This window comes from Mixophyes fleayi, chromosome 5 (genome assembly GCF_038048845.1).
Source record: "Mixophyes fleayi isolate aMixFle1 chromosome 5, aMixFle1.hap1, whole genome shotgun sequence".
NCBI lineage: Eukaryota > Metazoa > Chordata > Amphibia > Anura > Limnodynastidae > Mixophyes > Mixophyes fleayi.
The window spans coordinates 165,228,183-165,300,271 of record NC_134406.1 but is presented as its reverse complement, the minus strand read 5'-3'; the positions used below and the strand labels follow the sequence as shown (position 1 = coordinate 165,300,271).

The following is a 72,089-nucleotide window of genomic DNA, read 5'->3' as shown; positions in this document are numbered from 1 at the left end:
AGACTCATCAGGTAACTGTACACCTGGTACAGGGAAAAGGAACATGGCAAGTAAGGCAGCAGCCAAAAGGAACAGAAACAGTAATGACTGGCAGGAGTTTTTGATGTAAATTACCAGGTCACATGAAGAAGGACTGCAGGAAATACAAGAAATGGCAGCAGCAGCAAAGAGATGAAGATATGGCTCCCCGTTGTCAACACCTTGTCCAGTTCTTGTAAACACCTCTGAAGAAGGTAAGCTGCCTGGAACTACTGTGCAAATTACACTGCCCACTGGTCAATAATTGGACTGCCTAATTGAAACGGGGGCAAGCCAAACAGTATTGAGACACGATCAAGTACCACAAGAATAAGTGACCTCAGATTATGTAAAAGCATTAGGGTTGACAGGACAGCCCATACACCTGAGGAAAAGTAAGACAGTTAAGATACAAGTAAACAAGGACTGTACTCCTGTCCCTATAGAGTTTCTCACTTCAAACACTTGTCCTGTAAATCTACTCGGTGCCGACATATTACAGTTAATGAGAGCATGCATTAAATACACCCCAGAAGGGATGGAATACACCAGTCAACTTCCAGACAACATATCTAATCAGGTAGAAGCAGCAATACAGGTGTTTTTGATACAACCAAGTGAAAACACATCTCAAGATGAGGCACCACTACCACAGTGGCTGAAGGATGTACCTGAGGAAATATGGTCAAAGGGAAAAAACTGATGTGGGACCGTTAAAAGTTGCTCCGGTACAACTTATACTAAAACCTAACACACTACTGATATGTGTTAAACAATATCCTTTGACTTTGTTACAGAATAAAGCAATCACAAAACAATTACAAGAATACCAAGGTAAAGGTATAGTAAAGAAATGTCGATCACCTTTTAATACACCTTTATTCCCAGTCAAGGAAAGAGAACAGTAAGAGGGAGGAGCTCCCGAATTCAGGTTAATTCACGATCTCTGAGAAATAAATAAACAACTGGTTGTGAACACACCCATTGTCCCAAACCCACATACCTTGCTGAACCAAATTCCGGTTACATCAATGTGGTTCACAGTTATAGATCTGGCAAATGCTTTCTTTTCTGTACCAATAACTAGAGATGAGCGCACTCGGATTTCTGAAATCCGAGCCCACCCGAACGTTGCGGATCCGAGTCGGATCCGAGACAGATCCGGGTATTCCCGCCAATTGCAAAACTGAAACCGAGGCTCTGAGTCATAATCCCGCTGTCGGATCTCGCGATACTCGGATCCTATAAATTCCCCGCTAGTCGCCGCCATCTTCACTCGGGCATTGATCAGGGTAGAGGGAGGGTGTGTTAGGTGGTCCTCTGTCCTGCTATATCTCGTGCTGTTCAGTTCTGTGCTGTGCTGTGCTCTGTGTTCTGCTCAGTCCAGTGGTGCTGTGTCCTGTGCTCTGTCCTTCTGAGTTCAGTGGTGCTGCTGGGTCCTGTGCTGTGTCCTGTTCAGTCCAGTGGTACTGTGTCCTGTGCTCTGTCCTTCTGAGTTCAGTGGTGCTGCTGGGTCCTGTGCTGTGTCCTGTTCAGTCCAGTGGTGCTGTGTCCTGTGCTCTGTCCTTCTGAGTTCAGTGGTGCTGCTGGGTCCTGTGCTGTGTCCTGTTCCGTCCAGTGGTGCTGTGTCCTGTGCTCTGTCCTTCTAAGGGCATTGTTATTTCCCCATTATTCCCAAATTATAAAAAATTTCAAAAAAAGTTATAAAAAAAATCACAAAAAAAGTAATTATAACAAAAAAAAAAAAATATCTCAAAACAATCCTGCAGTATAAGTCCATTGGTACTGCTATATTACAAAGTTCACTCATTCTGCAGTATAAGTCCATTGGTACTGCAATATTACAAAGTTCACTTATTCTGCAGTATAAGTCCAGTGGTACTGCAATATTACAAAGTTCACACATTCTGCAGTATAAGTCCATTGGTATTGCTATATTACAAAGTTCACTCATTCTGCAATATAAGTCGAGTGGTACTGCAATATTACAAAGTTCACTGATTTTGCAGTATAAGTCCATTGTTACTGCCATATTACAAATTTCACTGATTCTGCAGTATAAGTCCAGTGGTACTGCTGTATAACTCCAGTCCAGTGGTACTCTCCTGTGCCGCAGATAATTTGTAAAAGCTTTGCCGAGTGTGTGTAGTTATGTATCACAGGTTTTAAGAAGAGGCACAACACTGACAACCTGTTAGAGAAACTGAGGGAAATAATCTCTCTGTGGCTCACCCCACTTAGACTCTCCTGGGGATTCGAATAACTGCCATTTCTATTACTACCTTCTTTCTTTCTCTATTTAAAAAAAAAAAAAATAACTGCCATTTCTAGTACTTCCATCTTTCTTTCTATATTTAAAAAAAAACAAAAAACTGTCATTTCTATTACTACGTTAATTGTTTGTGCAGTCACAAAAAAGAGGAACTGCGCCCTTAACTGCTATGTTGGTTTTAGACGTCCATCCGGTGTCCGCCATCTGTGCACTGGAATTCAGACCAGTTGAGGGTTTTATTATTATATTGTGGCCCCGGTACCAAATTGGGTACCGGGGCCACTCCACTACGCAGTCCAGATACTTTTTTGGTGGAATTCTGACCAGTTGAGGGTTTTTTTTCATTATATTGTGGGGACCACTCCACTACGCAGTCCAGATATTTTTTTGGTGGAATTCAGATCAGTTGAGGGATTTTTTTATTATATTGTGGGGACCACTCCACTATGCAGTCCAGATACTTGTTTGGTGGAATTCAGAACAATTGAGGTTTTTTTTATTATATTGTGGCCCCGGTATCAAATTGGGTACCGGGGCCACTCCACTACGCAGTCCAGATACTTGTTTGGTGGAATTCAGAACAATTGGGGGTTTTTTATTATATTGTGGGGACCACTCCACTACGCAGTCCAGATACTTTTTTGGTGGAATTCAGACCAGTTGACGGTTTTTTTATTATATTGTGGGGACCACTCCACTACGCAGTCCAGATACTTTTTTGGTGGAATTCAGACCAGTTGAGAGATTTTTTATTATATTGTGGGGACCACTCCACTACGCAGTCCAGATACTTGTTTGGTGGAATTCAGAACAATTGAGGGTATTTTTATTATATTGTGGCCCCTATTTCAAATCGGGTACCGGGGCCACTCCACTACGCAGTCCAGATACTTGTTTGGTGGAATTCAGAACAATTGTTTTTTTTTTATTATATTGTGGGGACCACTCCACTACGCAGTCCAGATACTTTTTTGGTGGAGTTCAGACCAGTTGAGGGATTTTTTATTATATTGTGGGGACCACTCCACTACGCAGTCCAGATACTTTTTTGGTGGAATTCAGACCAGTTGAGTGTTTTTTTTATATTGTGGGGACCACTCCACTACGCAGTCCAGATACTTTTTTGGTGGAATTGAGACCAGTTGAGGGTGATATATTGTGGCCCCGGTACCAAATTGGGTACCGGGACCACTCCATTATGCAGTCCAGAAAGCTACCTCTGTAAAACGTTTAGGACTAAAAACAATATTGTGAGGTGTGAGGGTGTTCAGAATAGACTGGAAATTAGTGGAAATGATTGTTATTGAATGTTATTGAGGTTAATAATAGCGTAGGAGTGAAAATAAGCCCAAAAACTTGATTTTGGAACTTTTTATGGTTTTTTCAAAATAAATCCGAATCCAAAACCTTAAATTCGAACCAAAACCTTTCGACAGGTGTTTTGCGAAACAAATCCGAACCCAAAACATCAAGCAAATCCAAACCCAAAACACAAAACACGAGACACCAAAAGTGGCCGGTGCACATCCCTACCAATAACTAACGATTCACAGAAAATGCTGGCTTTTACGCATGTACACAATACTGCTGGACCAGATTGCCCCAGGGAGGGGCCACCAGCCCTCCAGAATTCTCTGAAGCAATGTCAACTGTCTTACAAGGTTGGTTACCACAATATCCTGGAACTACCCGACTATTGCAGTATGTTGATGACTTGTTGATAGGTGCTGATAGTGAACAACAGTGTAAAGAAGAAACTGTTTCTCTACTAACCTTTTTGGCCCAGCAGGACTGCAAAGTGTCCAAATCCAAGCTCCAAGCAGCACTGAAGAAGGTAATTTTCTTAGAACACTGCATTTCATAGGGCACTAAACATCTGACGCCACAAAGAGTACAAGCGATACAACAGGTAAAAACACCTTTCAGCAGCCAGACTCACTAAGTACGAGGTAGCATTGTTAAGTGCTTCACATGTCACAATCAAACGGTGCACAGTATTAAATTCAGCAACATTGTTACCCCTAATGTATGAATCTCAAGATTCAAAAGGAGGGAATAATATTGAAGAACAAAAGCCTTCAGAAGAAAGACATTGTGATAGTGAAGGTGATGACGATGAATTGGGTGAAAATATTAACCACAATTTTTCTTTTTCACATGACCGCCTCGCTCTTATGGATATGGAAGCACAGACTCTTCCAAATGTTACTGACTCTCCCTTGTCTAATGCTGTGTATGAACTTTTTGTAGATGGTTCCAGGTATTATGATAACGGATCACCATTTACAGGATACGCGGTGACTACAGAAAATAAAGTAGTTGACTCAGGACCACTACCATCGATACTGTCAGCACAAGCTGCTGAACTGATAGCACTCACCAAGGCATTGGAATATGCAGAAGGAACCACTGCCAATATCTACATGGATTCCAGGTATGCTTGGGGAGTGACGCAGGACTTTGGTCCAATATGGAAGAGCAGAGATTTCAAGACCTCTAGTGGTAAGGACATACAGCATGCCAGTCTAATAAGAAACTTGTTTAGAGCATTGCAATTGCCACACAAGGTTGCCGTAATTAAAATAGAAGCACATACAAGGAATGAGGAAGCAAAAAAAAAAAAGGCAGCTAAGAGAAAGCCTGAAAGAGAAGTGTCACTCACCGGACCGTGAGTGCCTCTACGTTGGTGCGTGGCTCCCTAGCCTTCCTGCCGGCATCTGTCCTAAACCGCGGCCGTCCGCCATCCTAATGGACTGCGCATGCGCAGCTCCCAAGAACTCTTGTGACTGTTGCTTTTAATCCAAATTGGTTGATCAGGCAACTCCCTATTTAAGGCACCTGTGTGCATTACCTCATTGCCTGATCTTGGAGTCTCATGTTTGGAATTAAACGTACTACTCAGTCGTTATATGCATAACTGTGATTGACTATCCATTATTGGCCTGCATATCTGTGCTGAGCAAGTCTCTACCAAGCAGCGCCACACATACCGTTATATAGACTTTGTTGGATACGCTGCATACCTATTGGGATCAAGTTCCTCTGTGCTCTCAGTGTCTGCATCCTATTATCTTTGTATGCTTCCACTTATCAACACTTGTACACCTCCTCACCTGTTAAGCAGTGGTACAATTTGCTATACGCAGACCACTGACTTCCCCGCTACCTACCTGCACCTGGACAAGTCTTCTCACCATAAGCAGTGGTACAACTTGCTATACGCAGACCACTGACTTCCCCGCTACCTACCTGCACCTGGACAAGTATTCTCACCATAAGCAGTGGTACAACTTGCTATACGCAGACCACTGACTTCCCCGCTACCTATCTGCACCTGGACAAGTCTCTTCACCATAAGCAGTGGTACAACTTGCTGTACGCAGACCACTGACTTCCCTGCTACCTCCCTGCATCTACTCACGTCCATCCTGATCTCCGTGTTCAAATCTGCCTTTCCACTATATCAGCTAGAGGCTGATTCATTGACCAAAGATTGCTGCAAGTCACTGACTTTCCTATTATTTACTGGCATTCTCTCTCCATCTGCTGTGATATCTGTTCCGCTAGTCACCCCGCTACCAGAGGACCGTTGTGTGAACTTCACGACTCTGGTAAGCCTAGTCTTCTGGTTAAATCCTGGGCAAGACTCCTAGTGCCCGTGACAGTAAGATCAGGCCATGACAGACCCAGGATCGGAGCCAACAGCTATAGAGATGCTGCAGTATCTGGTCACCCGAATCGAACAACAAGATGTTTGCCAACAACAGTTGTTGTAATTTTGTCAGGCTTTAGCCTCCCAAGGAACCCCTGTGCAAAATGTAGCAGCAACCGTTAAGCTTCCAGTATCTCCATCTCCTTCCCCAGTGCCATCCCAGGTGTCCATCGCTTCCACGCTACACCTGCCTACTCCTTCTAAATATGATGGAGATCCCAAAACCTGTAGGGGCTTTCTTAATCAATGCTCTGTTCATTTTGAACTTCAACCTCATAACTTCTCTACTCATCGTTCCAAAGTGGCCTACCTCATCTCTTTGTTTTCCGGACAGGCTCTCGCATGGGCCTCCCCTCTGTGGGAAAGAAATGACCCTTTATTGCAAGATAGTGCCTTGTTTATTTCTACGTTTCGAAGTATTTTTGACGAACCTGGTCGTGTTATCTCTGCAGCTTCCAGTTTCCTCCGACTACGCCAAGGATCTCGGACTGTGGCTCAGTATGTCATTCAATTTCGGATACTTGCCTCTGAACTTCAGTGGAACACTGAGGCACTGATCGCCGCCTTCTGGCAGGGGCTTTCCAATAAAATTAAAGACGCACTGACCTCTCAAGAGTTACCCTCCTCCTTGGATGATTTGATTTCCCTTTGCCATCGTGTAGACATGAGATTTCGTGAGAGAGATTCCGAGAGAATAACTTCCTGCAAAGCGCCTCTTCGCTCAGTATCTCAAGTTCGTCATTCTCCACCTCCAGTAGAACCTATGGAGCTAGGTCGCTCTAAACTAACATCTGAGGAGAGAGAACGAAGAGTGAAAAATAGACTCTGTATCTATTGCGCTGACTCTACTCACATGCTGAACTCATGTCCTAGGAAGTCGGGAAATGCCAGGCCCTAACCAGTTCTGGAGAGGTAAGGTTAGGGTCCCTGGAGTCCTCTCCATGTTCTACAAATGTGAAAGTTTGTGCTTTTGATGTCACAGTTTCCTTTGCTACCAAATCCTTTGTCTCTCAAGCACTTTGTCACTCACCGTACCGTGAGTGCCTCTTCCCGGACATTTAGGAACCGTGGCCGTCCTCCATCCTGAGGGTCTGCGCATGCGCAGCCCTGTCCTATACTTCAGTGTATGTCCCTTTAACTCTATTGGCAGATCAGGCAACCTCCCTATATTAAGCACCTGTGGTCAACACCACGTTGCCTGATCTTGGAGTCTCATTTCCTATGAGTCTCTGAAGGTGTTCCTGTATTCCTCGTGTTTTCAGCGCTGCTGATTTCTGTGGTTTCCAAACCACTTCTACTACTGTGGTTCCCATACCACTTCTACCATCAACTGTATCATCGTGACTGTTAGCTGATTCCTATCCGCTGCCTCCGTGCACTACAGTCTTCCAAACCACTTCAACGCTACTACTTATCATTGTGACTGTTTGCTGATTCCTATCCGCTGCCTCCGTGCACTACAGTCCTCTAATCCACATCACGCTATTATATTTCACTGTGACTGTTTGCTGGTTTCTATCCGCTGCCTCTGTGCACTCCAACCGTTACTTTACATTCACTCACCTGTTCCTCATTAAGTCCGTGAGCTGATTCCTATCCGCTGCCTCCGTGCACTACAAGCCTCCAGCCTGCAACTCGCCTGTGTTCATTACCGTGACTGTTAGCTGTTGTCTATCCGCTGCTTCCGTGCACTACAGCCTCCAGCCTACAACTCGCCTGTGTTCATCATCGGGATTGTTAGCTGATGTCTATCCGCTGCTTCCGTGCACTACAGCCTCCAGCCTACAACTCGCCTGTGATCATCATCGTGACAAGTTAGCTGATTTCTACCCGCTGCTCCTGTGCACTGCAGTCTCTTCTCAGCCCTTCTGTGTTTCCTCGAGACTGCTGCTCTCATTGCCATTTGCTACTCTCCGTGATCAACAGCTCCTGGTCTACTCTGCTCTCCCGTGTTCCATCGCTACTGACATCTATTGGTTGCTACTGGTTACCTCCGTGTACCGCAGAGCCCTGCTGCTGCTGACCGCGCTATCACCCATCTACTGCTGATCCGCTCTCCACGCCTTCACGTGTCCCGCAGGTCTACCCTCCTGTCAGCATTGGATTTATATCTCATCACTACTCCTCTGCTGGATCATCTCCACCTTCTGGGTCCTGCTTGAGTCCAGTTCCACGTGTTACTGATTCCTGTGGATTCGTGTCCCTGTTGGTCTACTTATCTGTGCGCTGCACCTACTGACCGCTGCCTCAGCTATCCTGGGACTTCTCATCCAGCCGGCCTCCTGCCGCTCAGGTATCCCTGCACTCCTCCTTGACTGCCTGCTTCTGAACCACGGTATGCATACTTCTCATTGACTGTGCTGGTGTATTGCATATCTTGCTGGACTGTGTTGGTTCTCCTCTGGAGTCTGCTAGCCGCTGAGTCTATTGCCATCATTGACTGTGTTAACTTGTGCTGGACTACTTCAAGAGACTTTCTATGATTGCAGACCTGTTCAGTCATTTATATATATATATTGTGCATGTTACTGTGGATCGTATATAAGGTGCCTGTGTATATCCTGTGTTGCAGTCTCTCCCCGTGCACCTCCTCACATATATATTCAGTGGTACAACTTGCTGCTAGCAGACCACTGATCCGTTTCCAGTATCACCTGTTCCAGTATCCTTTCACATAGCAGTGGTACAACCTGCTATCGCAGACCACTGACTCCCTGGATACCTCCACTTGGATTCCACTCCTTCACTCAGACAGCGGTACCACTTGCTATCCGCAGACCGCTGACTCTCATCACCTCCTCGTTTCTGTTGGACATTCCTCCTCACTATAGCAGTGGTACAACTTGCTACCGCAGACCACTGACTACCTTCACGTGTCCTTGTCCTACAGTTCCTCGTGTACTATTGCCTTCATATTGCCAGTGCTGCTAGTCATAGACTTTCCTGAGCATCTCATCATCTGCTGCTTCCTGGTCCGTGATCACCCAGCTACCAGAGCACCCTATTACCATCTATATTGCTCTGGTAAGCCTACAACCTGGTGATCCCTGGGTAAAGACTCCTAGTGCCCGTGACAGTAAGATCAGGCCATGACAGACCCAGATACGGAACCTACAGCCAAAGAGATGCTGCAGCATCTGGTCAGCCGTGTGGAGCAACAGGATGCCCGCCAACAGCTGTTACTTCAGTGTTATCAATCGTTAACCTCCCAAGGAACATCTGGACAGACTGTGACAGCTGCTACTGAGGCTCCTGTGCTTTCCTCCGTTTCCCCAGTGCCATCCCAGGTGTCTACAGCTTCTACGCTTCACCTGCCTACTCCGTCAAAGTACGATGGGGACCCCAAAACTTGTAGGGGTTTCCTTAATCAATGTTCAGTCCATTTTGAGCTCCAACCTCAAAATTTTTCTACCCATCGTTCCAGAGTGGCCTATCTTATCTCTTTGTTTTCTGGACAAGCCCTGGCTTGGGCCTCCCCTCTGTGGGAGAGAAACGACCCAATATTGCAAGATAGTGCCAAATTCATTTCTACATTCCGAAGTGTGTTCGATGAACCAGGTCGTGTGACCTCCGCTGCTTCCAGCATCCTCCGTCTGCGACAAGGATCTCATACAGTAGGACAGTACGTCATTCAATTTAGGATCTTAGCCTCTGAACTTCAGTGGAACACTGAAGCCCTAGTTGCCGCCTTCTGGCAGGGGCTCTCCGATAAAATTAAAGATGCACTGACTACCCAGGAGCTTCCTTCGTCACTTGAAGATCTGATCTCTCTTTGCCATCGTGTTGATATGAGATTTCGTGAAAGAGAGGCTGAGAAAACAACTTCTGCTAAAGCACCTCTTCGTTCTAACCCTCAATTTCGTCCTGTGTCACCCACTGTGATTCCCATGGAGATAGGACGTTCCAAGTTATCTTCTGAGGAGAGGAAACGAAGAGTCAAGAATAGACTCTGTATCTATTGTGCTGATTCCACTCATGTTCTGAGCTCCTGCCCTAAGAGATCGGGAAATGCCAGGCCCTAACTAGTTCTGGAGAGGTGAAGTTAGGGTCCCTGGAGTCCTCTCCATCTTCTATGAAATCGAAAATCTGCGCTTTTGATGTTACAATTTCCTTTGCTACTAAAACCTTTGAGTCACAGGCATTGATTGATTCCGGAGCAGCAGGAAATTTCATTTCTAAATCATTAGTAAAGCAATGGTCTCTACCAGTGATTACCTTAAAAACACCCATTACTGTGACGGCTATCGATGGATCACGTCTCATCAACGGTCTCATCACCCAGAGTACGTCTCCAGTAACCCTTCAGATTGGTGCCCTGCATCATGAAGAAATATCGTTTTTAATCCTTCCTGTTACGACAAGTCCGATTGTCTTAGGCCTTCCATGGCTTCAGTGTCACTCTCCCCAGATTAACTGGCGCACCCCTCAAGTCACGTCTTGGGGGTCTGAATGTCACCATCATTGCCTTTCCCAGGTCATTCCTCTCAAAGTACAGCAATCTTCCATATCATCTACCTCATCGGGACTCCCTCCTCAATATGCTTCATTTACCGATGTTTTTGATAAAGCTCAGTCTGAACGTCTTCCTCCTCATCGTTCTTGGGATTGTCCGATCGACCTTCTTCCTGGCAAGACTCCCCCCAGGGGCCGGGTCTATCCACTCTCGTTACCTGAGACTCAAGCTACTTCTGAGTATATACAGGAGAACCTCCAGCGTGGGTTCATTCGACCTTCCACCTCGCCCGCTGGAGCTGGGTTCTTCTTCGTCAAAAAGAAGGATGGATCATTACGCCCTTGCATAGATTTTCGTGGACTCAATGCCATTACCATCAAGAATCGGTATCCCATTCCGTTGATCACTGAGCTATTCGATCGCATCAAGGGAGCCCGTATCTTTACTAAGTTGGATCTTCGTGGTGCCTATAATTTAATCAGAATTCGTTCCGGTGACGAATGGAAGACAGCGTTTAACACCAGAGACGGGCATTACGAATATCTGGTAATGCCTTTCGGGCTGTGTAATGCCCCCGCTGTTTTTCAAGGTTTCATCAATGAGATCTTTCGGGACTTATTATATGTATGTGTCGTCGTCTACCTGGACGACATACTGATTTTTTCACAGGACCTGCCTTCTCACCACCTACATGTGGCAGAAGTCCTCTCCAGACTACGGAAAAATTCATTGTTCTGTAAATTAGAAAAATTTTCATTCGAATTACCCCAGATTCCATTCTTGGGGTATATAGTTTCCGGAGTTGGCCTGAAGATGGATCCAGACAAAGTGAGTGCTGTACTACATTGGCCCCAGCCAACTACTCTTCGTGCTATCCAGCGTTTTTTAGGTTTTGCCAATTACTATAGACGCTTCATTCAGGACTTTTCCTCCATTGCATCTCCTATTGTGGCCCTGACTCGAAAAGGGGCTAATCCTAAGCAATGGTCACCTGAGGCTCTTCAAGCCTTTCAAACACTAAAAGAGTCCTTCTCTTCGGCTCCAATCCTTCGACAGCCTGATGTGACACTCCCCTTCTTCCTAGAAGTAGATGCCTCTAATGTGGGCTTAGGAGCTATTCTCTCCCAACACTCTCAACAGCAAAAGTTCCATCCTTGTGCCTTCTATTCTCGGGGTCTCCTGCCCGCAGAGAAGAATTATACCATCGGGGACAAGGAATTACTGGCTATCAAAGCCGCATTAGAGGAATGGAGATACTTATTGGAGGGAGCTCGCCATCCGGTGACGATCTTCACGGATCATAAGAACTTGTCATATCTTCAGTCTGCCCAATGCTTGAACCCTCGTCAAGCAAGATGGTCTCTTTTCTTTTCCCGTTTTGAATTAATAATTACCTTCAAACCAGCTGCCAAGAACAAAAAAGCTGATGCTTTATCTAGAGCCTTTGTGACGTCCTCTGATATAGAAGAGGGTTCCAACCATACCATTCTAGACCCCAAATGTATCTCACTGGCTGCTTCATCCACCAAAACGCTACCATTTGGGAAGACCCTCGTGCCTTCTACTCTAAGGAGGAAAATCCTTTCGTGGTTCCATGCCTCTCGTTTTTCTGGACACGCCAGTGAACACAAGACCTTTGAGATTCTCTCTCGAAGTTACTGGTGGCCCTCAATGAGGAGGGACGTCAAAGAGTTCATTGCTTCCTGTGAGCTATGTTCCCAGTTCAAATCCTCCCGCAGAACTCCAGCAGGGTTGCTGCGACCACTACCCATTCCGTCCAAACCGTGGACCCATATTAGTATGGATTTCGTTACTGACTTACCACCTAGTAAGAATCATAACACTATTTGGGTGGTGGTGGACAGATTTTCGAAGATGGCTCATTTTATCCCTCTATCTGGTTTGCCTTCCTCGTCTATTCTGGCTGAACACTTCATTAAAGAGATCTTCCGTATCCATGGATGTCCTTCTGAGATTGTGTCGGATAGAGGAGTACAATTCGTTTCCAGATTCTGGCGAGCCCTTTGTAAAACCTTGGGCATACGATTAGCACTCTCATCTTCTTACCATCCGCAATCTAACGGACAAACTGAACGTGTCAATCAAGATCTTGAGACTTTTATAAGGATGTTCTCTTCAGCCAATCAAGACAACTGGGTAGAGTTGCTTCCTTGGGCTGAATTCGCCCATAACAACATGTTCCATGAGTCATCATCCAAAACTCCATTTTTTGTGGTCTACGGTCACCATCCGTCTTTTCCGGAATTTCCTGCCCTCCCGCCCACCCAAGTTCCTGCGGTGGAGATGGCTTGTCAGACCTTTAAAAACATCTGGTCTCAGGTCAAAACCTGTTTAAAGAAGACATCTATCAAATATAAATCTTTCGCAGATAAGAAGAGGCGGGCTATTCCACCACTAAAAATTGGAGATCGTGTCTGGTTATCTACTAAAAACATTCGTTTGAAGGTTCCATCTATGAAATTCGCCCCTCGTTTTATTGGTCCATATAGGATCATTCAAGTAATCAATCCAGTATGTGTGAAACTTCTTCTTCCTAAGAATCTTCGGATTTCTAATGCCTTCCATGTGTCTTTACTCAAACCTCTGATTATCAACCGTTTCTCAAATCCTCCCTCAGCTCCGCAGCCAGTTCAAGTTCATCAGGAGGAGGATTTTGAGATTACTGAGGTACTAGACGCAAAAATTTCGCGAGGAGTCCTCCGTTTCCTCGTTCATTGGAAGGGCTTTGGTCCTGAGGAGCGCTCTTGGATCAAAGCTGAAGATCTTAATGCTCCTGCCCTTTTGAAGAAGTTCTACTCCAAAAATCCGGACAAGCCCGGTTCCAGGCGTTCTGTGCCCACCTTTAAAAGGGGGGGTACTGTCACTCACCGTACCGTGAGTGCCTCTTCCCGGACATTTAGGAACCGTGGCCGTCCTCCATCCTGAGGGTCTGCGCATGCGCAGCCCTGTCCTATACTTCAGTGTATGTCCCTTTAACTCTATTGGCAGATCAGGCAACCTCCCTATATTAAGCACCTGTGGTCAACACCACGTTGCCTGATCTTGGAGTCTCATTTCCTATGAGTCTCTGAAGGTGTTCCTGTATTCCTCGTGTTTTCAGCGCTGCTGATTTCTGTGGTTTCCAAACCACTTCTACTACTGTGGTTCCCATACCACTTCTACCATCAACTGTATCATCGTGACTGTTAGCTGATTCCTATCCGCTGCCTCCGTGCACTACAGTCTTCCAAACCACTTCAACGCTACTACTTATCATTGTGACTGTTTGCTGATTCCTATCCGCTGCCTCCGTGCACTACAGTCCTCTAATCCACATCACGCTATTATATTTCACTGTGACTGTTTGCTGGTTTCTATCCGCTGCCTCTGTGCACTCCAACCGTTACTTTACATTCACTCACCTGTTCCTCATTAAGTCCGTGAGCTGATTCCTATCCGCTGCCTCCGTGCACTACAAGCCTCCAGCCTGCAACTCGCCTGTGTTCATTACCGTGACTGTTAGCTGTTGTCTATCCGCTGCTTCCGTGCACTACAGCCTCCAGCCTACAACTCGCCTGTGATCATCATCGTGACAAGTTAGCTGATTTCTACCCGCTGCTCCTGTGCACTGCAGTCTCTTCTCAGCCCTTCTGTGTTTCCTCGAGACTGCTGCTCTCATTGCCATTTGCTACTCTCCGTGATCAACAGCTCCTGGTCTACTCTGCTCTCCCGTGTTCCATCGCTACTGACATCTATTGGTTGCTACTGGTTACCTCCGTGTACCGCAGAGCCCTGCTGCTGCTGACCGCGCTATCACCCATCTACTGCTGATCCGCTCTCCATGCCTTCACGTGTCCCGCAGGTCTACCCTCCTGTCAGCATTGGATTTATATCTCATCACTACTCCTCTGCTGGATCATCTCCACCTTCTGGGTCCTGCTTGAGTCCAGTTCCTCGTGTTACTGATTCCTGTGGATTCGTGTCCCTGTTGGTCTACTTATCTGTGCGCTGCACCTACTGACCGCTGCCTCAGCTATCCTGGGACTTCTCATCCAGCCGGCCTCCTGCCGCTCAGGTATCCCTGCACTCCTCCTTGACTGCCTGCTTCTGAACCACGGTATGCATACTTCTCATTGACTGTGCTGGTGTATTGCATATCTTGCTGGACTGTGTTGGTTCTCCTCTGGAGTCTGCTAGCCGCTGAGTCTATTGCCATCATTGACTGTGTTAACTTGTGCTGGACTACTTCAAGAGACTTTCTATGATTGCAGACCTGTTCAGTCATTTATATATATATATTGTGCATGTTACTGTGGATCGTATATAAGGTGCCTGTGTATATCCTGTGTTGCAGTCTCTCCCCGTGCACCTCCTCACATATATATTCAGTGGTACAACTTGCTGCTAGCAGACCACTGATCCCTGTTTCCAGTATCACCTGTTCCAGTATCCTTTCACATAGCAGTGGTACAACCTGCTATCGCAGACCACTGACTCCCTGGATACCTCCACTTGGATTCCACTCCTTCACTCAGACAGCGGTACCACTTGCTATCCGCAGACCGCTGACTCTCATCACCTCCTCGTTTCTGTTGGACATTCCTCCTCACTATAGCAGTGGTACAACTTGCTACCGCAGACCACTGACTACCTTCACGTGTCCTTGTCCTACAGTTCCTCGTGTACTATTGCCTTCATATTGCCAGTGCTGCTAGTCATAGACTTTCCTGAGCATCTCATCATCTGCTGCTTCCTGGTCCGTGATCACCCAGCTACCAGAGCACCCTATTACCATCTATATTGCTCTGGTAAGCCTACAACCTGGTGATCCCTGGGTAAAGACTCCTAGTGCCCGTGACACACTTATAGACTCTGGAGCTGCTGGAAATTTTATCTCTAGTTCCCTAGTGAATCAATGATCTCTACCAGTGATTTCCTTAAAGGTTCCCATTGCCGTTACTGCTATTGATGGATCACGTATAATTAATGGTCTCATTACTCAAAGTACATCTCCACTGACTCTTCAAATTGGAGCCTTACACCAAGAAAAAAATTCTTTATTGATCCTTCCTGTTACTACCAGTCCCATCGAACTAGGCCTTCCATGGCTTTAACTTCATTCCCCTCAGATTGACTGGAACACTCCTCAAGTCACTTCCTGGGGTCCCGAATGTCGTCATCGTTGTCTCTCTCAAGTTGTTCCACTCAAAATACAGCAGTCGTCCATTTCACCATGTCCACCGGGCCTCCCTCCTCAGTATGCTTCCTTTGCGGATGTGTTCGATAAGGTTCAGTCAGAACGCCTTCCTACTCATCAGGCATGGGATTGTCCGATTGACTTACAACCTGGCAAGAGTCCTCCTAGGGGCCGTGTGTATCCACTTTCATTACCTGAGACTCAAGCAACATCTGAGTACATTAAGGAGAACCTCCAGCGAGGATTTATCCGACCTTCTACCTCTCCCGCTGGAGCGGGGTTCTTTTTCGTAAAAAAGAAAGATGGATCATTACGTCCCTGTATAGATTTCCGTGGACTCAATGCCATTACCATCAAAAATCGGTACCCTATTCCGTTAATCACTGAACTTTTCGATCGCATTAAGGGAGCCCGTATCTTTACCAAGTTGGATCTTCGAGGTGCCTATAATTTAATCCGGATCAAGTCCGGAGATGAATGGAAGACAGCTTTTAACACCAGGGATGGCCATTATGAATATCTAGTTATGCCCTTCGGGTTGTGTAACGCCCCCGCTGTCTTCCAGGGTTTCGTGAATGAGATCTTCCGGGACTTGATGTATGTCTGTGTCGTCGTCTATCTGGACGACATATTAATTTTTTCCCAGGATCTGCCCACTCATCATCAACAGGTGGCAGAGGTCCTTTCCAGACTCCGAAGAAATTCTTTATTTTGCTAACTAGAGAAATGTTCATTCGAGTTATCCCAGATTCCATTCCTGGGATACATTGTGTCCGGAGTCGGTCTTAAGATGGATCCAGAAAAGGTGAACGCTGTATTACGTTGGCCCCAGCCAACTACTCTCCGAGCAATCCAACGCTTTTTAGGATTTGCGAATTATCACAGACGCTTCATTCAAGGGTTTTCGGCCATTGCCTCTCCTATAGTGGCCCAGACCCGCAAGGGGGCTAACACTAAATTGTGGTCCTCCGAGGCCCTTCAAGCTTTTCAGTCTCTCAAAGAGTCCTTCTCTTTTGCTCCTGTTCTTCGACAGCCTGATGTGACGCTTCCCTTCTTCCTAGAGGTAGACGCCTCTAATGTTGGCTTAGGGGCCATATTATCCCAAAGATCGGAGCAACAAAAATTCCATCCTTGTGCCTTTTATTCCCGAGGTCTTCTACCCGCGGAGAGGAATTATACCATCGGGGACAAGGAGTTGTTGGCCATAAAAGCAGCATTAGAGGAATGGAGATATCTACTGGAGGGAGCTCTTCATCCCGTAACTATTTTTACGGATCACAAAAACCTGTCCTATCTACAGTCAGCTCAATGTCTAAATCCCCGTCAAGCAAGATGGTCTCTTTTCTTTTCCCGTTTTGAACTTATTATAACCTTCAAACCTGCTGCCAAAAATAAAAAAGCAGACGCCCTGTTTCGGTTATTCGTGACGTCCTCAGACGTTGAAGATGGTCCTAACCATTCTATTTTAGATCCCAAGTGTGTGTCTCTGGCCACTTCGTCTACCAAGGTGCTACTATTTGGGAGAACCCTCGTGCCTCCATCTCTTAGGAGGAAAATATTGTCTTGGTTCCATTCCTCACATTTTTCTGGACATTCGGGTGAACGCAAGACTTTAGAAATCCTTTCTCGAAGGTACTGGTGGCCCTCTATGAGGAAAGATGTCAAAGACTTTGTGGCCGCTTGTGAGCTGTGTTCCCAGTTTAAAACTCCCCGCAGAACACCAGCGGGATTACTACAACCACTACCCATTCCTTCCAAACCTTGGACCCATATTAGTATGGACTTTGTCACCGATCTTCCTCCAAGTAAAAAGTGTAATACCATCTGGGTAGTGGTGGATCGATTTTCGAAAATGGCACATTTCGTTCCTTTGACCAGTTTACCTTCTTCATCTTCTCTGGCTGATCATTTTATCAAAGAGATTTTCCGAATTCATGGATGTCCTTCTGAGATTGTTTCGGATAGGGGAGTGCAATTCGTTTCCAGATTCTGGCGAGCCCTTTGTAAGACCTTGGGTATTCGGTTATCACTCTCATCTTCCTACCATCCTCAATCAAACGGACAGACCGAGAGAGTCAATCAAGATCTTGAAACTTTCATTAGGATGTTCTCCTCAGCCAACCAAGACAACTGGGTAGATTTACTCCCATGGGCTGAATTCGCCCATAACAACATGTATCACGAGTCATCTTCAAGAAGTCCATTCTTTGTGGTTTACGGTCACCATACGTCTTTCCCGGAATTTCCTGAGTTCCTGCTATGGAGACTGTTTGTCAGATCTTCAAAGATATCTGGTCTCAGGTCAAAACCTGTTTAAAAAAGACATCTGCCAGATACAAGTCCTTTGCGGATAAAAAGAGGCGGGCTATTCCACCACTAAAGATTGGAGATCGTGTATGGCTTTCTACTAAAAATATTCGCTTGAAGGTTCCATCTATGAAGTTTGCTCCTCGTTTCATTGGTCCATATAGGATCATTCAAGTGATAAATCCAGTCTGTTTCAAACTTCTACTACCCAAGAACCTTCGTATCTCCAACGCCTTCCATGTGTCATTACTCAAGCCTCTTATCATCAACCGTTTCTCTGTTCCTCCTTCAGCACCTCGGCCAGTTCAAGTTCATCAAGAGGAGGAGTTTGAGATCACTCAGATATTAGACTCAAAAATTTCGCGAGGAGTGCTTCGTTTCCTTGTGCAGTGGAAGGGCTTTGGTCCAGAGGAGCGTTCCTGGATCCGGGCTGATGATCTCAACGCCCCAGCTCTCCTGAAAAAATTCTATTCCCAGAATCCGGGCAAACCCGGCTCCTTGTGTTCTGTGCCCACCTTTAAAAGGGGGGGTACTGTCACTCACCGGACCGTGAGTGCCTCTACGCTGATGCGTGGCTCCCTAGCCTTCCTGCCGGCATCTGTCCTAAACCGCGGCTGTCCGCCATCCTAATGGACTGCGCATGCGCAGCTCCCAAGAACTCTTGTGACTGTTGCTTTTAATCCAAATTGGTTGATCAGGCAACTCCCTATTTAAGGCACCTGTGTGCATTACCTCATTGCCTGATCTTGGAGTCTCATTCCCGGTGAGTCTCTGAAGGTGTTCCCTGTGTTCTACTAGTGTCTTCAGTTTCCTGCTGATTCCTGATCTACTCATCGCTGGTTTCCATACCTGCTACTATCTCCTGTGTACTACTAGTGTCTTTAGTTCCTGTGGATTCCCTGTGTTACTCATCGCTGGTTTCCATACCTGCTACAGTCTTCTGTTTCCTGCCTGTGTCCTCAGCTGGACTCTGATTACCGGATCTACTCACCTGTGGTTCCTACACTCGTCTCTGCCGTCCAGAGTCTCTGCTGTTCCTGCATCTACCTGGGGACAGACTGTTCTACTGAATAGCGGTATGCCTATCTGTTATTGACTTTCTCAGTTTACTCTGCATATCCGCTAGGACAAGTTTGCACGCTCGGCAGCAGTATCCATACCCGCTATAGACTGTTATTGTTACGCTGCATACCTGTTTGGAATTAACTGTACTACTCAGTCGTTATATGCATAACTGTGATTGACTATCCATTATTGGCCTTCATATCTGTGCTGAGCAAGTCTCTACCAAGCAGCGCCACACATACCGTTATATAGACTTTGTTGGATACGCTGCATACCTATTGGGATCAAGTTCCTCTGTGCTCTCAGTGTCTGCATCCTATTATCTTTGTATGCTTCCACTCATCAACACTTGTACAGCTCCTCACCTATTAAGCAGTGGTACAACTTGCTATACGCAGACCACTGACTTCCCCGCTACCTACCTGCACCTGGACAAGTCTCTTCACCATAAGCAGTGGTACAACTTGCTGTACGCAGACCACTGACTTCCCTGCTACCTCCCTGCATCTACTCACGTCCATCCTGATCTCCGTGTTCAAATTTGCCTTTCCACTATATCAGCTAGAGGCTGATTCATTGACCAAAGATTGCTGCAAGTCACTGACTTTACTATTATTTACTGGCATTCTCTCTCCATCTGCTGTGATATCTGCACCGCTAGTCACCCCGCTACCAGAGGACCGTTGTGTGAACTTCACGACTCTGGTAAGCCCAGTCATCTGGTGAAATCCTGGGCAAGACTCCTAGTGCCCGTGACAAGAAGTATACACAGTACAGAAAGAAATGCCTGACTACACTGATCTAAAAAAGTTTCAACAAACAGGACCATTGGAGAAAGAAAGATGGAAATGATAAGGAGCACAAGATGATTGCACTGGTATGTGGAAACTGAATGATAAACTTTGTCTTCCACAGGTTTTGTTCCCTCCCATGTTACAGATAGCTCATGGATAGCCACACCTGGGGAAGGAACAGATGACTAGCGTGGTCCATCAGCATTGGATAGCTTCAGGATTCAATAAAGCTGCTACAGACTATTCAGGCCTGCTGGATCTGTGGAACTTCAAATCCAGGAAAAAGGGTAAAAACGTCACAAGGTACAACTCCAAAAGCCTTTTATCCTTTTCAAAGACTACAGATAGACTATATACCACTGCCTAAATCTGGAATATATGAATATGTTCTAGTCTGTACAGATCTTTGCAGTAAATGGCTGGAGACTTGGCCAGTAGCAAAGGCAACAGCAAAAGCAACTGCGAAAAAACTGATTGGTGAGATTGTGTGCAGGTATGGTGTCCCTGAGGTAATTGAATCAGATAGAGGTACACACTTCACAGGGAAAATAATGCAACACATAATGACAGATCTAGGCATACAGCAAGCTTTTCATGTGCCGTACAGACCACAGGTTAGTGGGCGAGTAGAAAGGTTGAATGGGACATTGAAACTGAAGATTCAGAAAATCATAGCTGAAATAATAAAAAATAAAAAAACATGCCCAGAATGCCTGCCCATAGCCTTGTTCAGTGTAAGAACTGTGCCAAATAGGAATAGCAAGCCGTCTCCTTATGAAATACTTTTTGGAACACTACCAAAGACAGGGTGTTATTATCCACAGCGATTACAACATAAACATGGAGATTTGACTAGCTATATGAGAAGTCTAACTGACCATTTGAACTATTTGTATGTTCTAGCATTTTCTTCACTTCCAGAGTCTGATTCAGACCTACAGCCGCATAAGCTAAAACCTGGCAATTGGGTGTACTTAAAGAAACACGTGAGAACTTTTGAACCAAGGTTTCGAGGGTCCGTATCAGGTCTTGCTGACCACCCCAACATCAGTGAAACTCCAGAACCGAGACTCCTGGGTGCACGCATCACACTGCAAGACGAGGCTAGTCACACTGGACACATAACCTAGATCCCTGTGATAACACAGACATGGGACCTGTTTGCACACAACAAACTGCACTATTTGAACCATGTATGTTGCAGCATAACACTAGTGTTTGTGTATGGGCATTACACCCACTACTCATTATCATTGTGGTATTGATCATATTGATAGGATGGAACTGGTATATGTCATGTACGTTCAGAAAAGATATACAGAGATTACAGCAGAGGCATGAAGAAAAGATACTTTTTGAATAAACAGGGGCAGATGTGCTGATATCTCTACTCAGTCCCGGGTGAATGGTGAAAGACCCTTGCTTTCTCACAAGAGACTGTACAAAATTAGTCTGGGCTGCGTTAGATGTCACCATTTCAGGCCTTAACATTTTTAACCTTTTATATATATTATTAAAAGGAGGGAGATTGTGAGAGCATTTCTAGGTCCTCAATGATGATGGTAATAATGATATGTGAAGGAGTTAAAAATATTGGTATTTGCCTTAAAAATACATTCAGTGTAATCACCAGCTCCAGCCTTGAACTATCTCAAAGACCCCTAGACAGGGGATAATAGATGAGGACATTGGGAGTACTGGCTCCAGTGAAAGTTGATAAGAACCCATAAAAGTGACATGAAGAGAACTAACTAGCTTTGTCAGAAGATTTATATTTACTCAGGAAAATATCAATCATGTGTTTCTGTTCTATAACCAGATCAAACGTTTTTTCATGTATAAATGTATGCCAGTAATAAACTAGCACAGCTCAGTTCTATCTTGACATTGGCATGTTTGTGTCTTGATTACTGATCTCCTGGTTAACCAGCATCTTATCTCACTGATATCTGAAGGGACTTGATAAAGGAGAGGTAAAATTACCCTAACAGCTTCATGCCCAGGTATCCTCCTGGGGTACTTCGTGTTTCAACCGGTGCCTCTCTAAAGTACTCCCACCCACCCACCTACCTTGTCTCTCTCTTGACTCCCAGGTCAAGCTTCCAAAGCCATACTCGGAGTTCCTGACGTTTTCAGCAAGACTGCCACTGAGAGTCTCCCCCCACATCGTGCGTGGGATTGTCCCATCGAACTCGTGCCCGGCAAAACTATTCCTAAGGGTAGAGTTTATCCACTTTCCCTACCTGAGACGAAGGCAATGTCACTGTATGTCTCTGACAATCTTCAAAGAGGATTCATCAGAAAGTCCTCCTCTCCCGCGGGGGCTGGATTCTTTTTTGTGAAGAAGAAGGATGGCTCCTTAAAACCCTGCATAGATTACCGTCGCCTGAATGCAATCACTATCAAGAACCGCTACCCTCTTCCCCTTATTACAGAACTGTTCGACCGCATTCGGGATGCTAAGATCTTCTCCAAATTGGATCTCAGAGGGGCTCACAATTTGATACGCATTCGAAGGGGTGATGAGTGGAAAACGGCATTTAACACCTGCGATGGGCACTACGAGTACCTAGTGATGCCCTTTGGGCTCTGCAACGCTCCTGACGTTTTTCAAGATTTCGTCAACAAGATCTTCAGGGATCTTCTGTAGCAATCTGTGATTGTCTACCTGGACGATACTCTAATATTCTCACCCGATCTCTACTCTCATCGTCTTCATGTAAACGGCATTAACCCACAAAGGTGTCTGCTGCAAACCATGGCCTACTGAGGCAAAAATGGCCTTCAAGACCCTTAAGGAGGTATTTATTGCGACCTCCATACTCAAACAGCCAGACCAAGGGAGACCTTTTATTCTTGAGGTTGACACCTCTTCTGTAGGATTTGCGGCTGACTTGTCCCAAAGATCTTCTTCTGGCACTCTAGAGACTTGTGGATTCCTTTCTAAAAAAAAATCCGGTGGTGAATTAAATTATGGGATCGGTGACAAGGAGCTCTTGGCTATTAAAATGGCACTAGAAGAATGGCGCTACCTTCTCGAAGGGGCATTACATCCCGTAACCGTGATGACGGACCACAAGTACCTTACCTACTTCCAGTCTCCGCTGGTCTCTTTTTTTTTTACCGGTTTCTACTTATCCTTACTTTTAGTCCTGGTTCCAACAATTGCAAGGCCGATGCACCATCTAGATCATTTGATAATACGGATTCCCTAGCCTCCTCAGACAACAAAACCATTCTGAACCCTATTTAGGGTGTGGCTATTACCAATTCCTCATCCGTCTCTCCTCCTCCTGGACGCTCCTTCGTAGAACCACATCTCCGCCCTAATTTACTATGCTGGGCACACAAATCTAAATTCGCTTCTCCAAATTGTCTCACTGCATCCCATGTAAAGGCCTTCCTTCAGACCCTAAGCTCGCAAATCTGTTTTTAAAAAATATATTCCGTCTCCATGGGTGTCCCCAGGAGATCATCTCCGATCGGGGGGTACAATTTGTGGCTAAGTTCTGGAGAGCCTTCTGCACCAAGATTGGGGTTAAACTGAAATTCTCTTCCGGCTACCACCCTCAGACGAATGGACAGATGGAGCAAGTGAATCAGGACCTGGAGTGTTTCTTGTGGTGCTTTGCTTCTGACCATCAAACTTCCTGGAGTGACCTCCTTTACTGGGCCGAATTCGCTCATAACAATCTCTTACATTCCTCCTCAGGCCATTCACCTTTCTTCGTTGTCTATGGGAGACATCCTACTCCTCCCCTCTTATCAGAGGCTCCAGTTTCTCCTCCTTCATCCATGACTTTTCTCAAATCTGGACCCAAACTAAAACAGTACTTTCTACTTCAGTGCAACAACATAAGAGAGCTGCTGACCGCCGTAGGAGGAATCTTCCAGTTTTGAAGGTGGGAGACCGTGTGTGGCTGGTTACTCGCAACCTCCGTCTTCAAGTTCCATCAATGAAATTGGCTCCTAGGTTTATCGGCCCTTTCGCTATCTCTCAAATCACTAATCCTGTTTCCTACAAGCTCTCATTACCTCCTTCCCTTAAAATCCACATTACTTTCCACATCTCCTTGCTGAAATCTCTAGTCCTCAACAAATTCTTCAAAGAACCTGTTTCTCCTCCACCCATGAAGACCTCTCTGGGGGACGAATTCGAAGTACAGAGAATTCTGAACATCCGCTTTGATTGAGGCAACCCCCAGTATCTAGTACACTGGAAAGGCTACAGTCCTGAGGAGACATCCTGGGTCCCAGAGGCTGATCTTCATGCTCTACGTCTCCTTGCCAAATTCCGAGAGAGAACTAATCCTTCTTTGAGGGAGAGGAGAGGGGGTACTGTCAGGCGCCGTCCCCGCTGATCCCGTCAGTCGGGGATGGACGCCTGCCTTCCGGGCCATAGCGTTCTGTTGCTAGGCAACAGACGCGCTGCGGCTTTCGCTGCCGGTCTGTCGGGCGCATGCGCCCTGCTCCGTCCCGTTGCCTAGCAATGGGACGCTACTCTCCCCTCCTGATTGAAGCCTCCTGGCTCCACCAATCACAACCTAACTGGCCTTATTTAAACCTGGCTCTGGCGCCATTAGGGTGTCAGAGTAACAGGTTTAATACCTAGTGTTCTTGGTTCTTCCTGCTCCAGTCTCCCTGATTGTGCTCCCAGTGTTCCTGCTTCCTCGTTGTGACCCGGCTTGGCGACCATCCCTCTATCTGTGTGACCCATATTGCTCCGCAACCTCGGCTTGTTGACCATTCCTCTGGATTCTCCCTGGTACCTTGCATTCCCGATTGGCTTGACCCGGACTGTCTGACCCTTCTACACTACACTGGCAACTGGCTAGTAGGACTGCAACCTGCGTACCCTGTGCAGCGAAGTCCAAACCTCCTAGTGGGGGTCCCTGGCGAATACCAGGGGTACGTTAGACTCTGCACCTGCTAGTTCAGTAGTGCTAATACCGGTTAGTGTCCTGCTCTTTGTAGTCCTGAATAGGCCTATGGCCTGACACTGGGCTTCCCCTCTCTGGGAGAGAGATGATCCCATTTTATTGAAAATTTTTGGAAGGTTTTCGACGAGCCATGCTGTTATGGCTCACGCCCCAGGCATCAGCTCCTAGAACCACTTCAGAGGTCTTCGCCTATAGGAACCGCTTTTCCTGTAGAGCTTTATGCGCTCACAGGTACTCTGATGCCCCCAGGTCTTATACTCTAGTAGTAGGAGCTGATACCTGAGAACATAGTGCTGGTGTAATTCAGAAGTGGAGTGAAAGTCCCGGCAAGGAGTATATGTAGCCATCAATGACAGCGTGTAGGTTCAGGCCAGAGGTCTAAAGGTCCCAGGAAAAGTAGCAGTGTCGAGGTCCAGGCTAAGGGGTCAGGGTCACAGGCAAATATGAAGAGTCAGAATCCAAGCAAGAGGTCAAGGGTCACTGGCAATCCACAAAGTCAATATCCAGGCAAGGGTCAGCAATGGTAATCCACCAAATAATAATAGCAGGCAATGAGATAGAACACAGCAGGGTACTGTGCATGAAGCAGGGACTATAACCGGCAGGGAGGGCTTGTCCCTTATAAACAGACAGGGGCCAATGAGAGCTGTCCTGCACAGCAGGAGAAACTTAGCCAAGCTGGGCTATAACTAATTTAATTGTGTGCACGCGCCTGGCTGCTCAAGATGCCAGGACACGGCGCTAATTGCTGAGAGCGCCCCGACCGTTGCCTAGGCAACGACCGGGACCAGGAGGAAATGACGTCCTGGTCGTCATGATGACGGCCGGGACGCAAAGCCTGCTGAGGAGGTGAGTCGCGGCGGTGCCCGGAGCTGCTGCGGCTCATAACACATGCTGGGTATCCTCAGCTGCCTCAGGACTGCTGGCCCTTCATCAAGATTCTCTAACTGCTGGTCAATATGCAGTCCAGTTCCAGACCCTTGCCTCTGAGCTACGCTGGAAGGATAAGGCACTCATAGCCACCTTTTGGCAAGGTCTTAATGAACATATTAAAGATGACTTGGCTTCCCGTGATCTTCCATCTAACCTGGATGATTTAATCTCTCTTTGCATTAAAGTCGATATACATCACAGGGAACGTATTCAGGAGAGGGACGATCCTTTCGTCATCTAGCTCCCCATTTTCAGTCCCCTGTATCCACGTCTGAGGAACCTATGCAGATAGGCCGATCCTGTCTCTCCCAGGAGGAATGTGACAAATGCATCAGAAACCTTCTGTCTGTATTGTGGCAAATCTGGTCACCTCCTTTCGTCTTGTACCAAGAGACCGGGAAACGCTCCATCCTAGGCGATGTCAGGGGGTTGTCCTAGGATCCAGATCTGCTACTCCCTATTCTTCTAAGGATGCTGAATTCCTCATGTCCGTACTTCTCCTTGCAATTGTCTGCCTTTGTGGATTCTGGATCCACCGGGAACTTCATATCTTCTGAGATGGTCTCCAAGCTCCATATCTCCACTCATCCATTACCACAACACTTGGTCCTGACTGCGATTGATGGTAAACGCTTCACTAACGGCTCTATAGATCACATTATCAGTCCATTGCGGTTGTCGGTAAGAGCACTCTACTCAGAATGGATAAGTTTCCTAATCCTTCCACAGTTCATCAACCCGGTGATTCAGGGATTACCCTGGCTCACACCATTTTGACTGGCACCGTGCGCAGGTCATTTCCTGAGATTCCTCATGCAAGCATCGTTGTCTATCTCCAGTACTTCCTGCCAGGACTTGGATTTCTTGTCTTGCCTCAGCTTCTCAACCCATCCTTCCTGAGGCCTATGTAGAATCTTCTGATGTTTTCAGCAAGGCTGCTGCGGAATCTCTACTGCCTCATCGTCCTTGAGAATTCCTAGAATGTTTCCATTATCCTTACCTGAGACTTAGGCTATAGCGGCGTACATTTCCGAAAAACCTCGAACATGGGTTTATCCACAAATCTACTTCTCCCGCCGGTGCTGGGGTTTTTTTTTGTTAAGAGGAAGGATGGGTCTCTTAGACCTTGTATTGATTATCACAAATTATTATTATTATTATTATTATTATTATTAATTTTTATTTATAGGGCACCACTAGGTGTCCGTAGCGCCGTACAGGGACAAACGAGATTACAATACGAGGTGAGACAGCACAGTACAGTAAACAATAATCACAGTAACTCAGTGAGCTCAAAGCACCGCTAGAGGGGCGGAGGAGGGGAGAGGGGAAGGTCCGCCAACGACGGAGTCCAAGAGGGAAGGCACGGATGACAGGGAGACCCCTAGAGGGGAGAGGAGGGAGCGAGAGGGGACGCGGGAAAGAGGGTCCTCAAGGAGGAGGGCTAAGTAGCTGGAGAGCAGAGTTAACAGTGGTGAAGACAGGAGAAGAGAATACCCTGCTCAAAGGAGCGTACAATCTAAGGGGTGGGGTAGACAGACAGAGAGACACGGGGTAGAGATGGAGGAACAGAGGATAAGGATAAGGGGGGAGGAAGAGGCAGAAGAAAAGGTAGGAAGTTAAGTGGGAGACTGGAAGGCTTTAAGAAAAAGGTGGGATTTTAAAGCCCGTTTGAAACTGGACAGATTAGGTGAAGTTCTGATGGAGGGAGGGAGCTTGTTCCAGTGGAGGGGGGAAGCACGGGCGAAGTCTTGGATACGCGCGTGGGAGGAGGTGATCAGGGGGGAAGAGAGGCGACGGTCATTGGCAGAACGGAGAGGGTGGGATGGAGCATGAATAGAGAGGAGAGTGGAGATGTAGGGTGCAGTGGAGTTGGCGAGGGCCTTGTATGTAAGAGTGAGGAGCTTGAACAGGATTCTGTAGGGGAAGGGGAGCCAGTGAAGGGAGATTGGTAGAGGGGGGAGACAGAAGAGGAGCGGCGAGAAAGGAAGATGAGCCTAGCGGCTGCGTTAAGTACAGATCGAAGGGGAGCGAGATGAGAGTGGGGGAGGCCAGTAAGGAGGAGGTTGCAGTAGTCCAAGCGGGAGATGATCAGAGAGTGAATAAGACATTTGGTGGCATCTTGGGAGAGGAAGGGCCGGATGCGAGCGATGTTGCGCAGCTGGAAGCGGCAGGATTTAGCAAGAGAGAGAATGTGGGGGCCAAAGGAGAGAGAGGAGTCGAGGATGACACCGAGGCAGTGAAGTTGGGGGACAGGGGAGATAGAGGAGTTGTCGACAGTGATAGAGAGGTCAGAAGGGGGCGAGGTGTGAGGGGGAGGAAAGACTATGAGTTCAGTTTTGGCGAGGTTAAGTTTGAGGAATCGAGAGGACATCCAGGAGATGGCAGAGAGGCAGGCGGACACCCTAGAGAGGAGGGAGGGAGAGAGATCAGGAGAGGAGAGGTAAAGTTGAGTGTCATCAGCGTAGAGGTGGTAATTGAGGCCGTAGGAGCTGATGAGTTCACCCAGGGAAGAGGTGTATAGAGAGAAGAGTAAGGGTCCTAAAACAGAGCCCTGAGGGACCCCGACTGGAAGGGTGGACGGTGGGGAGAGAGACCCAGAGGTGGTGACGGAGAAGGAACGGTCCGAAAGGTAAGAGGTGAACCAGGACAGGACAGGGCCGGAGAGGCCAAAGGACTGGAGGGTGTGGAGGAGGAGGGGGTGGTCCACGGTGTCGAAGGCTGCTGAGAGATCGAGGAGGATAAGAAGGGAGAAGTGGCCCCTGGATTTAGCAGAGAGGAGATCATTGGTGACTTTAGCCAGGGCAGTTTCAGTGGAGTGAAGGGGGCGGAAACCAGACTGGAGAGGATCAAGGAGGGAGTGTTCAGAAAGGTAGGAGGAGAGACGGCTGCAGACGAGCCTCTCGAGAATTTTGGAGGCAAAGGGGAGAAGAGATATGGGGCGATAGTGAGAGGGAGAAGTGGGGTCAAGATTAGGTTTCTTTAGAATGGGGGATACGAGAGCATGTTTGAAGGAGGAGGGGAAGATGCCAGTGGAGAGGGAAAGATTATAGAGGTGAGCGAGGTGGGAGCAGGTGGTGGGGGAAAGGGAGCGAAGAAGGTGGGAGGGGATGGGATCCAGGGGACAGGTAGAGGGGGGGGAGGATGAAATGAGAGAGTGGACTTCCTCGCCCGTGGTGGGGCGGAAGGAGTGGAGGGGAAGGTGGCTAGGGGGGAGGACGGAAAAGTGGGGGGGTGGATGAGAGAATGGAGGAGATTTCAAGTCGGAGGGCCTCAATTTTAGAGGAGAAAAAGGAGGCAAAGTCAGAGGAGGTCAGGGAGGAGGGGGTGGGGCCAGAAGAGTGCTAAAGGGGGCGAAGAGACGGTGGGGGTTAGAGGATTGGGAAGAGATGAGGGACTTAAAGAAAGATTGTTTAGCGAGAGAGAGGGCAGAGCTGTAGGATGCAAGGATGAATTTAAAGTGGAGGAAGTCAGCCAGGGAGCGGGATTTTCTCCAGTGGCGTTCAGCGGTACGGGAGCATTTTTGGAGGAAGCGGGTAAATTTGGAGTGCGAGGGTTGGGGTTTGGAGCAGCGAGGGTGGACGGAGTGGGCAGGGGCGACCGCGTCCAGAGCAGAGGTGAGGGTGTGATTGTAGAGGGAGACCGCCTGGTTGGGGCAGGCCAGGGAGGAAAGGGGAGAAAGGAGGGTATCGAGAGAGGAGGACAGAGATGCCGGGTTAAGGGCGTCAAGGTTGCGTCTGGACAAATTGAACGCTTTTACAATCAAAAACCGTTAGCCTTTTCCTCTCATCTCAGAGCTCTTCGATCACATTCGAGGGGCTTAAATTGTCACGAAGCTTGACCTCAGGGGAGCTTACAGATTTGTCCAAATTCCTCAATATCTTAACTCACACCGGGAACATGTCAAGACTGTCCTTTTTCATCTTAGAGAAAATCATCTGTATTGTAAACTGGATCACACTGGCCAGAGCTGCTGGGTAACGGCAGAGCGGTGGTACTGGATTCCAGGTGCAAATCTCAGAAACAGCCGGGAACAGATTAGGTTTTGGGTCTAATCTGTAGGTCACAGGGATAGAAAAGTTTCCAAGCCAGTCTTTGAAGCAAGTGATGTTTATTTGCTCACCCTGGTTGAAGGTACTGGGGAGCAGGTCAGATGGAACAAGAAGAACAAATTTCAATACAATACAGTGCTTTTTATAAAGATTTGAACACAGCCTCACAGCGTAAGCCAGCCCCCTTGAGGTCTGAGCTATTTTTAGAATCAGGATGCAATTTGTTTACCCAAACATGGATTTACATGCAATGCAAAGCTAACAATATTTACACTTATCTGTGATATCCTAAAACTTGCTGTGATTTCCTGCATCTTGTTTTAGACGCAGGAAATCTAGTAGCATGTCTAATTAAACCTTCATGTGTCTTCAGGTGATGGACCCTCACACAACAAAAGGTCTAATTAACATGAGATTAGAATGGGTCCTTTCTTCAGACAACTGCAGAATACACATTCCCGAAGAAAATCACAAAACCCCAAACAAGTAATTTTCCCACATCACGATACACAAAAGACTTCCTCCACAAAGGCTTATTGTATCAAATATATACCTCAGAAATCATGCCTTTCCTCTAGCAAGGTTAAAACAAACAAGTTTCTTCCCTGGTCTCAGAAATAAAGATTTATTTTACCAAAATATACACAATATCAAAAATAAGTGCATTTACAATTATATAAATAAGCGCCCTGTGCTACTGTAAATAAATTTATACCATAAGTTACTTATAAGTGATCCAGTCACAATCCCCAAGAAAATTAAGCTTGCGAGCGCTTCAACCAGACTCTGTTGCAGATGTTGCTGGTATTAGAGAAAGAACAGCAAATGCGCTGACCGGAAACTGTTTCAGACTGCTGGTCTACAATAACCGTGTGCATCATACCACTGGGTATGCTCCTTATGTCTTAATGTTTGGCCAGGCCGGGCGAAGAATGCGGAAGTTGGTGTTGGGTACTTCCGAGGAACAATGTTGGATGACACCAGGATTGGTCCTTGAACAGAAACGTCAGTTGAAGGTGGCATGGAACGTGACTAAGAAGAGCATAGAGACACAAGCTCATGCAGGAAGATAACGAAGGAGTACCCTGTCCTTGGCTGTTGGACAACGTGTGTTGGTCCGCTTGCACACGCGTACGGGGGATTTGGACGAAAGGTGGGAAGTCACTCCCTGCCTTGTCCGGAGGCGATTGGATCCCGACCGGCATGTGTACGAGGTGGAGTCTACAACGGAGCTAGGTCGGCTTAGGGTTCTTCATTGAGATAAGTTGCCACCCTGTTTGTTCTCTGATGATGATGTGGTCACGACCAGGGATGCTCCTGCTGTCCCTGCCCAAGGGGAAGGAGTAGAGTGCGGGATGGATACGCCCGCAGAACACTTGTTCCCTTCAGTTCTAGTGGAAGCCCTCCTGTTCTGGCTGAGCTCCTATCGCTGTCCCCAAGAAGAGGGTGGCACCTCTTCTTGGGGGCAGGGCATTCCCATCACCAAGGCTATTAACCGAGAGTAATAGAATAATAACAGGGAATATCCTAAGACAAACAAAGGATAATAACACAGGCAAAAAGAGAGAAACATAGCAGTAATACAGGGTAATAAGACAAAGTAATAACAGAATAATAACACAGTGTGATAACAAATATTATAGACATTGGTGTATATTTACTAAACTGTGGGTTTGAAAAAAGGGAGAGGTTGCCTATAGCAACCAATCAGATTCTAGCCATTATTTTGCAGCATGTACTAAATAAATGATAACTAGAATCTGATTGGTTGCTATAGACAACTTATCCACTTTTTCAAACCTGCAGTTTAGTAAGTATACCCCATTGAGTAATAACATAATGATAACATAGGATAATAATAGTAAGTAATGCAGATTAATATTACAAGGTAAAAATAACGGAGTATTAACACAGGGTAATAACAGAATAATAACACAGGCTAATAATACAGAGTAGAAAGTAATATTGCAGGGTAATAACATAATAATAAAGCAGAGCAGGACCAGACTGGGACTAAAAATCAACCCTGGCATTTCAAGCATACAGGCCCATCTCTGTTGATGAGCAGGACAAAATTGTCTATTGTCCTGCTCATAATGTGGCCCGCCAGGGGCGTGCCCATATTATGTTGGGGGCATGGTCAACATGGGGCATTGATACATACATTAAAATAAAACATTACATTTATCAGGCCCTCCCTATCATGCCACCCCCCACCCCAGAAACACATTACAACACCCCCAGCCCACTGTACTTATCTATGCTTCTGATGCTGCTGACATCCATTAGGGTGGGAACTTCCTGTAGAGTGAGCAGGGAAGCTTTTAGTCTCACAAGATTAATAAATCTCATGAGACTTAGAGCTCCTCGACTTGCTCTGCAGGCTGTGTCCTATCCAGGAACTGGGAGTAGTTATCCGCTCCCTCCTACTAACCAGAGCTGGATTAAGGCTCAGGGGGCCCTAGGCACTTAAGACAGGGGGACTCCTATGATGTAATATGGTTATTAGACACATTTTCAACTAATACACAGGCAATGCTGTGAGCACTACTATTAGGTGCACACAGTTCTGCCTTCACAAGCAGTACAATGTGAAGTAGGACATACCTCCCAACTGTCCTTTTAGTCAGACCAAATCCTGACTAAGCGGATAGTCACCCACCAAATTCAGGACAGTTGGCAGAATGTCCTGGTCTCTCTTACCTGCCTTGTCATTGTCACCACTTGTGGCTGCTGGTGTCTTTAGATCAGTTGCTGCTTGTCTGGATCCTGGAATGATGGGAAAAAATGGTTACATGAAATTTAGAAAACTCCAGCCAGCAGCGGTGTTAAATCAATATAACACCCACGTTTTAAAATTAGGCCTCACTCCAGCCCCAACATTAAAATAAAGTATTCACATTTGATAAATACATCTATTTCCCTCCAACTAGCCCTGACATTAAATAGTATATACATTTAATAAATAGACCTATTTCCCTACAACCAGCCCCAACATAAAATTAATAGTATTCCCATTTAATAAATAAACCTATTTCCCTCCCTCCAAACAACCCCAGCAAGAAATTAAATAGCATTTATGTTTAATAAAAATAATCATTTCCCACAACCATCTCAGGCATAAAATAATTCATAATCACATTTAATGAATAGGCCTCATTTTCCCCAAACAGCCCCACATTCACTTAATAGCACACATTATAGTCATATACTGTCCCCCACACACATTCTAGTCATATACTGTCCCCCACACACATTACAGTCATATACTGTCCCCCACACACATTATAGTCATATACTGTCCCCCCACACACATTATAGTCATATACTGTCCCCACACACACATTATAGTCATATACTGTCCCCCCACACACATTATAGTCATATACTGTCTCCCACACACATTATAGTCATATACTGTTCCCCCACACACATTATAGTCATATACTGTCCCCCCCACACACATTACAGTCATATACTGTCCCCCACACACATTATAGTCATATACTGTCCCCCACACACATTATAGTCATATACTGTCCCCCACACACATTACAGTCATATACTGTCTCCCACACACATTACAGTCAAATACTGTCCCCCACACACATTATAGTCATATACTGTCCCCCCACACACATTATAGTCATATACTGTCCCCCCACACACATTATAGTCATATACTGTCCCCCCACACACATTATAGTCATATACTGTCCCACACACACATTACCCTGGCCCTTCTGACAAATGCCAGAAGCGCCAGATGGACAGTCCGCCCTGACGCAGAGTAATTACAGGCCTCCCCTGCTCCCAACAAGAGGTAAAGAAGGCATTGGGAGGGTGGAACCCTTTCTTGGGGACAGGGCATTCCCACCTACATGGCAGGAACACCCTAAATCTAGAGTACAGGAGGCAGGTGATGGCTATATAATCAGTGTTTTACACTGCTAGGGGGAATTTGGAACTCATTTAGAGGGCTCCATATGTTCAAGTGAAAACCCTGGTAGTGAAATGAATTGCTTTGTTATTTGAATTATTGTTTGATAGCCTTTTTCATTGCATTGCTTTGGGCTATTGTGACATGGTAGTTGGTGGCCAGTTCAGGCAGGTTTAATGTAGTTTAGCTCTAAATCAACTTTATAGGCAGGATGTTGTGTTTATTTGCTGGCATCTGTCAGCTATTAGGCAGCAACCTGGTTGAAGTCTTCCCTGATCAGCTGGGTATTCTGGATTTTTGTGGAGAAGAGTGGAAGACCATGAGTAGGCAAAGTATTTCAGGTAGGATGGTTTCTGCTGAGTTGTGCGGTAGGACACCCAGGTGGTACCAAACTTCACAGTGTACTTGGGGTGAAGGTAATTTTCCCTCACCTTGGCTTAGCATCTTGGGCACTTCGCTTCTCAAATTCTCAATAGGTTTACAGTCTAACTTCGATTTCTTCTGCCACTACAGGTCTGGTCCGTGATTTCTAATCACATTTGTGCAGGGTCCTGTGGAGTAAGTCTGTATTTGTGGTGATGTTACACCACCACCATGGTCAAGTGTTGGCAATGTGATCAGTGTTTTACATTGTTAAGAAGAATTTGGATGCCAGTAAGAGGGCTCTGTTTGTGGAGGTGGCAGAACTTCATGCAGCAAAAAGTTTCTAGAAGCAGTCAGATGGAGGCATTTATGACAGCTGAAAGTTTGAGTTCTAGTGTGAGCAGAGGAAACTGAGAGTTCTATTTATCCCTTTATCTATTTACCCTGCTACATTGAAAATCTTTGTCCACACAATTTATTATTAAAATGTCATTGGGGCATCAGCTCCCTAGTGACACTGACTTGCAAGAAGGTCCTGCAGTGGGCCTGCATGCCAGATCATGCAGGCCCACTGAAACTAGAAGCCCCATTTTTTTTAGGCTGACATGCTATGTTTTGTTTAAAATAGTGGTTGGAAACAGGTGGTCCTCCATTAACTTCATGTTGCGTATCACTGCTTTAAAATATTGTCTTTTAGCATTTGCTGAATTGTTGATGCTAGTGTTTACAGGTAGTTTATCGCAGTTATATCTAAAAGTATGTTTTTTTTACGTTTTAAAAGTCACCCCTGTCCAAAGAAGAGGGACAGAGGGCATTGGGAGGGTGGAACCTCTTCTTGGGTTCTAGATTATTCCTAATGTATCGGGTACAGTTAGCCTATGGATCTTTTTCTTTCATACTACTAGGGAGACTTTATAACTGGTGGGAGATTGAAAGTGGATGAGACCCCAGTAAAAATGATCTAATTACAACGAACAGCAAGGACTTCCCAGACTCATCTATTGGGACTTACTAACCCTGGGAACTCACTGCTGCTTGATAAAGCTGCACCACTCACATAACCAATAGTTATACTCCACCCATTGGTGTACTGCCTACCACTGATGTGGCTAAAGATGATGGTGTGCTAAACCAGCCCACTTTTCTGCTGAGTGTGTCTACATGTGAGTTGGCCTCACCTATCAGTCTGTATTCTGAATTTTTTCCAGGGCCAATTTAAATTTCCAATCCACCCCTGGTAATAACGGAGAGTAATAATACATGGTAATAACAGATAATAACGCAGGAACTCCCAGAAGAGCAAGCACCATCCCGGATCCCATCCACTTCACTAAAGGTAGGGCTTTATGACATGATTGATTGATTCATTTGTGTCTTGCACATGATTCTGGATACATTACTACCAGGCAAACATAGCCACAAGCGGTGCTATTGAATAAAGTTTTGGCATTTTGAATAGTCTGTACCCATCCAAAAGTGCTTTGCAATATTCAGTGGAAAAAGTTTCTGATATTTTTACCGTATTGTACAATATATGTATTCAACATAAGCTTCCAGTTTTGCAGGATCCAATTCTTCCTCCAGAACCAGAAGTGTAGACCATTTAAGAAGAGTATGGTAATTACTTAGGAAGCCAGGTCCAACAAACCTTTTTTGTGACTGTTTTTATGTAAGTATGCACAGTTATTGATGCTATTTTTTTTAATTGTCGATATTTAATTTTTATTGGGTAGATGTATTTTCTTCCTGCATTAATTTCAATATATAATGATTTAAGAATCAAAATGTGGAGGCAACCTAGCAGAGGGGGGAACGGTAAGAGTACAGTGGTGGCTGCTCTGAGAGAGCATAGCGGCACCATCAGGAAAAATTGTAACCACATACGCCTACTGATGTAGGAGAGAACATCAGGGGAAACTTGGAGCAGAAGGGCAGCATGAATAACGGAGGCAGCGAATGAAAGCAACCTTGGAAGGTCCTGCTGCACAACATAAAATTAGGAACTATCACACAGTTTTCAGTTGGCAGAGTGGGAGCAATAGGAGTTTAGAGAGGACATGTGATATGCAGTGAGTGTTTGTGAAGCTGTGTGATGACTCGTAGAGTTTATCGATAGTGTGTGATTAGCTGCAGGTTGTATAATATGCTGCTGAGTCTGTGTCTGTGCAGAGCAATGGTGATATCCTCAGTGGAAGTCACGGTTGCATGAAAGGTCCTCCTACCCTCAACATGAATGGGCTACATGACGAAGGGAGGTCAGGCAGGCTGTTTTTTTTTTCTTTTTAATACATGTCATTATGCTTTTATCAGCTCATTAGTTACAGAGGAATGATTGGTGAGTGGGGTGGGGGTGACAGCATCAGTAGTAATGGGATGGATCCCTCTTTTGACCCAGCATGTGGTGCTGGGAACATTCCTTAGAATCCTTTGAGTTTTTGATCCATGTTGACATGATCCAGAGCCGAAATCCAGATTGCAGCGATACACAATGAAGTACCAGAGCCCCGGTGAAATCTACAATTTCTTTACCATTAACCCCTTGATAAATTAAGAGAAGACTGCGATAGGCATTCTTGCTCTTTTCTCCATTTTTTTTCAGGCTATTAGTTTGTTAAATAGAACCCTAAATAATACCCTCTAGCAGTTGTAGTAAACTCATTAAATACCATTGCTAAACTTTGCACAATGGATCTTATTAATAAATATATGATACAAATCTTCAGACTAGTATAGTGATCCATTTTGTATCTGTGTTATATGGATTACTGAAGTATGTTTTACCAAATAACATTAGCAATAGCTGCAAAGGACACTCTAATATTCTGTCCTCTCCTCTTTTTTATTGTTGTACATTTATTATTTAATATTTTATTAGAGGAGGCACTGTCAATTTTAACCTTATTGCACAATTTACTAAATTCTAAACAAGAAAAAGGTTAATTGTTTAAACTACAATACATGTAAAGTCCAAGAGAGCACCAGGTGGTAAACTAACCTGCAGTTTTTTTGTTTGGAATTTAGTAAAGTATGTTTTATCTGACTTATTTTATAATTAGTCCATGTTATTACATGTAGGAGATTAATATTCTCAATGCACTAATGACAAGGTATCTGTCAATAAATCTGACTTTAGAAAAGACAATTTTAAGCATCTGTTGCACTTTCCCCTGATAACAATATGATCTTGTGTAAACAGTGGTCGAAGTGGAAATTTAGAAGTAGCAGCATAGAAAATATGAGCGAATGCAACTTGATAATTTTACAATTAAAGCAGTAGGAGAAGTGGCAGTATGGTATATCAGCGTATACCAGCCCACTTCCACCACTGGGTGTAAACTATTGTAATATGATCCTGTATTGTACAGAGGTCACTAGAATGCTATCTTTATTGTGTGGATGAAATTGCAAGTGGCTGGAGGATGCCTAGCAATGACATTAGGTAAAGAAGAGACGAGGAACAATAAAGAGTCAACAGCATCGCTGGAGAGACCTATTACTAACAGAATGTGTTGAATATAAAAAATAGCACAATATTGGTTTATTTGATATTAATTAGAAAATGTATTAAAGTCAGAAGTTACAGGTTTTTTTTTTTACTTTATTGGAGTTTGAACCTCTAGAAAATCTCTGTAAAATGTGAGTAAATAAAATTATTGTTTATGTGTGTTGACAAAATATTTAAATTACCAGTGTCCCAAAATTTGTCATGATATAACAATATAGAACATTTAAAAGCAATATATTATACTATAATATATGTGATTTTAAAATATTAACTTATTTTGTCTTATGGGAGTGTCATCACTGTCACGATATAGTAGTCAAGTGGTATGCAGAATTGAACTTGGGGTTTGTTTGCTTGTTTGAAATAAAGATCCTGTGAACCAGTTATCTATAGGATAATCACATTGCACAATGTATCAATGTTTGGTCGGGGGATCATAATCTTGGTAAATTGGCCATGAGTCAGTGGGATACAGATTGAAGTAAAGAGAAAGAGTTAATAGGAAGAAAAAATATTGATAATAAAAATGATGACAGACCTGTACAAAAAATATAACCACATATATTGATTAAAAAGAATAAAACCCCATATACTTACCATCTGATGCTTTCATCTGTAAGTGATCCAATCTTATAAGCTTTTACTCCAATAGGCTTGAAAAAAAAAACCATACCAAAAACCATATTTCAAAGGTCCTATATATATATATATATATATATATATATATATATATATATATACACACAAGTTAACCCGTGCATGATACTCATGCATTCTAGTCAAATCAAGCTACTTAAGGTGTTAAAAAGGTTCTTGTCATGCATTTGGGCCTAGCCCAGGCCTCCTCGGGGGAAGAGTGTTACTTCCCAACGCAAGCGCCCTTTTTTAACGTGGTTTTGTCCACATGTGACCACCTCATCATTTTTCTCCATCACCTCATCCTTCATCTTCATCGCCACATCCTTCATCAAGCTACTTAAGGTGTTAAAAACTCCCCACTGTCACCCCCGGCAACCACCAACCACTCCCATCTGTCACTTCTCCTTCAAGAAATATATAGGTCAGTGTATAACTGCCTAGCAGGTGGCGCTGCAGCTTGGTTTTTTTTTTTTTCACACACGCCACTAGGCATGTATATAGTATATATATATATATATATATATATATATATATATATATATATATATTCCAAATGTGCTTGAAAACAATATTCTTTCTTCAGTCACGACCCCAAACTATATCACCAGGATCCCGCTTAGCAGGACAAGAAACTCTTTACAGCGGCCACACTATGGTCTTCTATGAAAGGTCATCTGCCGCAGAATGAAATATAAGCAGAAACAAGGTCTATTTATACTGTAGGGGGATTTTCCAAGCTGTCAGAGGGGAACATCTTTTCCACGCTTCCCGACATCAAAAACTTGGCAGGTATGCACTAGGTATAATAGCATTAGGAGGTGGGGACCCCAAGTTTTTTTTTATTTTTTAAATCTATTTCTTACAAAGAGCCGCCCGAACCACCGACTCAGCAGGCGCTAACAGATATGTACCTGCTGCACCTGTGTACTACAGCAGCCCTATGCCCGAATTCAACAAGCCACGGACCTTGAAATCTGTTGCTTGAGAATTCGGGCACACACAAAGCCTAAATATGGGTGTCAAATTCTGAGTGCGGGATGCACTCAGAATGCGTACCCTAATGAATCAGGCCCATAAGACATTCCACAGTGTACATAGCTATGCTTAAAACGTTATCATCCCACATGAATAAAAAAAATATAGCCATCTTCCCACTGGAAACACATAGAAAACAGTCCTAGGTTGTGACGAATATGTAGTATATCTAATGACTTATTGTTATTTTCTGTTGATTTCATGTATGACAATGTATATTGTATGTAACCTTGTAATGTAATCTCAACATGTGCTTTGATAGATAACACGAGTTGGAACCTATGCAAGTCTTTTAAAACTAGCCAGGCCCGGGATATATAAGGATCTTGGAGGAGTTTGAAGTCCCAAAGTTGTAAACCATTTAGTCACTCAAGCAGAGCAGAGGTGAGAAATTCTCTGAGGTGCCCAAACATATATCTTAGTGATAATTTACTTTGGAAAGCTCTGTGTCATTTTGGGAATCAATCTGACTTAATTGAAAATGTAATTCCTAAGGTGGAGGTGAAGAGCCTATAAGAAGGGTTGAAAATCTTCTGCCTTAGACAATAACGTGTCTAAGGCAGAAGATTTTTTATGAGGGAATCTATCAAGACGTGCATTTTCATGAGGGGGTCCATCAAGACTAATATGTCCCATCTTTCTCAATTGTGTACTCTCACAAACCAGAGGGTATATTTACTAAACGGCGGGTTTGAAAAAGTTGAGATGTTGCCTATAGCAACCAGATTCTATCTTTCATTTATTTAGTGCATCAAAATGACAGCTAGAATCTGATTGGTTGCTATAGGCAATATCTACACTTTTTCAAACCTGCAGTTTAGTAAATCTAGCCCCAGGTCTTAACTAGTAAGTAGTGTCTCGAATTTTATTTCCTAGTTTATTTTCTGAAACTTATTTGTGTAACATATTGTATGTAGTTATTAATTTTTGTAACTAAGCTTAGGAACTATTTTTCAGATTAAATATAATCTAATGTGTTCTCCGTCATTCTTTGTGAATTTACGAAGCCCAGGGAGGTTCATGCTACATGTGTATATGGTTTAATTGTGAAATAGTAATAAATGGTTCCGGTAATCGTAAGGACACCATAAAAAATCCTTTGTGGTAGCATAAAAGGTGTATTCATTGCTAAGTGACTAGGGTGAGGCCAGTCACAGCCAGCAGTTCAGATTGCTGTATCTTGGATAGGCTGGGTGTTCGTGACATAGGTGTATATATCTATGATTAAAACATGATCATCCCACATAAATAAAAAAGATATAGCCATCGTCCCACTGGAAACGCACAGAAAACAGTCCACAATGTAAATATCTATGCTTAAAAGGCCTTCATTCTATATAAACAAAAATGATAGAGCTGTTTTGCTAGTATAAATCAATGCATGTACATTTATTTATAATTATTACAATTTTTTTTTTATCAACAGAAATATATATTAAAGTGCAATTTATACTTTATTAAAATTATTTATAATTATTTACAATTTATTAAATTGTTATAGAGTTGTTTTTTCTCTGTTTAAAGCATTGGGTGAAAGAAAAACGTGCCAACGGCAGAAAATGTAACTGCAGACAATCATCCCGATCATCCTTTTCTGTAATCATCCGTTTAGTACATCCCATGGATGTTGAAATTTGACCAGTCCATCTCTGCACAGGGGTGAGAAAAAGCTTCAGCAGCGTTGTTCATGTAATCGATCCAGTGGGAGTCTTATTTACACAGCACTATAAAATATGAAAGACTTAAAAGTGTCGGTTGCCATCTCCCGCATACCCCCATGGTTACAGATGAATTTCAGGGCTCGTCCTTACTACCGCCCAGTTCCCCACATGATCCCGCCTCCTGTCATTACATCTCGACAGTCAACACTTGTCACATGGTAACACCTTGCCCAGTTCACGTGCCCTTACGTCACGAAGGAAGTGGCGTTCAGAAGAAGTCACCTGAGAGGCGCTCCGGCTGGCCAGTCACTGCTGTAATGCGCCTGCGCAGTCGCTTATATGCTGCGCGTTTGCTGTATGAAAGTGTTATTTGTGGCGGGTGCGGCTTCCTGACGTCACCGCCGTCATCGCTCTCTGTCATGTGCTAGGACTCTCCAGTCTGGCGGTTGGCTGGTTTGTCTCTGACGTAGTCCGGAAGTATTGCGTGCCACACGGAAGTAAGAGAGAGCCCGAGGGTGGTTTCACACACCCGGAACAGGTTCCTAGTGCTGTGGTTCAAGTTTTGGGGGAAGCCTGGGAGAAGTAGTCGGTAGGAAAAAAACCCGATCCACTTCCATACCCCAGTCACCCGGTGAGGGTTGTGCTGAGCCGAGATGGCATCCAACGGGACGACACTACAGGTAACCGGCCTCGTCATATATGGGGGAGGGTGGAATATCCACAGGTAAACATTTTTGTCATATATCTGGGGGAAGGGGAGATATACAAATAATCCTGATTGTTTTGTGTGTAGGGTGAATCTGCAGGTAACCAGTTTAATTATCATACTTATGGGGTGTAGACGGTAAGATTGTAATGTTCCTTTTATCGCTACCAATAAACATTGTCCAATGTGATCATTGTGGTTCCAATGCACAAAGAGATATAATAGTCAACTATAGCAGGATAACAGCAAAACATGATAATGCATAAACAATAGATTAAATATAATAATAAACAGAAGTTATAAATAAATACATTATGCATGTGCTTCCCCTGGGCCCAGGTTCAGATAGTCATGTCTGTAGTCATGAACAGAGATTTAGCACTGACCCATGGCTTGCTTATATGCAGCTTCAGTTAACAAAAACAGTGATGATGTCACAATGTACACAAAGGTAAACTAAGGTTTTCTTCATTTGTCCTGAGGTCAGGTCAGTCCACTATAATGCAAATCATAGATCAGTTCAAAGTATTTCTTCGATAAAGTGGGGGCCAGCTCATTCCAACAGCTGAGCCCATGCGCATAAGGGAACAGACCTGATCCAGTTTAAACCAACCTATTTGCATTCTAAACACAATATCATTTTGAGTATTAATCCTTTTATCTTTCATAACTAGTGATCACTTCACCAATAGTAGCGGGTTCCTGATGGTAATGTGCAGCTCGAAATGACGCTAAACATGATACATTTCCTATATCCTCAGCCGTAGATACCCTTTAACATAGTTTTATCTATGTATAAATAATCTTGAATATATTTTTGCTAATAAATATGGATTGGAACCTTAATAAATGTGTACTATTTACAAGTGTAAATGTGTGTTATTATTCCATGCGATTGTATCATTACACGTGGCGGACTAATGACAATTGCATGGTGAAACAATATTAATTTAACTAACTTCATCCAATTATTTGACTTCCACAGGATCTACAGCTAATTGGCATCATTGTCACTCCTGGTGAATGTAATGACCAGTACCACCTGTCCATAATATCCTTGGACAGCCCTAGTTTTTTTTTTTTCTCCCCAGACCCCAAAAAAAGAACACCCCCCGCGAGAGCTGCTGATGCGCAGCAGCTCCGTTTCTTCAGCGCTGTCCTATACAGCAGCCGTGGCGCTGTCTAAGAAGCGTCCGCGGCGGTGCTGTATACACTACAGCGCCGCCGCGGACGCTTCTTTGACAGCGCCGCGGCTGCTGTATAGGACAGTGCAGCTATAGCGGCCACTTAGTTAGCGCAGGGGGGGGGGGGGTTCTGGAGACTCAGAAACCCCCCCTGCGTGCGCCACTGTATCGCTAACGATTTTACAAACTGCTGAAGTTCCAATCCGTCTGCCGATAAATGCATACACATTATACACAATTTACCTTCAGATCTGTGCTCTTCATCTGGTCCTGTAGTAGTTTAGAGAATATTTGGTTATTGTCTTCTTGTCTACTGGAATGACACTCCTTCTTTTTTTTTTTTTTTTTTTTTTTCATAACCTGAGTCAATCAATATAAAGGTTCAGTCCCAAAGATATGAATTGCTTGTATCTTGTGACAACACTGTGCAAGTAAACCAGGCGTTAATTGATGCTGAATTTAACTGTTTGAATTGTTTATGCAAGAGAGCACCAGTCTGCTGTGGTTTAAGCAGGGCCACAGATGTTTTAAAGACTGGTGTCCTCCCAACTACAAGAGGAGATCATAACAGCAGATGAGATCTATGGCACCCTCGAGGTGCATTAAAGAGCAATATGATTATCCCAGGGCCTTATAATATTCATATAATGAACCCAAAGCATCAATGCAACACCTTTTTATAATACACACTCAAATAGATCTGACGGTCTATAATCTGTGAACCTAGCCAAATGTTGGAAACCTAAATGGTCCATAGAGAAGTAAGAGAAGTAGTGTCCTAAATAATTTACCTAATATTCCATGTTTCATATGCAAATGTGTGAAGTTATGATCTATCTGGTGAATGCCATATTATATTTCTATCATGTTTCAAAAGGTGAGTGTTATTTGTGACAGTCTCTACAGTTTATGTGAATATTGTTTGCTTTTACCAACAGAAAGCAATTGACCTGGTCAGCAAAGCTTCTCAGGAAGACAAAGCAGGGAACTATGAGGAAGCTTTTCGATTATACCAAGGCGGTGTACAGTATTTTCTTCATGCTGTAAAATGTAAGTAATGCTTAATTATTTATCCATAGGGTGGTTTTTTTTTTGGGGGGGGGGGGGGTTTCAAATTGCACACTTTTATGTATCTATCACCTTTTGCAATATACACTTCAAATCTGCTGATGACATGATGCTGTGGATGGGTGCTGTATCTTTTTTGATCTCCAAATGCAGCCAGAATGGAGTAAGCAAGTTATTTGAATTTTTCAAAAACTGATGCAAAGTGTGTTCCACCTGATTAGAAGGTTGAGATTAGTTTGAAAATGAAACATTTTGCGTAAATAATGATCACATATCAGTGTGCATGACTAACAATTTTCACAATGAAATACCATAGATCTGTGCGATAAGTGTGCAAAATATATCTTCATTATGTTCAAAGGAAGACACATTTGCTGGCACTGGGACATTTTTCAACTATACTAAAATTGATGACGGGGGTGGGAGGAGCCTTGTCTAAAGCGCCAGTGTTGTATAGCATAAAGTCAACACAAATATTCTACATAAAAATTCAGTCCATATTTTGCAACTGAACATTCATATTGTAGGCCTTTTTGTTTTCTTTTAGTTTAGTCTTTTTTTTTTTAGTTTCTAACAGAATGCATAACTGCATTATACCGTGGATGGTACTTCAGTCATTATGGCAATTATGAAATGCTCCCTCACACCCCTACAGCCCGCCACTGAGATCTGTAAATAACCGTGCAAATGGTTTTTGACAAGTAAAGAGAAAGAGGGTGAAAAATATTTAATGCTTGAAGCACAAGGTTGATCGTGTGAGGCAGAGGCCAAGTATAATATATAATGCTGGACAATTATATGATTGTCATAGATAGGTATAATTTGCTCTGTTAGTATAGATATATTTTTTTTTTTTTTTTTAGCTACAGCCCTTAAAACTGTGTGCTGCTCGTACGCTTTCTTTAAAAAAAAAAAAAAAAAAAATTGTTGCAAAGCTTGTGTTACACCACCCATGATGTATGTACATGTTGTTCATGCTCTGTAAAGCTCTTTATTTACATACAATTAATTGTTCTGCATTTTATTTGCACTGTAAAACAATACACTGTAACATAATTGAAAGTTATAAATTGCACTCTGTAAGGTTACTACTTGCATATATTTGCATGTTATGATGTTTACTCATGAATGACTTTATGTAGAAAATGTATCTATAATGGTTCTTAGATGATGCGCAAGGTGAAAAGGCAAAACAGAGCATCAGAGCAAAGTGCATAGAATACCTTGACCGGGCAGAACAGCTGAAGGCTTACCTGAAGAAAAAGGAAGCTGCTCCTGCAAAACCAGTAAAAGAAGGAGGACCTCGTCCTGCTGAAGACAAAGGGTATGTGCTTCAATAAGATATTTTATCATGACTACTTACATTCATTTTTACACTTCAAAAGTAATTTGCAGTTCAAAAGTATAATTTATGTTATGTGCTTTGAACTCATATCAATCCATGTACAAAGGACTAGTAAAATGTGATCTTTTACTAGACTGGTTCGAGAGGTTTTTTTTTAGTTTTGTTCTACCTTATTTTGTGACAAAAACAGAAAAAATAAGCCCAAGCTAGATATATCACATATTATATATGGTACCAGTTGCATGGCAATATAAATGCCCATATATGTATACAAACCAAAAAATAGTTGTCAGTCCTTATGCTTAACACTGCATATCTGTGTATCTAGCAAAATTAAAACATGAGGTATTAGTTTATATTTTGATTAAGACATTTAAGCCAGCATCAAGGGCACCTCATTATATGCAGATCCTACACTGACCAATATACTTTAAACACCATTAAAATGCAATTAAAATTAGATGCACTCGCCTCCCACGTAAAGGGGTTTACATATAGCAAAGGTTTGATTGTGAGCCACACCTAAATGTGCCTTAAATAGGCTTGATGGACAGCTGCTATGACAACCTAATGCAATAGTTTGAGACAAAAACAGAGAAAAAATATCCTGTTTTCATTTTGCTAGATACAGATATGCAGTGTTAAGGATAAGCGCTGAGAACTGTCATGTAGAGGCGCATTTCTGCAGGATTCCTTTCTGCTGTCTTCTGGCTCAGCTATCCGGTGGGGGTTTTTGTCCGTCCCTGAATATCTTCAAGAGATACATTTGGCCTGGTTTTCTGGGTTTCTGACCTGTACAAATGGAACAATTGCATTTATTATACCTTGCACTTCAGATTTTGGTTAGTCATTTAAAACAAAGTGTTGTAATGTCACAGGGCAAATAATGCTAAATATTCACTGGTATTGGAGTTTATTAACATGCAAGCTCCCGATCTGTGTGTCCAGAAGTCACTCTGGTGAGAATGGATACTTTCTTTGGTATTCAGATATTGTGTTACATGGCTGCGTTTTTGAAAACATGTTTAGTTTCTGCTTCAATTGACACGCAATAAACTGAAATTGTGGCCAAGTCATTGCTTTTTTTTTTTGGCAGGTTAATTTGATTGCAGTGCCATCTTTCCCCAAATGCAGCTCTCCAGTTTGTGGTTTCATATGGGACAATGGCCCTGTTCGCTTACACTTGTCCACTTTGTAAAACCTTGTCAATATGGACGATCTTGCTCTCCCTCTACATCTAGAAAGGCTATGCTGGCTCCCAGCATAACCAGCGCGACTGGTGGTTTGAGTTGGAAAATGGTCACAGACCCAAGCTCCTGGCATTCACTTCCCACACTTGGAACTATAGCTGGTATATGAATTGTTTAGGAGTATTGCTGGTTCTCCCTTCTTGTCGGCCTCAGATGCTATCCTCTCCCAGCCTTTTACAGTCTGGAACCGCATGAGATCACCGATCCGTTCTGTGGGAGATTGACAGGCTACCTGAACTCCATTCTGTGCCTAATACAATTTGTCCTTTCATTTGACCAGCACTGAGGGCTATCTTGTTTGCCAATTTTTTTCCCTGCTCCTTCCCTCTTAAGCATGTCTTCTCAGAGCAATTTCCCATCCTTACCCCTCAAGTGGAAGACTTTCACATTATCTTTAGAGAGCAAGCCAAAAAGCTCATTTGCAACCCCTGTACACTGCTTTTGAAATCTCCAAAGTTCTCTTTGACATCTTGAGACCAAGACACATGGGAAAATCGAAAATTCAGACTGTGAAGATGAGAATGTTGACCCTACATGCCTTTACATGTTCTACCCCAAGCAATACCATCATAGATATACAAGTGTTCTGGAAACCAATAGCAAAATGCAATTGTAGTGTCTTTGGTCTGTGTTTGCCTCTCCCCTAAAGTGTGCAACTTAAGACTTACTGAGGTACTTTTTGTTTCGGCATGAACTCTCCTGTATGTAATTTTTAAGGCTCTAACAATATCTCAAACTAGTTAATGCCCCCCTTCCATGTAAGATTACTTCTCTCTATCCGGAATGTCTGGAAACCTTTTTGTAAGGTTCAGGTGCCATGACAAACAGTGTTTAGTTACTTGCAGGTTTTTGGGTTTGTTTGTTTTTGGGGTTTTTTTTGGGTTTTTTTTTATGTCTTTGCTATAAAATTGGAAATGAGGTTGCTAATACATGCCTTGTGTCTCCTTTATAATCGTTCACGGGTGGAATTCAGTTGAAGCGGCCTGGGCACTATTTCCATTACTACAGTAATAGTGCGCATTATTACCATTGGTACAGTAACTTCACTGCTGATTTTTGCTTGCAGCTCTGTGAACCGCAAGCAAAAATCTTTTAAAATTACTGTAATAGTGCCCAGGCCAATTGAACCCCCCCATTGTTCTGTTTGCACTGGTGATGCTGTTTGCATTTCCAGTACAGTGAGTACAAGTCTGCTTTAAGATGTGTTATTAGCTCATTTATTTATTTTTCTTTGCAATTATTTAGGAATGATAGTGATGAAGGGGAGTCGGGTGACCCAGAAAAAAAGAAAATGCAGAGCCAGCTCCAAGGTAATTTTCATTTTCGAAATATGAATGCATAATACATTGCTCAGTGAGCCTGACACACCACGGCAGCTCCATTAAAAAGAATAAACTTCCATCAGTGAAGATGGCTGAAATCCTTCCCACATCTTCATAACAGTGCCCGAAAGAGCTCCAATAAGATTAGTACTTCAGTTGCTGTAACATCACTGGCCGTATGTATGAATAAATCCACCAATCAACACAGTGTACTTCTGTAGAGCTAGATTGCCAGGCTGTAAATCACTTTGTGTCTGCTCTTGTAGATTAGCACCTACCACTTAACATGGCAGCCAGCTTCAGAGGAGTGAGGAACAGCATGGTGGGCATATTTAATTTAGTTTAAACATTCCAGCTGTTTAATATGTATCAAAGCCTAGTTGAATAGTATACAGTAATTTTAATTTCAAATAGTGGCTTTACTTGCTCTTTAAGAGTGGACTTGAATAGTTGTCCACTCTGCCTTTGCAATCTCCTGGAAAAAATAAATAAACGGACAACCTTCCCCCCCCCCAGTCACAAGTCATATGAAGGTGCTTGTTCTTCATGACAGCTATTTTAATTTTTTACTGCGAGATGAGGAAAAAAATGGTAGCAACATACAGTGGGAAAAGAAGGCTGATTCTGACTATAACAAATGTAACCATTCAGTTAAATGGATGGAGAAGAGAACAATGATGGGTGGAGGGGGTCAAATGACAGTGGCAACATGAATATAGAGAGGAGGACAACAATTACAAGTGGAGAGGAGAATAAAATAAGTTGGTAACAATGAACTAAAATAAGTGATTTGAAGAGGACAAATTATTTTCTCAAACAAAGACTGTCTTCACAATGCGCATAATTAGTGTAACTGTTCAAAAGTAACTTGCAGCAGAAAAGAACTAGGTTGCAATGTGGCTGAATACTTCGATATAACTGTTCTCTAGAGCCTAAATCAAACCAGCAGCAATATTGTAAACATAACTATTACCTTATTTTATGCTCTTATCTTCTATGAGCACTTTATATTTTTTTATTTTTTTTTAAATCCTATATTAATTTTAAATAGGATTCTGTGCTGAGGATGGTCATAAGCCAAAAAAAAAATCCCATTTGGCTGCAAGAATGAAGTATTAAGTTCCGCATATATAAGACAATTTTAATTCCTTAGAGGAAATGATGTTTTGATCTTAATTTTACCATGAGAAATTTCTTATACATATACAAAGCAGTTGAATAATGTCTGCACTTTTACTGTTCATTTTAGGAGCGATTGTCATGGAAAAACCAGATGTTAAGTGGAATGATGTTGCTGGACTGGAAGGTGCCAAAGAGGCACTCAAAGAAGCTGTGATATTACCAATTAAATTTCCTCATCTGTTCACAGGTAAAATTATAGGGCACTATTTCCATTTAAGGCCAGGCTTTTCAAACACCATATTTTGAACCACAACCATTTTTAGATTTGATTAGTTAATTTTTTTTTCTTTATTATATCTTTAAATATATATTTCCCAGTTGATAATTTACAAATAATTTGTAGTGTTGGTGCTGAAGACTGGTTAAAATGAATAGCACGTGACCGGATTGGCTTACTCTGCCACCCTGTCTGGAGGAGAAGCGTTACCGTTGGTAACTTGTTATTACTAATCACTCCCACTGATGCTACTGAGCCACCAGGCACTCACCTAATGTGTCAACTGTGCACCCAGGAAGCGCTCCAGTTGCCACCACCAGGCTCCTTTATCTGCATCAGAATCTGCTTCTAGGTGGTGGGTGTATCTTTTGCAGTACCTCTTTGCTAATGATTAGCAATGCCTTGAGGAAGGGAAGGCCCTAAATTACTTTTATTTAAATAAAGCAGCAGAAATAATAACCGTAAATGTAATGTACTCAGATGTTTAATTAGTTATCATCTCTATTGATAACTTTTCACATAAGATGTAGGGTGAATTGTCCAGTGAATGAATGTTTAATGAAATCTTCTTTAAGAGGATGGTGTATGTGGAAGATAAAACATAAAAACTATTTTAGACATGTACCATTGTACATACTATGTCTACTTTAAAAACAAAATAAAAAAAAATTGTTTAAAGAATTTGAAGTAATAGTTCATACAAGTTCAGTGCATAAATAACTTGACTTCCTTTAATAAAATAACAATAAAGGCAACAAATCAACTTGCATATATAGTATATTAAATTGCATTAAAATTGAAAATGTTTCTTATAGATTTAATTTTTGATTTATGTGTAATATGTGTTCCATGCCTTTTTATGTCAGTCTCATTGCTCTGTTTTCTTGGTTGACCATTGAAAATGTTCATTCACTAGACGATTCACCGTACTCCCATCAAACTGAATATACATACATTGGCCTCATCCTCCCCAAATGTTCTGTACAGCTTCTAGTGGTATCTGTTTGACCAACATGTACTATAAATAAATTACTCCCTGCTGCCCTAGGCATTGAAAGCTGATATGCTGTAAAGTTGAAATTGTGCACCCTACATGCTTATGTTTATTTATCCAACAACTATTCTATCTCTTTTACTGTGAAAAATAAGTTTTGTAAAGATTAAGTAGGTAAGAGACAATGATTAAGGAAAAAGTCAGTAAAATTAATAATAAACCATTTCCATGCCTTGGGGTGAGGTCCCATTCAAAGTTTTTGTCTTAATTACTGTGTTTTAAAAACAGAATTTGGTAACCTTTTCGCTACTCTCTCTCCAAAGCACCAGGGGCCTACTTCCTTTTTGTACCTCTGAAACACTGCCTCATCCCTCTCATTTGCTTATAAAATGAATTTTAAGCAAAGTGACATTACAAACTCCTGTTGCACTTAATATATAATTGCTGTTTTCAACATATGACCATGTACATTTCCCAGGCAAAAGAACTCCCTGGCGTGGGATCCTGCTTTTTGGACCTCCAGGAACAGGGAAGTCCTACTTGGCTAAAGCTGTAGCTACAGAGGCAAACAACTCCACATTTTTCTCAATATCTTCCTCGGATCTTGTGTCAAAATGGTTGGGTGAAAGTGAAAAGTGAGTACAATTTGAGTTGAAATTCTATGTAACAATTGTTGTTTTAGATTATGTTCATATATTAACTACATTTTAGATTTATAAGCAGCATATGTGTATATGGTTGACAGAGCTGAGCATTTTTAATTGTTAAGCAATGGACATTGTGCAATAAAATATAAATAATAATTTATTATAATGAAAAGATCAGTTTAGATCTACGATAAATGTTCTTAAGTTTCTGAAAGACTGGGAAGAGTACTGAGACACCAATATTTGTATTGCAGGTTGGTGAAGACTTTATTTCAGCTTGCCAGAGAACATAAGCCCTCAATCATCTTTATTGATGAAGTTGACTCACTGTGTGGCTCAAGAAGTGAAAATGAAAGTGAAGCTGGTCGCAGAATTAAAACGGAATTCTTGGTCCAGATGCAAGGCAAGATATGTCTTAAGATCAAAACATTGGTTGATCTATGTTGCATACAGTTTGTAATTTATTTTATTTAACTGTTTTTATAATTAATATGTAGGTGTTGGAGTTGACAACGAAGGCATTTTAGTTCTTGGAGCTACAAATATACCTTGGGTATTGGATTCTGCAATACGGAGACGGTATGTTAAATTTGTGGTTTTATATTGTTGCTTTGGTTATACACACAGGTTTGTAAGTATTTCCATGTTCCTCTGTATTCATAAGCATGGCTGGTGTGATAGCTTAAGATGTGTAGTCCCCAACCTGCCATACATGAGTAGATTTGACAGTATTGCAAAATCTTTTGTGTCTATACACAAGTAGAAGTGTAACAAGAATTTAGTATGCTAAAAGGCTTTTAAAATGTACTTTCCATGCAAAAACATTGGGCAGCATGGTGGCTTAGTGGTTAGCACTCCTGCCTCTCAACACTCCAAAAACATACTAGTAGTTTAATTGGCTGCTATTAAATTGGCGCGTGTGTGTTAGGGAATTTAGCTCCAATCGTGCAGGGACTGATGAATGAGTTTTCTGTACAGCGCTGCGGAATTAGTGGCGCTATATAAATAGCTGATGATGAGGATTGACATAGGCTTATATTTTCTAAGAATGTGTTAAGTGTATGTAAGAGGTTTGACCCCTATTTACTTGTATAAATTAACTTCTAGCTTGGGTTAAGAGGACAGTGTAAAGTATATTTAAACTTTTCTGACTAATGTTTCTACGAACTTCATGTTTTGCACTTAAACCTAGACTAATATAATGGAATTCAACATACAATCCAAATGAACTATACTTAGCTACTCTATATAAAACAAAGTTCATACATAGTGTTATAGATCCATATTACAAACATTCCTCTAGGTGCATGCAGTGCAGTTCAATGGAATAGAACCGGAGGCGGTCAGTCACAGGACTCCATTCAACAATAAAATTGCATTTGACAAATTAATAATTATAAATAGTGCACTGGTCAGTAAATAAAAAATATTGTTCACATGCTCAATAAAGAAAATCGGGACAACATAGGCAATACCAACTTCATACTAAAGGTGGTGACAACCTTGGGTAATGCACATAAAAATTTGTTCCTGTAAAGCAGTTTTAAGAAAATGTGTATTTTGAAGCCGTTATGTAGAGATTTTGCATATTGTGTGTGCGTGTCCCAGGAGACTATTCCATGAGTCTTATCAGCCTTATGTTGCCCTTGTTCTACAAATCCTCCATATAAAAATGACTGCTTTCCTAAACTCCTTTACTACCTTTTTGATGTAAATGTTTCTATGGTATCACCTGTGTTCTAAGTTGTGAAGGTTTAGATCTTAAAGTCTTTCTGGATAAGTTTTTGTTATGCAGCCAATGCACCTTTTTAGTGTACCTTCTCTGAATGATTTTCGGTTTATATTTTATTAACGGATTTTGGAGATATGGCTCCAGAACACCAGGTCTTAGGGTGAGGTCTTTCAGTGACTAATAAAGTGAGAATATAACTTTTGTTTCATTGCTTTGTCACGAACACGCTCCCAGCTGCCGTGACTTTGGGGTGTTTGCTGTATGAGGTCACACAGGATTTCAACCCACAGTCTCTCACCTATCACACGAGTTCTAGACCTACGGAATCGCCCCCAAACACAGCGCTCTCACACCCCCAGACACTTCAGGTTCTGCCACAACCTATTGAGTACAGGCAATAGGACCCCAATAGACTGTCCTCCACTGGCACACAGACTTGTAGTTATCCACAAACTAACAAGACCCACACCAGCACACACAGGGTTAACTCTTCACACCTCCAGACTGTTACACACATGTAAATACAAGCACACACAGCTTGTTAATCAAATGTATCAACAAATCACACTGGCATTCCAAGGGTTAACCTGGACAAGCAATCTCTTCTAAACAGGCTAATGAATCCGTTCGAGTATCAAGGACGCAACTTATTAAATTTTAGATTTAATATATGAAAATGCAGGGCATTCAGATATAAAGAAAAATAATGAATAAACAATTAATATATTGACATAACAAGCAAAAACAGTTTAAAATAAAAAGGATACATTCAGATTTGCACTTACATGAATTGCATTCTGGCCAAGGGGAATTGGCTAGGAAGATGGACAGCTTATCAATGTAACTTGATTTCCCCAAAAGTCTGTCAATTTTTCTTTTCCACACACAGGTTTTTAAGCCAAATGAAATGGGATTGTCTTCACAGGGACTGTGTTAATGCTAATAGGGGGTAGGGATGTCCCCTGGGTGTCACTATACTTTGTTCACAAATATTCGCAGAGTCTTGACCTGTTGGTAATTCTTCACAGATATATCTCAGAGAAATAACACCCCCCTCAATAAACCGGTCATAATCTCCCACACATTTAAATACCAAACATAATGGAATTATGACAATGTGAGATACCTCTTCCAAAGATATGTGAGTTTAGCTGTTCCCTGATAGCCCCCCCGAACCTGTCATTCACAACCCTGGTGTGCTTCTACTCCTCAGTTTGGAGTGGCAGAAGGCATTTCCTTTCAAGTTCATATTTCTATATACCTGCATAAAGACCATGCAGATTTTTATACAAGATTCTCCAAGATTCACACCTAGGCATATGGCTCTCCAATTTACACCTAGGGTTAGTTTGTGTTTACACTACCTATTGAAAGGAAGTCAATTAGCTAGTGAAATACATGATCAAAACAATGGATGTCTGTGATCTGCATATCTTAAGCTGGTTTGCTTAACTTAATTAACTCCTACTGGGCTCATTTGGTCACACATTTATCTGAGTTGAAGATCAGGTTAATTTATGTATCCATGCAGAGTTTTATTTGGGTCCTGACATCCAATATTCTATTTCAGCATATCAGATTTATGCTCTCATCCTGACGGCTTACTACTTTTATATCACCTGAAATTAGATCTCCAAAATCCCTGTCCTCTGTTGCTGACATCACCATTCATTCTGTAATCTACCTTTTGGTTTTTGTATTTTACATTTTGATTTCTTAAATGTAAGATTTCACATTTTGGTTCATTCCTTGTTTTCTGTAAATCACTCTGCATTTGTTTAACACTTTTTGGGGTATTAACCTGGTACGAATTGACTACAGAAAAGCATATCCCTTGTATACCACAAGTAATATCTGTAATGAACACATATGCTTAAAGTGCTTCACTTTTTAGCAGCCCCTTTTTTTTCTTTTTTTTTTTTTTTTTTTTTTCTTCCTAATCTTGGACAATCAACTATAACACTTTATTTGTTTCATATAGTTTAGTCAAACCTATATCCATTCCACTACGGTTTAAGTTTCGAAATAAACTAGTATTCAAGTAAGCTGTGTCCACTGGTCCACCCTCATCTATTGCTTTAATAAAATCTTGAAAGAAAGACACTGTGCCACAAATATGAAAAAGTTTTTCTTGTTGCTGATGATCAAATAATCAGTATACAGGAGAACCTCTATCTTAACATGAGATTCTATGGTTGTGTACCGCTATCTTTCCAGTCCAGTGAAGCTCTGTTGTAGGGGCTATAATCTTTTAGTTTATATAGTTAATATAGCATGGCTAATTGGCAGTAGTCGCAGTTCAGTTAAGATTTTCATTAGCATAAGTGTCAGTTTACCACATTTTGTGGTATACCACAAAAATGCCTCAACCAATTATTGTAAATGTCCGAATTACTGACCCTATTATCAATTGCATAAACAGGTTCATGATTGCCTTATGTTTCTTAAATGTAATTAGAATGTTTTGTACATCAGAACTTGCTATATACATATTATCTTTTATTGTTATCTTATTAGCTATTATTATGATCTTTTATTATCTTTTGTTAGTAATAATTTAAGAGTGGTGGGAAACAGTTGATACATAAGATAACCGAATAACAATTGTAGTTGGTAGGGAAGTGCATGCGCATTGTGAGGTATGAGCTGTCTAGAAGTCATCTCATCCCAAACAAATACAGGAATTACACATAAGCCCAGGCAGGAGTGAATAAACAGCGTGCAGCTTAGAGGGTGGTTAAGGTCACAGCCACCCATCTGAACTAGTGCATGCTGGGACAAGGGTTATATAAACCCTAACCCTGTTTAAGAATCAGGTTCTTTGATCTCTGCACCATATTTGCCTGAAATCTTTAGGACACTTTCAGCATGGTTTCCTGGACTCATTGCAATATTCCACAGAAGGGTATCTTTTCCTTGCACTAACTCTGCATTTATATCTATATTGTTTTACCTATTATCCTGCAAGATAATCTCTGTTACCTATACTCTACCTGCATTTTGTGTAAACTGCTTTTAGTTTAATCTACCTGCGTTTTTTATACCATGCATGCAATATACTCTCTGCATATAGTCTACCTACAATATCCCTGCAATTTCCTACAATGGGTACCTTCTTTTCCTTTCTCTGCATTACCATGTGCACGCTTTCTATCTCTCTAATTCACCTTTGCACATACTCTCTTTCTCTCTCATACTTTCTTGCTCTTTGTGTAACTTTTTTACGCTCTTTCTCTTTATCCGCACGCTAAAGTAAAATATTTTGTACCTTGTGTCTGTATGTTTAGATAACTGAGCGAAAGGATGAACGAATGGTTTGTTTATATTAATAATGCAGAATAGGGAAGTGGACGATAGAATGGCATTTACCGATTAGCACATAATGGTGGGCTATTTGACGTGGAGGTCAATAGATGTGTAATACTTGGGTGATATAGAACCAGGTCAAACAAAAATCTTGTGTAAGTCACTCTTAGGTATGCATTGGCATCACAACTGGGATTCCTTGCTTATGGTTGGTACAAGACAAATGTTTAAAAAAAAGTTGTGTAAAAACACATTGCCTTTTAGTACATCTGAAGTGTCACAGGGCGTGTTATTCAGAGTGACTAAAATAGTGAAAAAGTAAAAAAAAAAAAGTCTCAAAACCCAATAACCAGTGAGATTAGTTATTAATAAGATCAAAGTCCTTTCTGTGTAGCTATTGGTGGTGGTGTACGGTTAGAATCAGGAGAGACTGTGCAAGGTGTAGACATGAACTTGTCATTGTAGAAATCTTTAAACGGTCCCCTACTAGCAACCATAACTGTCCTTCAACATTTATCATAACTGAGCGTCCTAGAGGCTTTTGTGCTGCATGGGCACTTTTGTGGTTATCTGTCAGTTTGAGATAACTGTGTGTAGCCCACTGTTTTTTTCTTTAGTGTCATTGCTGTAAAAAGAACCAGGACAGTTGTTTCCCATCTTCGTTGGTAGCTGCTGTCACCAAGGAGGTCTCCAAAGAAGGAACAGAGGTGGCAATAACAATTAAACTTTCCCAGTGCTGCAGCTTGTACTGAGATTTTAGATGTTCAGTAGCTCTTCTAAACAACCTTGTTCGTTTTTTGTTTTTTTTTTGTTTTTTGTGATGACACTCCTTGTCACCACCATGTGATTTCCCACAGGTTTTATATATGTTGACATGTTTTATATTTGTGAGAAGATGGTTCTGTAGGAGGTTTAAAACAGAGGTGGTCGAAAATGCAGCCATCTCCAACTGCCTTCCGCGTGCCATCAACCTATATGTCTTTCCTGTCACACAGAGGAGTAAAAGAAAAATTCCACAAGATTTGCTTTAACATCTGGCAGCAGCAATTACATGTTACCAATGTATCTTGTCATTAAACTATAAATAGTCAACATTTCCATCAGAAACAGAGCAAATACACATTATGTTGACCTGTAAATTTTGTTTCCTTGAAGGACTACATAGCAGCTCTAACGGATGGGGTAACTATTCAACTGAGCAGATGCCGTTAAAGAGAACATCTCTGAGCCTATATAATGTATCTCCTCCTCCTTTTGTCTCTTATTCCTGTTTCTTAGCCAGTTGAGTAGGCATCGTTCGTGTAGTGAGAATTTTATTTTATTTTTTTCGCTCTAACAATGATCAGTCTAGAGTGTGAAAGATGTAATTTCTTGACATGATTAACCTATGTTGAGCAGTATATTGTTTTACCATTGATCTTGTAAATCCATGAATGAACATTCTTTAGTTGTGGGCAGTGTATGTATCATTTTAAATTGGTCTTCTACAGATTTGAGAAGAGAATTTACATCCCCCTACCAGAAGAACATGCCCGAACTGATATGTTTAAACTCCATCTTGGAACAACTCCACACAGCCTTGTAGAAGCTGACTATCGCGAGCTTGGAAAAAGAACAAATGGATATTCTGGTGCGGACATCAGCATTATAGTACGAGATGCCTTAATGCAACCAGTCAGAAAAGTTCAGTCTGCCACTCACTTTAAAAAGGTATGTTATTTGTGTGTCTAGGGATTATTATTGTTATTGTTTATAAGGCACAACAAGAGATTTGCAGCACCTTACAGTAGTTGGGACGAAGTGGGTAAACAAAACAAATATAAATGACACAATTGGCAAGATCTAATATAGCATGAAAAGTACCATATACCATAATATAGGCTTAACACAGTAGGAGGCAGAGCCTTGCTAATGAGAGCGTACAATCTACTGAAGGAGGGTGGGGTTTGAAACGATAAGCTGACACAGACAGGGGAAGTAATTGAAGGATGGGTTTGTTGTGCTTCTTGTATAACTTTGTCATGATGTAACCATTCTGCCTATACACACAAACCAGATTGAAAACACGCAACTTGCCTGGCCTGGTACTTAAACAATCGGTCAGCTCTATTTTTTTTTTCCCCCCAATCATTTAACAGACTATTCAGTAGGTGGTCTAGTAGAGAGTGTAAATCTTCTTGAAACTCATAATGACGCTAAACCAGGGGTAGGAAACCTGAACCTCTAATCTGTCATTTAAAATTTGTATTGAGGGTAAGGCAGTTGGGATGATGGGAACTGGATTGAGGATTTTGTGAAATAATTCTTTTCACAAAATATTAACATATCATTGTTAACATCATTGCAGAGGGATTATAGTAGTGACTCCAAAGATGAAGTACATACAGTCTTGGAGTCCTGAGATTTTTTTTATTTGTTTATTTTTAAGATGTTGAAGGATTAGTGAAATGTCAAGATGTTTGAGGTAGGTTTGCCACAAACCTGCTAATTTTAGAGAGTTGAAATAGCTGGGGTGCTGATTGTGTAGTGGCATTAGATGAACAATTAAAAACGGTTGTGTGTTTTTGTTTTACATAAGTGACACTGAAACTAATATATATATATATATATATATATATATATCTATATTATATGTATAACTTTCATTTAGATTTTTCTTATTACTATTAATATTCAGTTAGGCTTTTTTTGCTGCACACAAGAGTACATACTCATAGTACTTGTATTGGTGGAGGCTAAATACTGCTGATAGGAATTACCTGTCCAAAGTGTGAAATGTATCTGTATGCCGGGCCGGTGCTAGCGTGTCTGGCGCCCCTCTGCAAAAATTAAATTTGTGCCCTCCTCTCTTAGAAATTATTTGTTCATTCAATAATGCTTTTCTTTTAATGCAAATCATATAATAGACTTTAATAGAGTAATACATACATACATACATTAAACAGCAAAAATGTATTGTGACATGAATAATATAAATGAATATATATTTCTGTAATAAAATGTAAAATTTCTGGCAAATTTGGTGAGAAGTATAGAAGAGAAAAAAAAAAGGCTTTCATCTCGCTGTGTTCTTTGTTTGCCTACCTTTCTATGACCTTCTCCTCTGTCTTCCTTTTTTTTTTTTTTCCTCTTGTCGTCTTTTCTTTGGTGCTTCTCACTGACCGTGTCGGGATGTGATGACATCACGCCCAACAGTCGGTGAGAAGGGCGCAGAGGAAGCCGCCGGCGCCAGTAGTTTTTCTCTTGCCTCCACCTGGGGGACCCTGCTTACCATTGGGTTGTATGAGGGAACATGGAGTAGGCACTCAAATAGTTAACTTTCCTGCTGAAAGGCTATATTCCTTCTGCAACCCTGTGTGTATGCTTGAGTGCCAGAGGAGTAGGTCCTCTGGTGGCTGCTCTGTAGCCATTTCCTGTTTAAACATTACTTATTACCTTTTTAGGAGGTGTATGTGCTATAGGCAGCACATACACAGCTTGATATACTGGAGCACAGTACCCATGGACAAGAGGAAGCTTCTGCAGGGATGTTTCCGGTAACAGCACAGCTGTTACCCAGGGCCATTCAGACATCTGCGCTGCCTTCTGGCAGTGAGCGCCGTGTCTCTGTGGGCTGGGTGCCATTTTGGAATATACCAAGTCTCTCTTGCATTGAAGGGGGCACTTTGTTCGGACCAAAAACAGAGCAGCTGCTATTGGAAAACCTATAGATAAGAGGCCAGCGGGGTTGGGTTATGCTAACAAAAGCCCGCATTTGGCCAGTATGTTTGGGCTGCCTGAGAGGGGGGAGAGAGCAATTGAAAACAAGTTGGTATGTGCCAACCCAGGAAATATATTGGAGGCACCTATCTACAGTGAGGGGACTGGAGAAAAGGCTGCAATGTAGAAAGACTCCTTTCCTCTCCAGTCGTTTGAACTGATTCTTGGTCAACAGGAGGGCTAAGTACACTTTTTTTTTTTTCTTAATCTTTTTCATACTGTACACAATTTTTTTTATAGTGGATATATGTAAGCTGTTTGGAGTAAACATTGTGCCACATAAATCACAATTTCTGTACCTAGGTTTTCTATATGAGTATAGACTGAAACATAGGTGCATGTGTGTGTATTTATACATATTTATATGGTTGGGCGGTACTGTGGTGTATGTCATAGACAAAACAGTATCCTCTAAGAAAGTTATTCATTCTTTTTCTGGAGGAAAAAAAAGCAGCACACCTTCTCCAAATTATCCCTGGGTGTTTCTGCTACATTCTGCCTCTATGGCTAGGCAGGTGATAGGGGCAAATCATTACCTTGGTATATATCAAACAAGGGAAAAGCTTCCCAGTGGATATATGTATGCTATGTTTCAGAGTAAACCTTGTGCCACAAACACATTTTGTACTTAGGTTTGCTAAAATAGAGTATATGCTGAGACTTATGTACAGTGCATCCGGAAAGTATTCACAGCGCTTCACTTTTTCCACATTTTGTTCTGTTACAGCCTTATTCCAAAATGGAATAAATTCCTTGTCCCTCAAAATTCTACACACAATACACCATAATGACAACGTGAAAAAAAAAAAATAATAATTTTTTTTGCAAGTGTATTAAAAAATAAACTAAGAAATCACATGCATTTAAGTATTCACAGCCTTTGCACAATACTTTGTTGATGCACCTTTGGCAGCAATTACAGCCTCCAGTCTTTTTGAATATGATGCCACAAGCTTGGCACACCTGTCTTTGGGCAGTTTCGTCCATTCTTCTTTGCAGCACCTCTCAAGCTCCACCAGGTGGGGTGGGAAGCGTCGGTGCACAGCCATTTTCAGATCTCTCCAGAGATGTTCAATCGGATTCAAGTCTGGGTTCTGGCTGGGCCACTCAAGGGCATTCACAGAGTTGTCCTAAAGCCACTTCTTTGATATCTTGGGTGTGTGCTTAGGGTCATTGTCCTGCTGAAAAATGAACCGTCGCCCCAGTCTGAGGTCAAGAGCGCTCTGGAGCAGGCTTTCATCCAGGATGTCTCTACATTGCTGCATTCATCATTCCCTCTATCCTGACTAGCCTCCCAGTTCCTGCCACTGAAAAACATCCCCACAGCATGATGCTGCCACCACCATGCTTTACTGTAGAGATGGTATTGTCCTGGTGATGAGCGGCGCCTGGTTTCCTCCAAACATGACGCCTGGCATTCACGTGAAAGAGTTGAATCTTTGTCTCATCAGATCAGAGAATTTTGTTTCTCATGGTCTGAGAGTCCTTCAGGTGCATTTTGGCAAACTTCAGGCGGCCTGCCATGTGCTTTTTACGAAGTAGTGGCTTCCGTCTGGCCACTCTACCATACAGGCCTGATTGGTGGACTGCTGCAGAGATGGTTGTCCTTCTGGAAGGTTCTCTTCTCTCCAAAAAGGAATGCTGTATCTCTGACAGAGTGACCATCGGGTTCTTGGTCACCTCACTTACTAGGGCCCTTCTCCCCCGATCGCTCAGCCGGCCAGCTCTAGGAAGAGTCCTGGTGGTTCCGAACTTCTTCCATTTACGGATGATTGGGACCTTCAGAGAAGCAGATTTTTTTTTTATGTACCCTTCCCCAAATTTGTGCCTCAAGACAATTCTGTCTCGGATGTCTACAGACAATTCCTTTTGACTATGCTTGGTTTGTGCTCTAACATGCACTTTTTTTTTGTTTGTTTGGGGGTTTTTTTGTTTAATAAATTTGCAAAAATCGCAAACTTCTTCATGTTGTCATTATAGGGTATTGTGTGTAAAATTTGAGGGGGAAAAAAAGTAATTTATTCCATTTTGGAATAAGGCTGCAACAGAACAAAATGTGGGGTAATTCACAGGCAAAACACTATCCTCTATTCTCTTACAAAACATCCACACCTGTCAGACCTCTCCAAGAGATGGCTGGGCATGAAAGTTTACACTCTTTAGTTGAGGTGACCTGTTAAGGCAGGGCCCGGTTCTTTACCAACGCCTACCTCCGTGGGTTTTGATGGCATGGTCTTTGAGGCCAAACTTTGGCGGTCCAGAGGGCTTTCCTCCAGAGTGGTAGACACCGTGCTGCGAACCAGGAAACCGACCTCAGCCACATTTATTACAGAGTGTGGCATACCTACATTAAGTGGTGCAAACGAAGACTCTGCCACTCGACTAATTTTCATCTTTCCCGTATCCTAGCTTTTCTACAGGATGGCTTGGACACAGGTCTGCGACTTGGGTCCCTAAAGGTCCAGGTGTTGGCCTTATCTATCTTTTTCTAACTGAAACTAGCTAATATTTTGGATGTAAGAACCTTCCCTCAAGGGATCCTGCATATACAGCCTCCTTATGTTACACCTATGGCTCCCTGGGACCTAAACTTAGTTCTGACCATGCTTAAGAGGTCTCCCTTTAAACCAATGGGTTCAACAGAGTTTAGATTCCTTATTTGGAAGGTGGTATTTCTCCTGGCCATTTCCTCTGTGCAGCTGGTGTCGGAGCTTAAGGAATTTTTTTTTTTTAAAAAAAATTTTTATGTCCTTAACTAAATCTCTGACTATTCACTTATTTATAATGCTATTGAGTAGTATTTTTGCCATACAGACAGTGAGCGGGGAGCATAGAGGAAGGCGCGATTTTTTTTTTTTTTTTTTTTTTTTTTAATTTTTTTATAGTAGCTGGACAGTGGGGAGGCCTCTCCAGCATGCTCCCCCACCTTGCTTACCGCGTTCCGCCTGCCCTGTATGTATTGTATTGTATTTATTCTTAAAATTATTTCTTGTTTAGAGTTGTACATCTAGGTTATTTGTCACTATGTTTTTTTCCCTCTTTACCTAGGTACGAGGGAAATCCCCACTCAATCCAGATGTAATATGTGATGATCTCCTTACTCCTTGTTCCCCTGGAGATCCGAATGCCAAAGAAATGACATGGGTGGATGTTCCTGGGGATAAATTATTGGAGCCACTTATATGCATGGTTAGTTATAGCTTTTGTTGTGTGGATTATGGTTTTGTTATTGTTTTTTTTGCTTTATTCACAAGACCAACAATTCTTTTTGCTTGCTGATGTTTCAACGAAAACACTAGGTTAGGTTTGCTATTTTAGTCCTCCCAATATAATAAGAGAAATTACTATTAAGATTTGTTGGGGGGGGGGGGGGGGTTTAGACACCATAAATACTTTACGCAGAAAGGGCGTGCTACTAGCAGTCACGTACCCCCTATCCTACATATTCAGAAAGTTACCACAACTAAACTTATGTAAAAGTTTGATCAAAGTGACTTCATATTTTCTATACACCTTGGACTTTCTGCATGTAGACTTGAAATTTCATGGCAACTTACAATCGCATATGGAAATACTGTAGACGACATTTGGTTCGGACAGATATTTTCTTTTGCATAACTGCATTCTAGAGAGAACAGATCACCTTGGCTGACTAGTTGCATGGCCATAAGTGGCTAGTGCGGCGGTTCCCAAGTGTGCGCCGCGGCTCCCAGGGGTGCCGCAAGCCAGACATAAAAAAAAGAGAAGACCGAAACTTGCCAATCAGCGCGGCGCCGGGACCCAGCAGCCTCCTCTCTCCCGCAGCAGCTTGTCACTGACGTCTATATTCAGTGACAGCTGCAGGAGAGAGGAGGCTGCTGGGTCCCGGCGCCGCGCTGATTGGTAAGTTTCTGTCTTCTCTTTTTTTTTTTTTATGTCTGGCGTGGGGCAGAGTGAAAAGGATGGTGGCAGCGGAGGGGGACAGTGTGGCAGAGGAGGGGGGTAGCATGAGAGAGGGCAGAGGAGGGGGGACAGCGTGACAGAGGGGGCAGTGTGCCTGGATGCAGAGGGGCATTTTTGCATACAACTAAATAAGTATTTTTGTTGTGACCTAAATACTTATTACAATTTTTTGACCCAACTACTTCTAAAACAGGATTGCTCAGTAATTATTTTGGAGGGGTGCCTTGAAAAAATTTGGAGACTCTAAGGGTGCCGTGAACTGCAAAAGTTTGGGAACCACTGGGCTAGTGTATTGAAAATCCCTTCTCTAGACTATATTGATTCAAAATCAATTGCATTGTGAATATTGAAGATTTTGTTCAATGTGTACGCTAACAATACAATATCATGTGTTTTTCATTACAGGCTGACATGCTGAAGTCATTAGCTCACACCAAGCCTACTGTAAACGAGCAGGACCTGGAAAAATTAAAGAAATTCACAGAAGACTTTGGACAGGAAGGATAAATTAAAAAAAAAAACACAATTCAAAGTTGCCTTCAGTAGCCTTCTCCCTTTCTTAGGTATTCTTGTTACATTATACATGGCATACCAAAAATAATTGCCAGTAAAACTGATCTTACAAGTCATATGGAAACTATACATTCTATCAAATGTTCATTGAGCTCTTGTTGATATCCCTGTAGCTATTGTAAAGTTTGTATTTAAAACAATATCCGGGCAATAGTGCTACCATTAGTAATCAGGAGGCAAGTGGGACTACTATTCAACCATCTTAAGACATTCAATTGCAAGCCCAGCTTTGTATGATTTGTAATGGGACACACAATACTGTACATGGATTTTGAGAGTTTGGCTGGTGAAACGAATGATTGGCACTGGTAAACATTTGACTGTACGTGATCAAGAAAATGCATTCTTCAGTTTCTGTGCCAGGAAAAACCTGTCAGAATAAAGGTTAATGGTTATGTGCAATCGATCCTTTGTTTATAAAGCACTTGGTAACATTCGTTTTACATTACAAGCGAAGGATGAACGCATGTAAGCAATTTTTAAATGCATTCTCCTCAAGACCTATTCTGTATTATCATATGGATGTATGTAAATTGTGTTTTTGTTTTTTTTGGGGTTTTTTTTCCCTCATATTTTTGGTTTCGTTTCTTTAAGTTGTGTTTTGGAATAATGCAGCTCTTGGCTTATTACACAACTTTATTTTGTATATACTTGCATTTCCAAATACGTACATTTGTCATTTACATGCCAAAATATTAGTGGGTTTAAAATGTTTCATAGAGGTGTGTCATTTGTCAATTATCCTTCAAGTCTCAAATAAAAAAGAATGCAAAACTTGCAACCATTGCAATCCATGCTACATTGCTAATGGTGAACGAGGGGGATCCATATTTTACTGGTGCCTTGATTTAATATTTTGCAATGAGAAGGCATAATGTATATTTATGAATTCTGCAGTGTGACTGAATGTATTTTACCACACATGTAATATCAGATATGTTGTTGTGCCTTGTAAGTAAAGAGGTTAAACACAATTTGGTTTCCATAATGCAATTCATTCCTTGGACTCATTTGTCTTATTTTATTGACTGTGTACTGATGCATTAAACTTGCTTTCGGTTATGATAAATCACTAAGCAAGTTAACAATGGAAGTTTCCTTATTTTTACAGTTGTTCGTTTGACACTTATGGCAATGGGATATTTTTGTTTGATCTTTTGTCCATAGTTTTATGTACTGTTTATACGTGCAATCATAGAATTTCTGAATCTTCTGTTCACTCAATAAACTTTTATTCACTATAAGAAATGCTTTGTTCAATTTTGTTAAATATTTTATTTGTTTGCAGATTTAATGAATGGGCTCCACAGTAGCATTAGGGACCTTGCATCTCCACTTACCCTACTCTTTCTTTTCATGTCCGCATTTATTTATTGTAATATGTATGCACTGTTTTTCACAGTACTGTGGTTACTTGCAAATAAATAACAATAATAATGTCTGCTTTTAGCTTGTATTCAAAGGCATACTTTTCCATTAGCTGTACCCCTCTACTCGCATTTAAAATGGCTACTGACAGCACTGAGGTCATGAGTTTGATTCCCAACCATGGCCTTATATCTGTGGAGTGTATGTTTTCCTGTGTTTGTGTGAGTTCCTTCCTCCCGCATTCCAAAAAAAATAAAAAATCTAGTAGGTTAATTGGCTGCTATTAAATTGACTTTAGCGTGCGTATGTTAGGAAATTTAGATTGTAAGCTCCAATGAAGCAGGGATTGATGTGAGTTCTCTGTACAGTGCTGAAGAATTAGTGGCTCTATATAAATAGCTGATGATGAGGATCTACTGCAATACCTTTTATGTTCGTTATATCGCTACCAATACACATTGCCCAATGCGATTATTGTGGTTCCAGCGCACAAAGATTTAATTGCAAAATATAGAAAGATTTACAACAAGCCATGCTGGAGCATAAAAGATATAAAAATAAGCAGGAAAGTATAAAAACCAAATACATTACATTTTTGCTAGCGCTTCATATGGGCCCAGGTCCATGTAGTTTGCAGTCAAGAAGATAAGAGGAAGAACGAACTGGCCCAGGGAGCTTTATATGCAGTTTCAGTTAACAAAAAAAAACTCAGGTCTTCATTGGTCCAAGGTTAACGATGTTACAGTTGTCTGCTGGTCATAGGTCAGTTCATTTCATCTTCTCCAAGGGTGGGGGGAAACTTTCCCCAACTGTTGCTTACATGTCTTCCTGCCGAATAACTAGTTCAAACTAACCCACAAACAAAGTACTTTTGAGTATTGATCTCGCATTGCTAATGACTTGCGATCGCTACTCTGTCTAAACCGGGTTAACGCTTTTTAAGGGACTTGAACCATTAGTACCTTTTTACTATAGTTTTATCTATGTATAAATAATCGAATACATTTTACTAATAAATAAATGTGGATTGGAACTTTTAATAAATGTGTACTATTTACTAGTGTAAGTGCAAATGTGTTATTAATCCGTGCAATTGCATCATTACACATGGCGTACTAATCACAATCACACTGTAAAACAATATTAATCAATGTAGTTTACTTCATCTAATTATTTGCATTTCATAGGCCACTATTTGAGAGTATACTGAACACTCTCACCCTAAAATGTTATTGCAGGATCTTCATAGTACATTTAATTTTTCTGCACTGTTTTTGGATGGCAGTCAGGTCACCATAAGTTACATTTCTAGAAATCATTTTCTAGATCCAAACTATACCTTTTGTATGCCCTTCACCCACATATGTAATCCACAATAAGGTCAAGGCAGTGAAGGTGCTCCTATATTGCTGCTTTCTATTGATTAAGTCATCAATGATCCCAAGATCCATTATTTGATTGATGTGTATAGCATTCATCACCTACAGAGATTTGTGTTGGGGGGGGGGGGGGGGGGTTTATTAACTACTTTTTGCCAGGTCCAGCGGCTGCCGCTGGCATTACCCTTTGAATTTCAACATTGTGACTGACCGTAACAATGTCTCCATTTTAAACCTGTTGACAGAATGAATGTCTCCAATTACACTGTCATTATTTTGGTGTAAACAGTACAAATGTTGACATTTTCAGTCGCCAGAATGACTACATCCCTGTGTTTACAATGCTGTAAAATTCTCCCCTTTGTGTGATCTGATAATGATGTAGTAATAGTAATTTTTACTCCCCTGACCCACTGCACTGGTGACTTTTGACAGAAAAAATCCCTTTTAAATTTCTGAGCTTCAAACTAAAGTTACTGGGTCTGGGTTATCCCTAAAGTGTACTGTAGATTTGGGTAGTGGACCAGTAATAAATTATCCCCTTTTTTTTTTTTTTTACAAAACAGGTAGGTATTGGATCATTATCAGATGGTTTATTTGCATGAATTCCTCTCACCTTTTTCTTGTCAGGACCGATGAAGTGACATTTAATCCAGTCAGGAGTATATAGTTATAAAAGCACAAAGGGATAAAAAAATGTACCTAATGTTAAGATTCCTAGGATGGTAATCCTTACACCCATACGGATAATTCCGTCAGTTAGTATAACAACAAAATACTGTCGATTCCAATAATCATGATAGAAGAAATTCAGACTTACTTTAAATAAGACAGCCAACACGTGCGACACACCTGCTCCACGGCTCCTATACATTCCGAATGCGGCAAATGCCGGCACTTGGATTTTTTTGTCCCTTACATTGCAGAAAGTGACATTTCCGGGTTTTAAAGCTGCAATGCCAGGACTCTGTTATGCACGTTTTGTCGCTATACAATAACGATTGTCGAATCTCGATTTGTGTTTCCAACGCACAAATATTTATTCTCAAAAAGTAGCAGAATAATTCAAGCGAAATAATAGTAAGTACAGCCGTTACTTATCGCAGGCGCTCTGGATCCAGCAAACAGTTATTCAGTCCTGAAGTCTGTGGACAAGATGTCTGATCACTGGATGCAAAGCTCCTGCTTATATGCAAACAGAAATACAGTGAAACAATGCAGATGGTGTGGCTTGCTCCTATTGGTCCAGGTTTAAGTAAGGTCCAGGGGGTTGTAGATCATAGGCTGGTTTAATCTAAGGAATCCAAAGGTGGGGGTCATCTCTCCAGGGGATGTGCTCTGTTCATCCCGCCAAAACTCCAATTACAACCAGTCCATTAGCATTTTACAGTCAGCATATTAAAGGTTTATTCCCTAACATCAATAACTAGAGTATGCAATGTGCAATCTCTTCGCCGAATGCACCGGACAGCTGCTGATTTAAAGGGGATCAATATGATATCAGACATGACATTTCCTTTAACCTGAACCATATGTATCACTAATATGCATATAACTTATAATATCACACATAAACACTACTATATTTCGACCTAAATAACTATGTGTTGCAACTACGATTAATGTGTACTATTTACAAATGTGTGTGTTTGTGCGAATGTATACAAAAGTGTAAAAACTGCTATTGCCACGTGTTGCGGCTGGACACGCCCTTCCACGCCGAAGCGTGCTCTACGCATAATTTCAGACAAAGACAATCAAGTTTGCTAGATATTAATTGAAATTACTTTATCCAATTTGCTGACTTCGACAACTCACTGTCTAAACCTTAGATTACTTTATCTAGAGTTAGGGTTACGTTCCTGGCATTGCCGCTTTAAAATACCAAATCTAACTGCCTCTATTGTAAGTGGTCTCCGTTCCAACTGTCAGCATTTGCTGCTTTCAGAATGTATAGGAGGTCTTGGCAGCACTGCAGAGACGGGGGAAGTTTTATGCCAGAGAGACAACATGGCACACAAAATTTGACTACTACATTCAAACAGTCCTTTTGGGTTTTTGGGTCTAAAGAAGGGAGATCAAATCAGAACGATTATTTTCAGGATTAGCCCCCATTAATACCAATAGAGGGCAAGATTGCACAGTATGCAGAGATTATGGGCCTACTCCATCACAGTTTAATAACTATCACCAAGTGAACTTCTTTGTTCAGGCCAGGGCTCTATCAACCAGAGGAGAGATGGTAGCCTTGCAAAAACAGTCTGCGATCATTAATAAGACCTGTGCAATTGTTCTTGTTCCTACAGGTCAAGAAGGTGTAGGCTTCTATTCCAGACTTTCTTCTCAAAAAGTCATCAGGGACATTTCACATGGTTCTGTATTTGTAGACATTGTTCGTACCAGATATTTCCACATGGAGTCTGTGAAGTCTATCCTCCTAGCCATCAGCAAAAGGGTATTTTCTCCCATCTATACACGTTCAGAATGCCTATTTTAATATCCCTATTGCAGTTCATCACAGGAAATTCCGCAGGTCCAGGGTCAGCACTCAATTCAGTTGCCTGCCCTTTTTTGCTGGTGACATCTCCAGGGTCTTTTACCAGGTTGCTAGACTCTCTGATGACAGAATTTAGAAAACAAGGAGTCTATATATGGCCTGATCTGGATGACCTTGTAGTGGGGAGTTTAGAATGCATTGTCAAGTGCAAGACCACTCAGGTGATAGCATTTCTGAAATGACATAAACTAGATTGTGAAAAACATCATCTCATCACAATAATTGGAGTTCCAAGGATCCACTAGACACTATATTGATCTAAGTATTTTTGTTGCAAGATCAGTTTCAAGATCCACTCCCTAGTATGTTCGTTACAAACGCATCATTGGGTATCCAAAAGAAAAGGGCTTCAACTGTTTCAAGGGCAAGTTGGCACACATGGGAACTTTTAAGAAAGTGGAATAACAGACCGACCTCTGAATCATGTCATTACTGTGTCAAAAGCCACCAGGAAATTTCTCAGGTGGTGAAGCCCAACATTAAAGCATATAGTCACAAATCAAGTCTTCATGTGACTGTTTGGAAATGAGAAAACTGTGAAAAACAATTCAGCACTTTCATCTTCATCTAAAAGGTAAGGTACTAGTAGCTGGAACTTGATGGTGGAACTAGCAGAGATTATGCAGTTGAAAGAGTGAAACCTGAATTTATAAAAAGATTTGGGCATCCTCAAGGGGACATTATGGCGACAAACAAATGCAAAAGTTCCCAGGATTTTCTCTTGTCATGAACTCCAGAGTCAGAGGGAATAGATGGACAGTTGATGGACATTTCAATTGGGGTATGTCTTCCTTCTGTTGCCATTTATTATTTGCATGCTAAGAAAAAATTCAAAAAGAAAGTGCAATAGTGATAGCAATTCTTCCATTTTGGCCTCGCCATCCATGGTTTCCTGTAACCTGGAAGATGCCCAAGGAGCATATCAAAGGATATTCTTCTTTCACAATTTATCTGGGTTTCTTTTTCGCGGTCAGTGTCCAACTGTTACTAACCATTCCTACTGGTGTCATCACCTTGCCACCATACACTCAACAACTGCTAATGCCAACTGCACAATAGTTGTTGGAAAATCTCGCTGCCACCACTTGCTCCCTTGCGGCACCTAGAAACACTTCTATGTAGTTGGTATAACTGCCACAGTGCCTCTTTGCTGTAGGTTGGCTGGTACCACCTAACCACTTACTATGGATCAGGATTGATGGGTAGCGGACAGAGTGTTGACACAGAGTGTTGACACAGAGCTGCTGGGTTCAACACAGGACAGCCGGTGAACGCAGTAGAGTGTAAGCTCTTATCTGTTGGTCACAGGAAATAGATGTCAGGCAGAATCTTCAAGCAGTGATGTTTATATGCTCAAGGGTAATAGTGATTATCCAGAAGAACAAATGGTATTATACATTACATGGTCAAAGAGAACTCCTTATATACTATTTGACACACATGTTGTCATGGGCTAACACAGTCCCCTTTCTTACCAGGCACCACAAATTCTGAGATATTGCATTCAATTAATAGCATCAGGATGTAATATGTTCTCTAAACTTGGATTTAAATGCAATTTGAACTTAACAAAATTTACATCCATCTATGATTTCCTAAATTACTACCGTTAGGTTTCCTATATCTCTAAGACACAGAATGAAAGTCCAACGACCCCCTCCTATCCATTCAGGGTAAAAGAGGTCTTGGTCACACAAATGAAAAGGTCTAATTAGCATGGGATTTCCTTTATTCCTTTCTTACAAAAAAAAACATTTTCTCCAACATATGCCTACTGCATCAGAAATCCATACATTTCTAATACAACAATCAATACATTTGCAATGATATACATCAGCGCATTGTGCCAATAGTCAAAATAAATTTATACAATAAATTATTTGTAAGTGATCTAGCCACACAGCAGCCTTGGGGGTATATTTACTAAACTGCGGGTTTGAAAAAGTGGAGATGTTATCTATAGTAAACAGACTCTAGTCATCAATTATTTAGTACATTCTACAAAATAACAGCTGGAATCTGATTGCTTGTTATAGGCAACATCTCCACTTTTTTAAACCTGCTGTTCAATATATATACCCCTTAGTCTTTTCCAGTGGCGGATCCCCCTAGCAGGGGCTTGCTGCCGACAGCTGCACACTGTGCAGGTCCGTTCAGCAGTGACAGTGTGTTGCCCGGCTGCTCTGATTGTGTTTTAAACACAATCAGAGCAGCCGGGCAGCACACTGTCACTGCCGAGCGGACCTGCACATACTGTGCAGCCGCCGGCAGCCTTAGAAATCAGAAAGGGGGCGGGGCCTAAATCGCCCCCCCTAAAATCGCCCCAGGTAAAGTTATTGTCTAGATCCGCCCCTGGTCTTTTCAGTCATATCATCTGCACCCAGACCCAATGCTTCCTCCTCATACAGAGGGGCCAGCTTTGATGACTAGAAAATTGAGTGGAAACTACTCTAAAAAAAAAAAAAGGAGTTTCAGAACAAGTAATCAACACACGTATAGGTGAGGAAGAGGAATTGTTCAGATATTTATTACAGGATTTGGAAGAAATTTATCATACAGTGCGACTCAAACTCTAACCAACTTAACCAGGTAAATACAAGCTTTGCATTCCATTCTAATGCAGAAAGAGTAATGTCCTCCATAGACATACAATCATGGCCAAAAGTTTTGAG

The 72,089-nt window shown here is 42.2% G+C and overlaps 1 protein-coding gene across 1 annotated transcript; it reads left to right on the top strand.

Moving 5' to 3' along the window:
* The first annotated feature begins 41,339 nt into the window (after positions 1 to 41,339).
* Positions 41,340 to 65,361, top strand: VPS4B (vacuolar protein sorting 4 homolog B). Its single transcript, XM_075212965.1, has 11 exons — positions 41,340 to 41,566; positions 43,715 to 43,826; positions 45,012 to 45,168; positions 47,685 to 47,749; positions 49,011 to 49,130; positions 50,633 to 50,789; positions 51,056 to 51,204; positions 51,299 to 51,380; positions 57,330 to 57,549; positions 62,647 to 62,787; positions 63,946 to 65,361. Exons 1-11 carry the CDS (start codon positions 41,540 to 41,542, stop codon positions 64,045 to 64,047), a joined length of 1,332 nt encoding a protein of 443 aa, XP_075069066.1. The 5' UTR covers positions 41,340 to 41,539; the 3' UTR covers positions 64,048 to 65,361.
* Positions 65,362 to 72,089: the final 6,728 nt, after the last annotated feature.

Bases quoted from the DNA above. Each gene is read 5' to 3' on its own strand.
- VPS4B (XM_075212965.1), top strand. From the start codon at position 41,540: ATGGCATCCAACGGGACGACACTACAG. The intron at 41,567-43,714 runs GTAACCGGCCTC...TTTTACCAACAG, and splicing joins CCAACGGGACGACACTACAG to AAAGCAATTGACCTGGTCAG. The intron at 45,169-47,684 runs GTATGTGCTTCA...GCAATTATTTAG, and splicing joins CGTCCTGCTGAAGACAAAGG to GAATGATAGTGATGAAGGGG.